At 37.6% G+C, this 72,089-nt stretch overlaps 2 protein-coding genes and 1 long non-coding RNA gene across 4 annotated transcripts; 2 read left to right on the forward strand and 1 right to left on the reverse strand.

Moving 5' to 3' along the window:
- The first annotated feature begins 4,828 nt into the window (after positions 1 to 4,828).
- LOC132097942 (cholecystokinin receptor type A-like) lies at positions 4,829 to 10,763 on the forward strand. The gene is made up of 5 exons (XM_059503960.1): positions 4,829 to 5,214; positions 5,673 to 5,924; positions 7,165 to 7,423; positions 8,808 to 8,935; positions 9,454 to 10,763. The coding sequence occupies exons 1-5, from the start codon at positions 5,088 to 5,090 to the stop codon at positions 10,032 to 10,034; spliced, it is 1,347 nt and encodes a 448-aa protein (XP_059359943.1). The 5' UTR covers positions 4,829 to 5,087; the 3' UTR covers positions 10,035 to 10,763.
- Positions 10,764 to 14,310: 3,547 nt separating this feature from the next.
- LOC132109280 (recombining binding protein suppressor of hairless) lies at positions 14,311 to 59,832 on the reverse strand. 2 transcript variants are annotated; one of them, XM_059515302.1, is made up of 11 exons: positions 59,678 to 59,832; positions 36,596 to 36,634; positions 26,450 to 26,545; positions 23,380 to 23,545; positions 23,070 to 23,244; positions 22,712 to 22,849; positions 21,345 to 21,457; positions 20,937 to 21,077; positions 20,397 to 20,552; positions 20,184 to 20,287; positions 14,311 to 16,850 (listed from the first exon to the last, which is right to left on the reverse strand). In XM_059515302.1, the coding sequence occupies exons 1-11, from the start codon at positions 59,695 to 59,697 to the stop codon at positions 16,514 to 16,516; spliced, it is 1,485 nt and encodes a 494-aa protein (XP_059371285.1). In that variant the 5' UTR covers positions 59,698 to 59,832; the 3' UTR covers positions 14,311 to 16,513. The 2 variants fall into 2 exon arrangements, with proteins under 2 accessions (XP_059371285.1, XP_059371288.1); XM_059515305.1 differs by lacking the exon at positions 59,678 to 59,832 and adding an exon at positions 36,714 to 36,976.
- A 3,038-nt stretch (positions 59,833 to 62,870) lies between these two features.
- Positions 62,871 to 65,170, forward strand: LOC132097950 (uncharacterized). Its single transcript, XR_009422803.1, has 2 exons — positions 62,871 to 63,137; positions 64,315 to 65,170. It is a non-coding gene; the product is annotated as an uncharacterized LOC132097950 (long non-coding RNA).
- Positions 65,171 to 72,089: the final 6,919 nt, after the last annotated feature.

A 72,089-nucleotide genomic window follows, 5' to 3' on the forward strand; every position in this document is an offset into this window, starting at 1 on the left:
AATGTCATTCATCAATGTTGAAAACAGTTTTGTTGCTTAATATTTTAATATTGTTATTATTTTCAGGATTTCTTAATAGAAAGTAAAAAATAAATGCATTCATTTGAAATATACATTTTTTGTACTATTACAAATGTCTTTACTGTCACTTTTGATTAAGTTTCTGCATCCTTCATTGATGATTTAAAGTATTAACTTTTTTCAGAAAAGAAATAGTGTTAGTGTAAGTGCATTTTCCTCATTATAAACATAATTATAATTTAATTAAATTGAAAAACCAAGTGACACCATTCTGTTCTTTTGAAAGTATAGCATCATGGGATATCACAGGCAGTGGAGGAAACATCTATGCCGCCTTCAAAATCTGACCAGACTGTATTTTATTTGAGAGGAAATGGAATGGCAAATATTAAACAAATATTCTCCACAATACCAGTGATAAAGCAGTATTAAACAATAATTTGTGTCATGATAACAACAAAAAGAGTTTATTTTTACCCTTTTTTCCAATGTGAATGTGCTCACCCTCAAACAAATCTGTGTTGAAACAGCAGAGAGATAGAAAAGAAGTGAGAGTGCAAACAGAGCATACGACCCCAATATTTAAAAATGAGCAGTGAACCTCTTTGGTAGCATTCAATACAATACATAAACACACTATATACATAGTTTGAGGGTCAAAACATAAACAGCAGCCGGCACACAGTAGGTGAAGCTTCTGTTATGTTATGTTGACATATGACGTGTCATTTGTTACTTATAAAAACGAGCAGAAATACCTTACAACTATTTGAACTAGTGTGGAAGGACTCTGGGATCTGGCAGTATTGGAGCTCAACCCATGTAATTCTATTACTCCATGGTCATGTTATGGACGAAATGTGTAAACATTTACCTTTACGGAACATGAGTTTAATCATCTACACCAAGCTGTCCATAAGTTAGACCTAGTTCTGGATACATTTCCCTCTGTAACAAATACAAATAATTGGTCACAAGAATCAAAATATCTATAATTTAATTTCATTTAATTTCACTTAAATTCTAATGGTTCTGCAATTCTGTGGTGTCAATTATTATTGTACTAACTACGTTTGTACTAATTTTGAATGTTTTTTAAGGGTGTTTTTCTTTTGCAAGGATGGAAACATTATTTCTGTAACATTCTATAATATTCTATTGCTTTCTGGAACATAAAAGACAAAAATCATCTAACATACACTTTTGCTAACTGTTTATGTTAAACAGTTGTTAGCTCAGTATTATGCATGCACCGTGCAATTTTTAATAACAGATTAGCTCGTAGCGGTCACCTTGTTAGCAAACAGTACCTGTAAGGAGGTGTCAATTATATGTTGTATATGATGCGTCTCTGCTGTTGGTTGAAATATTGGTGAAGTATATCCACAATTTGCTGAAGAAGCGTTGAGCAGCAACAACAGTACCATATACTCCGCCATTGTTGTGTATGTTTGTTCTCGCTTGCCTTTAAAATCGACATGTACTGCACGTCTACATACCTAACACATAATAAAAAATAAAAATAAAAAAATTTATGCATTTAGCAGATGCTTTTATCCAAAGCGACTTACAGTGCATTCAGGCTATCAATTTTAACCCCACATGCATGAAGTCACCGTTTTCAAAGATTCACATAATGGGTGTTTGTACAGAAACGATAACAGCGCCGGTTTAAAAAACTTGCACTTTGAAACCCATTTCTAAATTATCCATTTTCAATCCCCAAAATGCCATTGTCATGTAAATGAACAGTCAAAACGCATAAACCGTTTCCCTTTTTTGGGGGGTTAAGAAAGTTGTTGTGTAAACGGCCCCTCAGATTTTTATCTATCTCTTAACTCTTGGCTTCAGATGATTATCAGCAATGCATATTTGTTTTTCTTGAAACGAAAATAGAATGAAGTGAAATAAAAAGAGGGAGTGTCACCATTTGAGGAATGTCACGGACATTGAGGGAAACCTGGATACGCTCATTATTTGGGTTTCTCAAACCAACCAACACCAAATTTTATGTTTCATCTTACCTAAATAAGAATATACATACAGTATATGGTAAAAAGAAACAGAGATGGTAAATACTACAACCTTTGATTACATTTTCTACAAACCCCTCTTATCCCAGCTGAATATGTCAACTATATAGACAACTATTCATAAGTGTAACAACTATTCTAAATCATCACAGTGGCTCAATTCTCATTCAGAGTAATTTATCTGAATATCTTCTGAGGGAATCCAATCAGCTGCTTCATATCTGCTTCATAGGCATATCTTTCTCATTTGGACTTGCAATAAAAAAAACACACAGATCTGAGTGCTTCCAAACTTGTCTATATTATAATAGCCTACCAATTAGTGTAATTTAAAACAAGAGTGCAATAGAGCATGGTTGAGCCTTTGCATTAGCTCAGTGGAAGAAAGTGGAAAAGATGCAAACATGATGATGAAATTATCTCAATCTTAATCCTACATCCTCAGTATTTTTACTCCTCTCTCTGTTATCTGAGGTTTGATCTCATTTCACAGCCACAGTGATTCATGTTGATAACAAACAGCTGAAAAATGTTGTCAGTTTTTAACACTGTGTAAAAAGGTGTAACAAAAACCACCATGCCATGACCATGCTTCAGTGTAGGGATGGTATTGGCAAGGAGATGAGCGGTGCTTGGTTTCCTCCAGACTTGACACTTGTCATTTAGGTCAAAGAGTTCAATCTTTGTTTCATCAGACCAGAGAATTTTGTTTCTCATGGTCTGAGAGTCCTTCAGGTGCCTTTTGGCAAACTCCAGGTGGGCTGTCATGTGCCTTTCACTGAGGAGTGGCTTCCGTCTGGCCACTCTACTATACAGGCCAGACTGGAGTGCTGCAGAGATGGTAGTTCTTCTGGAAGGTTCTCCTCTCTCCACATAGAAACACTGAAGCTCTGTCAGAGCGACCATCGGTTCTTGGTCACCTCCCGGACTAAGGCCTTTCTCCCCCGATCGCTCAGTTTGGCCGGGCGGCCCACCCGTATGCATCATCAAACTGATGGTGTTTTTTCTATTTGCATGTTGTTGTTTTTTCTTTACTTTTTTAATTTGTGTTGAGCTCTCTCGGCCACTGTACCATACTATTTCATTGAATGGAAAAAAAGAGTATAAAGAGTATAAATATCTACTTTTGTGATCAAGAGGGGGGAAACATGTTAACTAACTAAATGTGAACAGGTTCTATAAATGATGACTAAATGATCATTTTGGGAGAAAGTACTCCTCTACCATTGAAAAAAGGTAAAAGGCAATTTTACTCGATTTTTTCAAAGTCATGCTGAAATTGTAAGAAATACAGAACAAGAACAAGTGAAACAAAGAAGTGCAAGCAGAAGGAAGAACGCAAGAAAGAAACTAAGCATTAGCTTTAGTAATTGGGATGTGGTCCAGGCATCTGGACATGCTCTAGTTTCACAAGAAGGGCGGTTTATTCCCATGTCATGCAGAAAGTGGTGAATGTTATCATATACACTGCAAACTGATAGCATTGTTATGGAGCTGTTATACTGCTCAGGGCTTCTGTGTGTGAGCCAAACCTCTGTGTGTAAACATTCTGCAATGTATAAACATTACACATTGAGATGAAACCTTGATCATGTCAGATTTTGAGTGTCTGCATTTCCTGGTTCATCAGTTCCCATCTCGTTCCATGTATTTGTCAGCTCTTTCTGCTCTGGGACTGGCCACTATATAAAAAAATAATTAATTAATTGCTCAAATGCACATGTAAATGACTCATTTTACATAAATTGAAATATACATGATGATACCTTCCATGCCAGTGGGATTTCCAACTCAGTGCACATACTGTTCAAACTCTTAAGGATCCTCTTCTCCCAGTTCACCTATAACAAACACACACACACACACACACACACACAAGACAAACAATCAGTCTTCTATGAACACTGCATGGCTCCAGAATGCATTTGGACACTTACACCACACTTAATGTATGGATATCTTTGCAAAATATATCAAAATATAAAACAAGTGAAATGTATTGTAAAGAAAATAGCACAAACATATCTTCAAGCAAAACATCTCACCAAAACAAGTTTGTTAGGTTATGTTCCAAATGATGACTGAATGATGACTGATGATGAATTTTTTTAGAAGATGCATTAGGCATTTATAATGTTACAAAAGATTTCAATTTAAACATCAATAACATTGTTTTACATTGTGCTGTATACAAATAAAGATGTTTAAAAGCATTTAAGTCTGTGTTCATTTCACAGGTCTTTTTCTCTCTATCATCTTCACTCTCCAAATCTATAAAGCATTTGCCACGCTGTTTAAACACATAAATACGTGTGAGTGCGCTGTTCGATGGAGAAGTCAGTAAATTAACCTAAAAAGGCCCTTAAAATATCTGTGAGGATAAACTGCTACAGTCAAGATAGTAAATCAGGAAGCAAGAGCACACAAACAACTTCATTTGTAAAGTCATACTGTAGTTGCTCAGTTATGTGTAAAAGAATAAACAGAGTTAGTGGCACTTCGTGGAATAAATAATAATCAGCATATTAGAATGATTTCTGAATAAGCATGTGTATTATTTTCTGAATAATCATCTGCACATTATTTTTATGGTAGACAACAGTTAGACACACACATACACACCCAAAAGCTGTAATGCTTTAGGAAATGTGATGTGGTTTCATACAGTATTCATGGAAGGTGTCTGGTGAGAAAGTGAAGGCGGGGTCTGTGTTCTGTAGACGACAACACAGATCACTGCATTACTTCACATCACAACTCATCAGCAGGGACGCTTGATGATATACGGGATTGGATCTAGCCTACTTTACGTACTTTGCCCGTTTTATTTTGTTAGGCTATTTTTTTTTTTCCTTTTAACATCTCAATAGAAACCCGTTTTATCTTGCATATATAACTATGAATTAGGATAAAACATGTGTCTTAATATAGAATGCAGCTCTCTGGCATTATGGCAGAGCAAATGTTGCCTGCAATTAATTTGGATAGATCTGTGTCTATATTGCGAAGGACAGTGAGAATATATCAGAAAATATGGAGACATTTACAATTCACGATATGCTCATCAATTCCACTGATATTTATAAAATTTTATGTGGACCAGGAATCGAGAATTTGTCGGAGTGTAAAAATGATAATAACAGCACGTCCGAGCCAAAAGGTAAACGAAATCTTACATTTTTATTGCATAGGCTATTACTTTGTTATCTTTCATGTGGTGTAGCGCATTTTAAACACAGACAAATAGGTAACATCTAAATTAACCTGTATAAGGGAGAAAAATATTTTGCATCACTGAATCAACCTAAATACTTTCACTTTTACCAGCAATTATTTTTTATGAGCTATAGAACGAGTTGAACGAGACTATACAGGTCTTGTACAACTTTCCATTTCTAAGCAAAAAAAAAGAAAAGAAAAAAAGAAAAGATCACCATAGTTTGCTTGTTAAATCTTGTCAAACAATGTCAATATAAATGTCAGTTTGTTTCTAGAGCACAGTTTAAAATCTTATAATTGACCTATACAATTAGAACAACATTCAAATAAACCAAGCAAGGCCATCAAAAGAGGTTAAATGAATCTCTACGCTTTCTTTCTTTGGTACTTGTCTGTCAGACATGAAGCAGTCGGTGCGGATCGCTCTGTATGTGCTCATCTTCCTCCTGAGCTTCATTGGGAACAGCCTCATCATCACCGTTCTGCTGCGGAACCGGCGCATGCGGACGGTAACGAACCTGTTCCTGCTGTCTCTGGCCGTCAGTGATCTGATGTTGAGTGTCTTCTGCATGCCCTTCACACTCATCCCAAACCTCATGAAGGACTTCATCTTCGGCCCCGGCATGTGTAAAGTGGCCACGTACTTCATGGGTGAGTCCGTTTGATATTTGGAGTTCACTTCACCAGCTCAGTGTTTGGAAATGACTTGTTGGTTCTCTGAAAAATTACCATAACCCGATTTTCTGCAAAGTTACCTGTTATTATAATAAGTCCCACTGTAAATTAATATGAGACCTTCTCTTTTCGGATTCTTTTTGTTTGTTATTGTGATTGGGGTCTTATACCAAGTGACTGAAGTTTTAAAGTAACAACTGTAGGTACGTGCTGTACAAACGCATGTAACTGTAAAATTACCATCTGTAATCTAGAAATGAGATATTATCATTGTTATTTTTTTTTTACCTTAAAACTAATTCTTTTACACAGAAACTTACAAACTTATACTTTTCAAGAAGGTTGAGGTAAAACTCTGTAGTAAATTGTTCTCCATTTATTTCTAACTTTTGACTCTTTTAAAAAAAAATTATATTATATATAAATAAATAGTAAATAATTAGTATAAATAAGTTTTATATATAATAGTTAGGCTAAATAATTTTTGCTACCAAGCAAATGGTACTGAGAAGTACCATGAGATTTTACTGCTATGGTACTGACTATTTTAGTTGTAACGATGTTATTTTGCCAGACAATTTGAGTATCTTGATACATTGTGGCAATGTTTACATAATATGCACTGATCTTAAGAGCTTCTTTATGCCCTAAAAAAGGGCCTCTGATAACATTGTATGCAAGAGGCAGACTGTAAAGGATCTCCTAACCAAAGGACATTACTTGATGTTCCAGCTGCTTTTTTCCTTGCATTTGGTCATAATTTATTTATTTATTTATTTATTAAAGTTGATTTAGAGATTCATTAAGGGGACAAAAGCCTCAATTGTAATTGCAAGACCACAGTTTTATGTTTGTTTTGTGCTATTCTGTAATACTTGCTCATGATAAAGATGACTTAATTTACATAATTTTGTTGTTATTATCATGTGGTATGTTAACATTCATAAGCAATCAAGCACTGTTGATTATTCAGAGGAGAATTGGAGCTACGGTCTTTCTTGTTGTAAAGGGTACAGTGTTACACCGTTAAAGTGCCAGCAGAAATTAACTTTATAATCAGTTCATGCCTTTGTTATCAGGGCTTAGAGTTAGTTTGTTATGAAGTTTCCATTTTTGTGTTTACTGTTGTTTATTGAATCATATACATCACACCTTCTTAGAATGACAATACTTATTTCTGTATGTGCAATTGAGTTCTGTGCATCCAAACACACAGGTATTTCGGTGAGCGTATCCACATTCAACCTCGTGGCCATCTCTCTGGAGCGCTACAGTGCCATTTGCAACCCCCTTAAGTCCCGCACATGGCAGACGAAATCCCACGCTACAAAAGTCATCACAGCCACTTGGGTCGTGTCTTTTCTGCTCATGCTGCCCTATCCGATAGGCAACACTCTGGTGCCTTTCATGCGCAGGAACAACAGCACAGGCCACATGTGCCGTTTGGTTTGGCCAAGTGATGTCATGCAGACCTGGTAAGATTTATTAGGACTGTGTTTTTTATTTTTATTTTCGAGGAAAAGTTGTTAAAAGAATAAGGACCAGAATAAAAATCCTGTAATTATTTATCCTCATGTTACCTGTAGCCTATACTGTTATGTTTTCGTCAGCAGTTATTTACACTAAGTGTAAAAAAAAAAAAAAAGAAACCAATACTGGTAGATACTGTTTACACCAAGTATAAGTGCAAATAGTGATAGATGCTATTCACACTAAGAAGTTTAAATAGAAGTAATATACTGTTTGCACTAAAGGTAGAACATCTGAGCAGTGGTGGGCAGAGCTAGTTAAAACTGCCTTTGCTAAGAGGATTATTTGCACTCAGTGTAAAGAGACATTGGCTTTTTCTTTCTGTGGAACACAACTCTTTTTAATGCAAAAAGTATGTTGACCATGTATGTTAATGGTGAAATACTTTTCAAAGCTGAGGAGTCATATGCTTTCCGACTTTGAAAAAAAAAACTGGGTAACGTAAACAACTAAGGATCCCACACAACACTGTAACAAAATTATTATAATTCAGGATTTGCAAATAAAGCACAGATTATTTGAGTATGTTTTACAAGAAAATACCATTTTAGTCTTTCTACTTTAAAAGTTCATGGTAAATTCTATGTGGTATTTGATAGCAATTTGAACACTAAAATTTGAAAAGTGAAAATTGTTTCAAAGAAAAGCATTTGTGTGTGTGTGTGTGTGTGTGTGTGTGAGTGTGCGCGCGTGTGTGTGTGTGTGTGTGTACTTTTCAGGTCATTCTGAACACAACAAAACTGTGCAAAAATATGCATGTTGTTGCAATGTATAACAAATTGAAAATACATGTTCTAATATCAGCCTAGTTTAAACCCTGAGCCATCCATTAACATTAAAATCTATGATTTTTGATGAGATCTGTAAACTCCGACTGCCCGAAATCTGCAGACTGGCCCTGACTTTCAGCAGCTCCTCCATACTGTAAATCAGGGGGAGAATCTTGGAATTTAGCCTTGTATAATAAATTATATCTGGAGACAAGTTTGGAACAGCATGAATAAATCATTTTAGCTTTGGGGTAAACGATTCTGTAAAATTAAACCTACCCAGCAGGATTTTTTTTTTCTTCTGTTATTTATTTATTTCTAGCTAAAAGTATGGTGAAAACAGACACAAATATAGACAATTTGCATAAATTTCCCCTCTATGTTAAAATGGTGTCTTATGAATTAATCTGTTAGTCAGTCTTATTTTCAGATTCAAATGAGACCAATCTACGTTTTGATTTAACTGACTTTGAATAGTTATGACCAGTCTTAAAGAAAAGAACCAGCCAGGTCTTACTGTCAACCCAGTTCTGACTTCTGACTTCTCTCTTATTTTTAGGTATGTTTTCCTGTTGCTGATACTCTTTCTCGTGCCTGGCATCATAATGGTGACGGCTTATGGCCTCACCTCACTCGAACTCTACAGGGGAATCAAATTTGAAACGGCTAAAAGGAAATCAAACAGAGGTATGGGGAAAATATCATTCAGATGTGGATTTGTTGCATAAAAGCCTTTTATAAATACAGCTGTTTAGTTGTGATGTCAATTTGTAGGACAACCCAATGTGCCCTTCAAGTAGAGTAATTACAAGTTTCCAAGCACACGAATGACCAAGCAGAGCCATATTTACTGGGAAACTCGAAATTCAACGATACGCAAGTTATGTTGATGTAACCATTGTGGAAACACTTATCTATAATATAGAAATGATATAGAGATCAGTGAGCAGAAAGCAATTCTGTTGCGAATGGTTTAAAGTGAATCACTCAACTTTATCATGGTTTTCTTTATATACCAAACACATTTAATTGTTAAACCATGTATAAGTACATATAAAAACCAATTTGATCATCATTTTGAATTCAGATGTAGAATAGGTTTAAAAATTACAGTATAATTCTTTTGTTTCATATGTGAATATCAGAGACAAAAGAGAAAAATGCTTTAGTATAACACACAATTACATTCTCACTTTGCTCACTAGAGAAAGAACACAGCGCTTCCAGTCTGAAAAATAGTGATGGCTGCTACTTCCAACCCTTGAGGAGAAAGCGTCCCGAACCCATGACGCCCGGCTTCAGCAATCCAAAATGCAAACTGCGAAGGGTTTGCAGCAACAGCCCTACAGCAAACCTCATGGCCAAGAAACGGGTCATTCGCATGCTGCTGGTGATCGTGGGGCTGTTCTTCCTCTGCTGGACGCCCATCTTCGTTGGTAATGCCTGGAGGGCGTTTGACAGACGTTCAGCCGATCGTGTCCTCTCAGGAGCGCCGATCTCTTTCATCCACTTGCTTTCCTACACCTCGGCCTGCGTCAACCCCATAGTCTACTGTTTTATGAACAACCGCTTCAGACAGGGTGTGCTGGCGACGTTCAGCTGTCGTAAGACTGATTTCGAGGAAGTAAGCAGGAGCAGCACCCGACGTAGCGCCAGAGGAGCTGGAGGGCAGAGAACGCTGTGTGGAGAAACCGATGTGACCAGACAGGCTGATGGTAACACACAAAGCTCAGGAACACGTTCCAGGCTAACTGACATCAGTATCCGTGGCTCAGCACAAGCATAACTGGCACTCGTTAAACCCTGAAATTTTCAGTATATTAGCCCAACAAGAAGTTTATCTTGAGTAAAATGTAAAGAAAAATATAAGATCAGTGTCAAAATCTGTCAAAGCTTTAGTAAAAAGGCTGCTAACGGAAGAGAGTCTTGTTGTACTGATGATAAAAGAAAGCACAAGCATGCAGACAGTAGCTGATAATATCACTGAAATGCTGATAGTATCCAGTGCTTAAATTTAGTATGTCACTGTTAAATAAACAGCAGCACCAAACAGAGCAAGACTGTGGCCTTCAGTCCTCATTACAGTACAGACTAAGACAAAGTCATAAAGGAGTTTTGTCTCTCTAATTTTCTGGCTCACCTACGTATACTGTAAAAAATTATATGACCATTAAGTTATTACAACTTGTGTTTTTACATTAACTCATCAAAGTTAAGCAATTTTCAACTTTATTTTATAACTCATTCTTTAAGCCAATTTAACTGAAGTTAAAATTATTTTAACGGCTGAGTTGCTTGCTCTTAAAAAGTTAATGCAATTCATTTGATTTCCTTGCCTTTGACTTGATTTGTGTGTGTGTGTGTGTGTGTGTTACTATCAAAGTAATCGTGCGGATGTTTTGAGATATTGCTTCTAACTACACTACCATTCAAAAGATTGGTTGAGGTTGAGATGTTTTTAAAATAACTCTCTTCTGCTCACTAAGGCTGCATTTATTGAATCAAAAATACAGTAAAAAATGAAATATTCTGAAATATTATTAACATTTAAAAATTTTATTTTAAAATAAATTCCAGTGATGGCAGTGCTTCATTATGCCAGTCTTTAGGGTCACATGATTCCGAAATCTGCAATACTATATGCTAAATTGTTGCCCAAGAAAAATGTATTATTATTTATCAATGTTGAAAACAGATCTGCTGCTTAATATAGTTGTAGTGTAAATATCTGACATCAGTTAGGAGTGTACACTGACCTACTGTATATTTTATATTTTGTTCTCATCTGCTTCTGTAATAACTACACAGATATAATTCTGTTTGATAAATGTATGACACATACACTTAAAACCTCTTTGGATTCTTTGCCAATACCTCAAAAACATGCAAAAATGTGTAAACGGTGTACAAAAAGTACCAGCTGGTCCCTGCGTGATGTTTATATGTTGATGTGTAGCTTTAACCGCTTTCTTCTAGAAAAGTACACGGTGATGTCTTTATCTCATGTTAATCCAGCCGTACTGTTTGTACATATTCTGTCCTTCTCATCGCATGAGACTTTTCACACCTGTTGTGCACTTCAAAGAACCTACTCAAGGCTGCTTCTGTCATCTGGGCTGTTTTCACCAGGACACATTCTCATTGACTATTATATTTGTTTGTAATATTTGTTTATGCCAAACTCGCGGTTTTATTTCCCTACTATTTCTCCTAAAATAATAGGGTGTTACAATGCTGTTGAGATGGCGCACACGTACGCCAGTCCACATATCATCTAATACATTAATATTTTAGGAGTGCTTTGTATGAAATGCAACCTGAGGGTCGAACCAAAATGTTCCTCCTATGTTTTTTTTTGTTTTGTTTTGTTTTTCAGTTGCGTCACTGTATTGTGGAGTGCATTTGTACTGTATTGTGCAAGTACATTAAAAGTGACCTTTTTTTACATGTTGGAAGTTATGCATGCTTTATTATTTTTACTAAAATTTTGAAAGCCATTCATAAAAAAGCTAACTGGATGCTCCTGTATGATACGGTTAACATCAGCAGCATATGGTAGAGGCACCAAGTCAACGTTTAATGTGATGAAAATTGTCATTTTCTTCATGCTTTTCCAAACCTAAATCAATCTGACTTGCTTTCTCCTGTGGAACATAGAATATACAATATTTTGAAATATGCAAAATTAAATTGACTTTCATCATATGGACCAAAACAGCTGAAACATTCTATAATTTATCTTCTTTTTGACTTGAGTAAATGATGACAGAAAAAATATCCCTTTAAGAAAGAAAAAAAAAAAAGCTACAAAATAACTGAAATCAGGCTTTATCTCATCTCTCTGCCATTACAAATAAAATAAGTCTGCAAGATAAAACGAAATAAGCGTAGAATGGCCCAATTTGGGTGGCTAAATGGAAATGTAGTTGGCTGAAAGTGTGGTGCTAAATATTTGGGAACAATGACAAATTGAGAAAGTCTTTCCGTTGCAGTACAGCAACCTGAAAACATTTTTTTTAATTATTTAAAAACAGCTTTACTAAGCATAATCCCTGTTCGTTGTCTTTTAAGAAGTTGCAGGAGTGCAAAATGAATACACAAGGGAAATAAATCTCACTTTTATTTCTAGATTTTTTTTGCCAATATTGCAGTTTTATTTAATGACAGGTGAAACTGAGCTGGTGCAATATGTACAAAATCAAACGGACAAATGAAACTAATGTTTTTGTTTTCTTTTCTGTCCCCTTGTTTCACATTAGGGCACATGATCCTAACATCACCGGCCCATTAAGGACTGTGATTGCTACCATACTGATACCTCTGAATATTATAACTAGAACAGACCGAGAAGGAAAAAAAAAAAGAGGGAGCAATAAAAGTAAGAGACACTGACAAAGGGGAAGTGAAAGGTTAAGAAGGGTGGAGGATGAACTGCACACATAAAGCCTAGCACAGAGCATCAAATTAGGCACTTTACATGAAAAGTGATCGTTACACTCTTTAAGCAACTAATCTAGACAAATGGTTTTCTCTAAGTGCAAAACCAGCAGAGATCATAATATCTTGATACAGAGTATATCACATGCACACAAAACTCTCCAGATGGTAAAACAGAAAAATCCTTTGGTTGCACGTTCATGTCCAAAAGGCAAAACAACTCAACATTATGACCAATTTAAGTTCTTTGTATGGAAGTATGGAACTAGAAAACCACTAAAGATTACCACTGTGTCCGTCTACGGTACATTTCCCAATCCTCTTTCCTTCTATAATGTAACAACTGAGATATTTTTGAGAAGTTGTGCCATGTTTGATAAGAAGTGCATGAAAACGTAAGTATAAGACATTTGGCATTTAACCTATACATTGCTGAGAGCTCATCAAGCGCAAAAAAAGGTAGTTTTTGGAAGAGCAGTGTTAATGGAGAAATATACAAATTAACAAGTGACACCAGCTGATTTTTAAACATAAAACTGACAATTTGTTCACTCAGTTTGCCATTAAATGTGGTTTTAAGGCGTGATACATGACCTCTACAAACAAGTTTGGAGCTCTTCAACTGATTTATAACTGACAGCAAAATGATACAATGCAAATTTATGGAGTTTGTTAGAATTTGTCCTCCAATTTTCTGTGCAATACACAGCTCAAACATGTCAGCTACAGATATGGGACAGAACAAATCCTTAATTGGAAACCTCAACTAAAAACTTTTTTTTTTAATGTAAACAGTAAAAACAGCAAGATTGTCAATCGGTTTGTTCAGAGTGCATCATATAATGCACTTTACCACCATAACACTACAGTAAGTGAGGGGCAAAACTGAGCAAATTCACAATGTAAACAAATGTGGAACAAACGCAGCTATAAGACTGACGGAGTGGTTCACAATGTTATTAATATAAATGTCTAAATGATGATATGTTGTGCTACGCTAATGAAAACATGATAAAGTCACACTACAATTTACAGTCGGAATTAATCGCTTTCTTTAGTTTGTGTAGAAATTGTTTCAATAATGCTGTATCATTTCAAGGCGGACTGGCTTAAAGCACTTGTTTTTCTTTCTTTTTGGGATCGTGATAGCATATAAATCAAGGGAAGCATTCGAATTATAATGAAAACTGAAAAACACAATTGCACGCATTGCATGATAAGCTCTCACAAAGACAATCACTTACATTCAAATTCCATCAGATAGTAGAAATAAATGGACTGCTTAATGTGGGCACAGTAAAATTTGTACATATAAATAAAAAAAATGCATCCATGCTTTTGCCCAGTGTCATCTTCCTCCAAATGGAAGTGTGCGCTTACATGATAGGCCTACTGAATCGCAAGAATATGGAAGAAGACGGTTACGCAAGAATTCTGGGAAACTGAGTGCAAGAGCTTCAGGTTAAACTGACTCATGGAAGATTTTTGCATCAAAGACAAAGTAAAGACATTATAAGCAAGAAAAAGAGCTGAAGAGGTGAAAAGGAAAAGGCTAGTGGAGGCAACAAGTGAATTTTTTTTTTTTTTTTTTTCAGAAACATTCAAGTTACAGTTTTTTTTTCCCCCCAAAATGTACTACATTATAGGCCTACAATGCTGGAGTATTGCCTTATTTGACAGGTCGCCTACTTGTACAACACTACAGATTTTCCAATTAAGGAAGACAGTGGAGGATCCACGCACATTTACAAATCTACCAAAAAGGTGTTTGATTAAATTGAAGTATGACGAAGAAGAAGAAGAAGAAGAAGAAGAAGGAGGAGGAGGAAAGAAAGTGAATATGACTCTAGTTGAGCCAGCTGTTCTTCATGGCCACATTTGCTGTGGATCAGGCTGGTGAAAAATCAGTGGCTATTTCCACACGAAAAGTAATCTATACAGTATTGCTGTATGCTTACATCTTTGAGACACACACACATTTAAAGGCCATTAACTTCCATGATTCTAGTCCCATGATGTCCTTTTACTATCCAGACAATAACATATAAGGTAAGGACAAACTGGGACACTAAACACCCAACCGTTTCGACAAGAAACACCAAGGACATAACTAGGTTAAGAGCCACAGACACACAAGAAAAAAATAAAATAAAATAGCTGAATGGTTTCACTTTTTCTTTTCTTTTTTTTTCACAAATGGACGCATAAAATTCAAACGTTAAATTACTGTACATAAAAAAAAGAAAGTCACAAAACACTATTAGTGCTGGTTGATGAGTTCATTACAGCTAGGTTTTTTTTTTTCATTAATACTAGTCTACTAGTTGCTGAGACACCAAGGCCACGATAAACACATCATTGACCAATGGAGTAAAGCTTCCTACTTTTGGTATGTGAGAGGCCACAAATCCCGACATACTCTTCAAATATTCAAAAAACAGAGACAACAACGCAATATAATATCTTTGGGTATGTTTGTATCTAGTACACATTAACATTTTCTCAATCCAAACAAAAAATGAAAGTTTGGGGAACTTTAGTATCAAAAATCGAATGTCAATATGTTCAAAAAGCAAGGCTTGGTTCCTCGGGTCGTGTTTGTAAATCTCCTTTTGAAGGGGTGAACTAAACGGGGAACCTTTGTTCCATTAAGGCCACATATAATAGTAGAGCACGTCTCCAAATCAACTGTTTTTGAGACCATTTCAAATTTTAGAAAATGCGAGTTTAGGAAGACAACAAAAAACTGAATTTTAAGAAAGGAGACATTATAAAACGGCACTAAAACTGCCAGAAATGGAACGTAACAAATATCCAGCTACAGCGAACTTTCTGATATGTGAGCTCCTACATCTGCTCTAGAACAAAACAACTACACTATGGCTTCCGTATCAAAGAGACACGTTGCATCCAAATCCTCTATATTGTGTTTTCTGGTTTATATTCCCAAATAAGACAGAAAGATGGCTTTGTTCCTTTTGTGAGATCTAGACACAGCGATGAAATGCTTAAAGGAAGCTAAGCGCATATCGTAATGCAGGCAAGGCAGAGGCATTGCTTAAAGCTCTTTTACTTTTAAAACCTTTATAAAAATGAACGATAAAAAAACAGACCCTGTGAGTTTCTCCCAAATGAAAAATTAAAACAACTAAACCGAATGGAAAACAAAAAAAGGGGTGGGGGGGGGGGCTATTGCAAAATAGAAAGCATCAAAACTGAAGTAGTCCAAGTGAACCAATGTATATGAAAGTAGCTATATACAGAAAAAAAAGCTCAGAGGAGGAATAGAACCTATTTGGTAACAAAAGCGCACTATAATGTTTGATATATAAAAAAAAATTGTACCTTTACTAAAGCTTATACAATATCCTTGGTCCATAATAACTGTCATGTAACAATTTCAACGTGACCCTAAGAGTTTCGACCTCCCAGGCTTTGATACATCTCACCATATCACGCTCACACAGACCACAAGGAAGCAACGTAAGAGACTAAACATTTTCAGTCGACGCATTTTGTAGACGGTTGATGTATCATTGCTGTGGTCTTGTCTCCATGTCTTCTTCACCTGTTGACCAGCTCCTCTCAGGCACTGTCTATTGCTAGCACCAGACCGGCTCCGTAGAGAAAACCACAAGAGGGCACAGAAGAACCATTCTCAAATATTTCGTCCTCGCCACAGGTTTTGCCTTTTTTTTTCACCTATCTATCCCTTGTTTTCCCTGTCAGGGATTTTATTTTGAAATTCAATATGCAGCACTTTTACAAATAGTTTTTAGTCTGTTGAAACTGTTTCACATTGCAAGTTCGTGAGCACTGCTGTGTGTGTTATAACACAACAGCCGCGGCTGCATTAGAGGACGGCGCTGTGATGGCATTAGATGTGCTGTTGGCACCGTAGGGTGTCACTTCTCCGTTCCCTCCCGCGCTGTTACCGGTCGTGGACAGCAAGCTGGTGTTGCCCACTCGTAGAATGGCACCAGCTGCGCTGCAGTGCGGACGTGGACCGGGTTCAGGCGTGTATGTGAACGTGAGCGTTGTGGAATAGATGATACCGTCGTTACGGACCAGTGTTACAGGGACTTGCACCGGCTGCCGCACCCACCGCCAGCCCTCGCGGAATGCCGAGATGTCTGGGACGACGCACAGCATGCTCTCACCACACCTTTAGAGGAAATATCATGTCTATTAATAATTCAGTCTGTCACTGCCTGCAATATGTTTAACTGAGAGCAGTAATGAAACAAAATCCTTTTTTAACGACCACATCAGGCTTTAAACAATACGTGTGGGGTCTTGTTCACTTCGGTTTTACTAGGCAGAGGCACTTCAGTCAAAGCTTAACATGTCATTTAATGCTGCATTTAACACATTGGTAAGGACTCTGATTTAGGACTCCCTTGTGAAAACATATAGCGCTTAACTGTATTAAACGTGAACTTGTAGTGTACTTCAAATCTTCAAGTGCCCTTATTATGGATTTTTGAAAACGCCTTTCATGCAGTGTGTAACAGCTCTAAGTGAATAAAACATTCTGCAAAGTTTTAAATCTGAAAGTGCAGCATGTTTAAGGTTATTATTGTCTCTCAAAAGAAAGGGTCGATTCTGAATCACTGAAAGGAGTCTTTTTTTTAAATAAATCCCAAGCTTTTTCATGTTGACGTCAACTTGAAACATTAGCATATTGCCCGCCCACTCGTTGATCTTTTCGCATTGGTCTGAATGAAAATGCAAATTCATTCTTTGCCACTAGATGGCGCTTTGGGAGCAGAAAAAATAGCGGTTTCCCTGGTAACGCTGTACACAAAGCAGCACTGCGCTCACAAACGCTGCTTTATCACAGACATGATGAAACGAAAATGAGACCAATCAGACCAATCACCGCAGATTAGCGTCACGCAAAGGAGGGGATTTAGAAAAATGAATCGTTGAGCGAATCCTTTGGGAGTCGTTGAGCAAATAAGGTAAAAAATAAATGACTATTATAAGACAATAAGTGTTTTTTGCCCTTGCATGCATGTCAACCTATTGTTGGGGACTCCCAAAACCAAAATATGAACCTTTCATTACCCATAATAGGGGCACTTTAAGTTTTTTTCTAATGTACTTTAGTTTGCAGATTACATAATATCAATTACAAGGACTCTTTCTTAACACAGCACAGTCCACTTTAAAGATTATTTACTTTAAAGTAAAACCTTTTTAAAAGTAACTGGTTATATATTTATATTTTTGTATACTAATACAACCCGAATTCCGGAAAAGTTGGGACGTTTTTTAAATTTTAATAAAATGAAAACTAAAAGACTTTCAAATCACATGAGCCAATATTTTATTCACAATAGAACATAGATAACATAGCAAATGTTTAAACTGAGAAAGTTTACAATTTTATGCACAAAATGAGCTCATTTCAATTTTGATTTCTGCTACAGGTCTCAAAATAGTTGGGACAGGGCATGTTTACCATGGTGTAGCATCTCCTTTTCTTTTCAAAACAGTTTGAAGACGTCTGGGCATTGAGGCTATGAGTTGCTGGAGTTTTGCTGTTGGAATTTGGTCCCATTCTTGCCTTATATAGATTTCCAGCTGCTAAAGAGTTCGTGGTCGTCTTTGACGTATTTTTCATTTAATGATGCGCCAAATGTTCTCTATAGGTGAAAGATCTGGACTGCAGGCAGGCCAGGTTAGCACCCGGACTCTTCTACGACGAAGCCATGCTGTTGTTATAGCTGCAGTATGTGGTTTTGCATTGTCCTGCTGAAATAAACAAGGCCTTCCCTGAAATAGACGTTGTTTGGAGGGAAGCATATGTTGCTCTAAAACCTTTATATACCTTTCAGCATTCACAGAGCCTTCAAAAACATGCAAGCTGCCCATACCGTATGCACTTATGCACCCCCATACCATCAGAGATGCTGGCTTTTGAACTGAACACTGATAACATGCTGGAAGGTCTCCCTCCTCTTTAGCCCGGAGGACACGGCATCCGTGATTTCCAACAAGAATGTCAAATTTGGACTCGTCTGACCATAAAACACTATTCCACTTTGAAAGTAGTCCATTTTAAATGAGCCTTGGCCCACAGGACACGACGGCGCTTCTGGACCATGTTCACATATGACTTCCTTTTTGCATGATAGAGCTTTAGTTGGCATCTGCTGATGGCACGGCGGATTGTGTTTACCGACAGTAGTTTCTGGAAGTATTCCTGGGCCCATTTAGTAATGTCATTGACACAATCATGCCGATGAGTGATGCAGTGTCGTCTGAGAGCCCGAAGACCACGGGCATCCAATAAAGGTCTCCGGCCTTGTCCCTTACGCACAGAGATTTCTCCAGTTTCTCTGAATCTTTTGATGATGTTATGCACTGTAGATGATGAGATTTGCAAAGCCTTTGCAATTTGACGTTGAGGAACATTGTTTTTAAAGTTTTCCACAATTTTTTCACGCAGTCTTTCACAGATTGGAGAGCCTCTGCCCATCTTTACTTCTGAGAGACTCTGCTTCTCTAAGACAAAGCTTTTATAGCTAATCATGTTACAGACCTGATATCAATTAACTTAATTAATCACTAGATGTTCTCCCAGCTGAATCTTTTCAAAACTGCTTGCTTTTTTAGCCATTTGTTGCCCCCGTGCCAACTTTTTTGAGACCTGTAGCAGGCATTAAATTTTAAATGAGCTAATTAAGTGGATAAAAGTGTAAAATTTCTCAGTTTAAACATTTGCTACGTTATCTATGTTCTATTGTGAATAAAATATTGGCTCATGTGATTTGAAATTCCTTTAGTTTTCATTTTATTAAAATTTAAAAAACGTCCCAACTTTTCCGGAATTCGGGTTGTATATAAAACATACAATTTTCAATATAAATTATATTAAAGAATATAGTTTACTATAAACACTTGTCAGTACATTTGGCAGTACTCTTTAAGCATATTTCAATAAAGCTAATTACATAGAAAGATTTCTATAGAACTTTAGTCAGACAAAAGCACTTTACACATTTATCTAATTGCATTTAAAGTAAATATAATCCATAATACATTTTCATTTAATTGCAATTAACATTACATTCAGTTCACACTTAAGCATGTTCATTGTAGTATAGAAATGATTTTTATATGAATTTCATTTACTGTAAACTGAAGAAATGAAGTAAAAAAATATATATGCACCTTACACTTACTCATCTTTGCCTTCAAAATGTTTTTGCATAAGAATACAAGTATTCAGTCTAATAAAGTAATGCAGTACAAATTCCTTAAATATAATAATGTACAATTATTCAAGTATTTTACACATCTTTTACAGATCTAAAACATGCTTATAAACATATATATTAAAAGGTCTTTAGATGCTCATTTATAATTGTAGTTATGTAAAGGCCCACTATAAAATGATCTGTTCATAAACTAACGAACAGCATTTCAAAACCTCTTGGATTGGTATTCCTTTTTGCCATATGAATTTCTTTTCAAATATCATCCATACCTGTACATGGTCTCAGCCTCTACATCACCAAACCACACCCGCAGATTTGGAGTGAAGTTCTGTCCTGTCAGCTCCAGCATTGCTACGTCTCCTCCACCATTTAACTGCTCACACACACATGCAGTGTACACACACAATCAACCACAGGCAGAGACTTGTGAGTGGACAATGTGAGTAACTTCTGGAAAAAGCCTGTTTCTGTGCACGTGTTACCTGTAAGCTCTCAACCACAGGCACAGGTGTGACAGGGGTGTGTACAGGGCCCATGCCCTCATAGAAGGTGTATTCTGCTTTATCAGTGCTGATGATTGTCCAGGAGGCACCGTCATTTATCATCTCCTTATTTGGTTCCTTTGGGCATGGAGTAGCCTACACACACACACACACACAAGCAAAACACACTTAAATACTCTGAACACAAAAAATAGAAGTTTACAAAGAAAAATATCAGGTCAATCAACTAGTCATTATCGCAAAATAAACTCACAAATCAGAAGTCTTTTATCACCCTGACGGAGTTTACTTTGTGAGAATGACTAGTTTATTGACCTAATATTTTTGTGACAAGATAAGCAAAAATAATGTTTCCACTAAGATAACACATAACAATCTGCCATTTAGCTATATGTTTTGGGTCTATTTCTTAATTCTACATGTGAGCTTCTAGCCATCAATAAAAGGTTTTAGGTCCACACACACAATGAACCAATGATAAGAAATGCATTTCCTCCAAGTTTTCAGAAAGCGACTCACTTGAAATTGGATGATCCTCTCTTGAGAAAGGCACAGGTACATCCTCTCCGTATCCTTCAGGTAAAAGGCACACTTATGCAGCTGGGAGACGGGGTCATCTGCATCCAGCAGGGCGGTCTGCTTATCCACCTTACGGATGATCTGCGTGTGTGTGTGTGTGTGTGTGTGTGTGTGTGCGTGCATGTTCGGGAAAAAGACAGGCAAGGGAAGAAGGAAAGGAAGTGAAGTTGATAAGAATATCAGTAGAAGTCTCATAAATATCAGGACGACAACATTGTGCTGCTTTCTTCACAGCAGTGACAGTTTCTGACCCCTAAGTCTGTTCTAAAAAATATATACTGTCATCTGATCTGATCATAGAGAAAAATGATCAAATGGAGAAAATCATCAGATGACACATGGGCTTACCAGTCGAGGAAGAGCCATGCCCGTCACGGAGCAGACCAGTTTGACGGTTTGGCCGTAGTGAATGTAGCCGTCTCGCACAGTGAACTCCTCTCCCTCGGACTCTTCATCATCCACTGAAATATCATTAACAAGACTAAGCTTATCCTGTGTGATCAGATCTTTCATTATGGTTGTCAAAATGCAAACATTTCGGTGTCTTTATAAGACAATGGCATTTTTCCATTAAATCCAAATTGTTCATTTCAGTAATAAAAAGAGAGAGAAGTTAATGTATCATTCTTTCTTGTCAGTATTTTTGTTTGATTGACATTAAAGACATGATAGACAGGAACAGGTCTACTGAGATGCATTTACAACTAATACACAACAATGGCAATAGTGTTTTCCAAATGACAAGCTCTGATCTGACTGGCTGTCTTTAGGAGTCAGGTTGCACAGGTGTGGCTGCTGATTCTAAGGAAGAACAAGTCTTCCGCAGAAGCAAATGTTTGCGATTCACTGTATTGACTCAGAAAGATATTACAAGTTCTGTTTAAGAGACATAGTAATGGTAAACATGCACACGTGTATAGTCAGTTTTGCTCTTAGGGTTATATAAGATTTCAGATCAACATTACATAAACTAAGTGAACTGTGTTTAGTCCGAAATAATTGTTTTTGAAAGAAATGGACACTTCCATTCAGCAAGAATGCATTAAATTGATCACAGGTAACTGTAAAGACAAATAATATACAAAAATAAATATACATAAATACATAAATAAATACACATAAATATATATATATATATAAAAAAAAAAAAAATATATATATATATATATATATATATATATACACACACACACACACACACACACACACACACACACACACACACACATATGTATATATATATATTTTTTTTGTTTTTTGTTTTTTTTAATTCTGATATTTTAAACTTTCTATTTAGCAACGAATCATGAAAAACATGCACCGTGGAAAAATATTGAGCAGCACAACGGTTTAAAACATTGGTAATGATAAGAAATATTTCTTGTACACGAATTCAGTATATCAAAATGATTTCTGAAGGATCATGTGACACTGAAGACTGGAGTCATGGCCGCTGAAAATTCAGCTTTGTTATCCCAGGAACAAATTACATTTTAAAATATATTAAAATCAAAACAGTTATCTTATTGTAATACCCTTTTACTTTACTTAATATTTGTTTTTACTGTTATGCAGACTTGGTGAGCAGAAAAGGCCTTTTAAAAATCTTATCATCAACCTCACACTTTTGAACAGTAGTTTATATCTCAGTTTTGACCATTCTTTAATGATTTGGCAATCAACATTACATCCCAGATTTGTGCACAAAGACTTACAGAGGTGGATGTAGAAGGCTCCCCACTGCTGTGAGCTGGCGTGGAAGTTTCCTCCCTCGACGTGCAGGTAACGTGTACTGACCGTCTGCGAGCGAAGTCGGTTAAATAACGCCACTTTCGTTCCTGATGCTATACAGACTGCACACAGGAGAAAAACAGAACTCTGTTACAGAGACTTCAGACTATGTTATCTGAATTGAAAGCCCTGTCCAACATTCTTTTTCCCTATAATATGTCTTATATTATTTCTTATATATCTTTAATATAACGGTGTCATCATTCTTTCTAAAACTGTCAAACAGTCTCAAAAGCATTGTAAGAGTTTCCAATGTGCATAATATGGGTAGTGAATACTCACGGTCTGCGTTTTTGAGGGACTGTTTTTTTTTGGAAGGTTTGGAGATGACCTTGATCCTCTTGCTGAGGAAGACGCCGATGTCTGTGCTGTTTCCGTAGAACATCTTCACCGACAGCATGAAGTGCTTGCGTTTGTCTGAGTCTGAGATGTACAATGTTTTGGCTGTGCAATAGTTCTGCAGGGAGAAGGCAAGATTTGGGTATTCATGAGAAAAATAATGCTATGCTAATGGTGTTGCTTTGGCTCTGTGCGCTCGGCTGAGGAAATCTTGTCGTTTTATTCTGACAACACATCTGTGTGCGCGCATTACCTTCCCCTCTAAGTTTAGCTGCTGCATCTCCTGGTCGCTGTTGCCGATGCCGATGAAGGCGCAGGGCTGAGAATCCTGCTCCGAACAGCCGTCTCGCTCCATCTGCTCCCTCTTCTTCTTCCATCCACAGCCCATCAGATACACACAAGGGGGAGGACAGAAAAACCTGGATGAACACAAAATGTGAGTGTAGCTTGACCATGGAAAACTCACTGGCATAATGCATATATATTTAGACAAAGTAATTTAGATATCAGATAGATCGAAACAAACAAATAAAATGAAAAGAAAGAAAGGAAATGCTGCTTTTGGTCATGAATGAATGAATGGAAAAACAAGCAAATAAACAAACAAAATGCTGCATTTTGGTCATGAATGAATGAATGAACAAAATGTTGCTTTGTATGAATAAATGAACAAGCAAACAAACAAATAAAATGCTGCTTTTGGGAATGAATGAATGAAAAATAAACAAGCAAACAAACATAATGCTGCTTTTGGTCACGAACGAATGAATGAATGAAATGTTGCTTTTGGGCAAGAATGAATAAATTAATATTTAAAACAAACAAATAAAATGCTGATTTTGGGCAGGAACAAATTAAATGAATAAATGAACAAGCAAACAAACAAAATGCTGCTTTTGGGGAGGAATGAATGAGCGAATTAATGAATGAGTGAATGAACGAATGAATGAAATGCTGCTTTTGATAATGCAAACAAACAAAGAAAATTATGGTTTTGGGAATGAATGAATGAAGAATAAACAAGCAAACAAACAAATAAAATGATGATATTGGGAAGAATGAATGAATGAATAAGTGAGTGAAAAATAAACAAGCAAACAAACATAATGCTGCTTTTGAGCAAGAATGAATGAATGAATATATAAAACAAATAAATTAAAAAAAATGAACCAACAAACAAATAAAATGCTGACTTTGGGCAGGAATGAATGAATGAATGAAACATAAAATATCTAAAACGGATGACTAAAATTATTAACTAAAATTACTCAAATGAATAAATGATTTAAAAAAAATACAAATAAATACATATCATTAAATATTAAGCTTTAATTAATTATTATCAGAACTGTTCAATGAATATGTATGTACAACAACTGTACATTATACATCAATTGTACATAACCTATCAGAATGACTTCAGATCAGCACTAGGTGGCAGCACATGTGTAGTGTTGATACACAAACCCCAAACCTAGGCAGACCTGAGCAAAAGGTACATTTGAGAACTCCCATCAGAGGTTGAGGCCTGTGAAATCTTTACTCATTTCCTCTTTATTGTGGCCTACATCATTAAAGGGATGTTGGAGCAAACTGATATCAATCAGCATGACCTTGACATTAAAGCAGTGATCTCTGTGGGTGACGATATCAGCTCACTGCACTTCATCTTGGAGAGACACTCGTCTAGACATGAGGCGGGGGAATATTCATGACACGCAATTGCAGCTAATATCTGAAAAATGGTGCAATAAAAGGGGAATAACAGCAGTTCCACATCCAGTCAGACTGAAACACACTATTGGCATGCGTTAGGGGGCAGACCCAACCCCAATCGTGTTTCACCCTTATACATGACAGCCTCATTTGTACTGTTCAGTATATTCTGTATTGGTGTGTTTGAAATGAAAAAGGAAAAGACGAGTCTGAAGCCTACTTTCACATACTAATAATGAAAGATTCATGTCTTAGTCTGGACCACTAGCCGTGGGAGTTTGATCTGTATCAAACTGTGCTGGTTTAACCTAGCTAACATTTATGATGTATTTCTAGGACCATGTACATCCACAGCATTAGTACATATAGCTACAAAGACCATCTTAATGCATCGGGCACAGGGCATTGCTATGGGGTTAACCGGGTGGTTTTAAGTGTGCTGCTATAGTGTCAGGATGGGAATGCTAGGGTGTCCTGGATGGTTGTCAGGGCACTGCTGTGGAGTTGCTAGCTACGGTGTCTTTGATGATTGACAGTGTGGTTGCTAGGATGTCATGGGTAATGGTTAAAGTATTGTTATGTAGTTGCTAGGGTGTCATGAGGGGTTGTTAGAACACTGTTATGCAGTTGCCAGGGTGGATTCTGGGACACTGCATGGTTTTACTGTCTGCTAAGCAAAAACTGTAAACCAAAATGTTAGTTCTAAAAGCAAGAGCACACCTCTTCTTAACAAACCACACGATTTGATAAATCACTTATGCTTGTAGAACTGGGACGAAGTTAGCAACATAAAAAAAAGCAAAAAAAAAAGCCATTAGCTGTTTTAAAAGTCAATGGGGGTCACAAGGACATGCCAAGAAGCAGAACTGGTGCAACAAGTCAAGTGCTTCACATTCATTTTCAATTGAAGCTAAATGATACTCTTCTTAGTCATAAACCATCTCTGATTACAGAACACATGTATATGATTTCTTGAAGCGCGCACTTTTGTTCTCTCTGGCTCTCATCTGGTATTCTGTCGCTCTTGACATGTGTCCAGGTTCTGGCTGTGCTGTTCACAAATAACTGCCAAATGAGGCCGAGCGACATCAGTTCCTCAGACACTGTTTGTCTCTACAGTTATCATCTTGTCTCGCTTTCTGCTGACCTTCTCTCCTTCACTTCGCTGTCTCCTTAATCCTTTATTTTCTCTTTCCCGTCATTATTTGGTTTCTATTCTTATCAGCCTCTCTCTCACATGTTCTTTCCTTCTCTTGTCCCTTCACCTCTTCTTCTTACTGCACTCTTCCCTAATAATCAAATGTTCCTACCTTAGGGAATCGACGGATGGTATAAGGGGCTTCACATGGCCATGGGATCAGTTTTTGTGCTCAAAAACAGATAGATGGAGAGCTTGGAATTGGAACTGGGGTTAAAAGTGAAACTCTTTAATGTGTCTAAAAATTGCAACGCTGATGGTGCAGGATGCAAAAAAAAAATAGTGAGACGCAATGCAGACAACAGAGATTAAATAATAAATATTGCAAATGTTCAGTATTTACACTGGCTATCAAGTCAAAAAAACATTTCACCTCATGAATTCATCATGAATCATAGTTGTCATTTACCTTTTTTCATTGCCGTATGATTTCTGTGCAACTTTAGCGTGTAGGATGAGCACAGTTTGATCTCCTCGTTCCTTCAGGTAATTCCGCATGGCTTCTCTGAAATCACAGAAGAAAAATATTTGTTGAATGGAGCTGTACTTTTATGGCTGCCAAGTGACCTGATTTGGCTTAAAGGGACTTTGGTATAACGTTATCATAGATAAAACAAAAATGCATTAGTGAAACAGGCAAGATTACATTTTTGATGAGCATTTTCATATAAACTGCAGTTCTCTATGACTTCTACTTTGCTTTTCACCCGTGTGCTTTAACTTCAATGCCACAGTTTTGAGTTTTTAAAACCCATCCTTGTTTCAGACCTGTAAAACCACGTTAGAAGTGCTATTGTAGAGGGTTCTGGTGAAAGCATGTGGTGTATGTATGTGTGTTTCTTTAAAGAGAAAGCCTTCTGAAGGCCTGTATGTGCTTCAAAAACCAAATCTCCAGAGCTGGACTAGAAACACAGACCCAAGTTTGATTAGCCAATTCTCTGGTGAGTGCAACTATGTGTTGCTTGCAGAAAGCACACAAACACTGTGGCCAAAAACCTCAGCTTTCCAGCTGGGGGTCTTTAAAATAAAAAGAAGGGGAAGAGGGGGGTAAGAAAAAGGGCAAAAGGACAGCAGTGCGTGTGTGTGTACACGAATCAAACTGCACAAAATCTCTTAGCTCATAATCAAAGGATTTTGATTTCGTGTCAGTCTTCTAATTACCTCAGTAAACTAACAGAAAACATCCCAGCATGTGCAAAACTTAAATTAGCTTGCTAAATGTAGACACTCTGAAACATTAAAAAAGCATTGCTTCAAGGTTGTTGTTTAATATGGTAACATAACAAGCTTTGAACGGAATCCAAAACAGAAATATTCTGCAGGAAGATCAAAAACACTGATCTGTAACAGACTGTATGTGTTGGATAAAAACGCTCACGTAGACACTCACACACACAAAAACAGCTCATCTGCACAGATGTCTGTGACATCTGACATGTCAAAATGCTCAGAGGGACACAGAGACGGGGGGCCGCTTATACACACACACACAAGCAGCTTCCCTTTGCAATGCAAACGTCTCACACACGCTCAAGTTAGACAGGCTTTTGTTATGGAAAGCAAGGGGGCCCTGTGACATGAGGGTGGGAGGGGGAAGTTGTGATTCGACAATAATCCTTCTCCTACAAGACACGAGAGAGGCTTAACACACTAAGACTGACAGGAGGACTAATGACTCACACTTATATTCATTTAACGTCACACACTGGCCTACTCAAGTTTCCATCAGAAAATCTGTGCTGTGCAGAACACTCCCCTCAGTGTATTTTGGCATGATCTTTTCTGTCATGGGTTGTCACTTCTGAAGATATGCTTAGTAGCATAGTGCTGTTTGAAGATTTAGAGCAAAAGTCATCTTCTACCATTGGAGACAATGCACTGCACTGACACTGTACGATGAGAACAAAACTTGAACCGACTTTGAGCAGAACAATGACACTACTGTCCTCTGAAAAGCTAGTTTATATCTGAACATTTTCTTCAAAATTGATGAACACCGAGTATTACTGAATCGAATTGCATCAACGTTGAACTATTTTGAACTGAATAATGATACTATTGTTGAGCTTATTTAAAACTGAAAGTCTCAATTGATGAATTCATCATAATTGATGAATTTTGCATCAACACTTATTTTCCTGTTCATTAATGTGAAACGGTTTGAAACAATCAGTATTGTATAACGTGTTACATAAATACAGGTGTCTAGACTTGGCTCATACTAAAAATATGAGCAGAAAAAATCAGTACAGCCTACAGAAAGTGGAAGGACTTGATGACAAAGTTGCTGTTTCTTTGGTGGAAAGGTAATTTATCGCTATTTCTTGTCAGCATTTTCTAAAAGCAATATGATTTTCAACCAATGAAATTTCTCAGTGGTTGCAGTCATGGCTAGTTATGACAATCAATCAAAAAATAAACAAATAAATGACAGCTTATTACATTTTATCACTTATTTTATGACGAAATGTCTAGTTAAGACACAGTACTAGTCTAAACCTACAATAGTTTGTTTTATGTCACGCACTGTCAAATTTGTCGTCATGTTAAATGATTTTAGAGTCATTTAGAATGCTTAAGACAAATCCTATCTGACAGCTTGCATACCGTTTTATCTAAGATCTTGTATGCCAGTGAGCATCGTGAAGCGAGTGAATATTGAACTTCCCAGCCTCACAGGACACACACACAAATGGTGAATTCCTGCAGATCTGGTGATGTCATCTTCCTCAGACCCATGTCATCTGATTCCTTTGATACTTCTAATAACATGCTGTGTGTGTGTGTTCAGAAAAAGAAGACTCAGTGGCCATCTCCGACATGGATTTGGCTTGTGTACTTCAGAAAGCACAGATCTTTACTGAGAATCTCTACTGAGCAGAGTCCTCTCCTATCCACGGATAAAAATACCTGTACCACCAAATGCTAGTGAATTCCTTCAACAGTGCAAAGACAAGCATGTGCAGAGCACATGAAATCAGTGATTACAGGCAGCAACATTCCAAGACTTTCAACATTTCCCTTCAATGCTCAAGTGTTTTCTCATCAGAGGGTTCAGCTTTGATATCCGACAATCTGACAATTCACAAAAACACCAGCAGTGTTTACAAAGCAGCTCAGAAGAAAGTTATTGATGGCCATCACCATTTGCAGGGTTGCTGGGGAAAACCATACCACATCTTCTGTTAGCAGGATAATCAAAGATCTGACAGTATAGCCCACTGCTAAATTACGTTATACCATTTGTTTCTTGAAAGTTGGGTCAACAGTGCGTTAAAAGAGGCTGAATTTTGAGATGTGGCTTATCAGAGAGGGTTTTAATGTATCAGCAGTAGGGCTGGGTGGTATGATGGTATATATCGTTACGGCAGTAAAAAATATTTTTTTATTCCATGTATACAGTGACGTAAATAAGTGCACTGTAAAAAAATGACTGAATTTAACGGTAAAAGACTGTAAAAATGCTACAGTAAAAACCCTTTAAATGGTTAACGGCAAATTCCCCTATGGTGAATAACCATAAATAGACATTCCCAGAGTTCCCTGCGTTACATTTACATTTTGATGTTTTTTTTTAATTGAAATAACTATGTTTCTTCTTAGTTTTTTTCTTATCAGTTTTGTATATTAGGGTTGTGTGTGAATGTTTCATGCGTGTTACCATGATGGTGTTTAGTGTCTGTGTAAATGACACGATGCGCCTTCTCTGTATGTTAATATTTAAAAGCTGCTTGGGGGAGGGAAGGGAAGTCGTGGACTAATGGTTAGAGAGTTGGACTCCCGTATAGCCCACTTTTCGTATAGCCCGTATAGCCCAATCGAAGGGTTGTGAGTTCGAGTCCCGGGCCGGCAGGAATTGTGGGTGGGGGGAGTGCATGTACAGTTTTCTCTCCACCCTTGAGCAAGGCATCGAACCCCCAACTGCTCCCCGGGCGCCGCAGCATAAATGGCTGCCCACTGCTCCGGGTGTGTGCTCACAGTGTGTGTGTGTGTTCACTGCTCTGTGTGTGTGCATTTCGGATGGGTTAAATGCAGAGCACAAATTCTGAGTATGGGTCACCATACTTGGCTGAATGTCACTTCACTTTTCACACTTCACTTGTGATGGGCTTTGGTTCATCATGTGACTTTCTCATCACTCATCAAGGGTTATGAGTTAAGCTTACTTGACTACAACAGTTCATATGTCAATGTCGTAAATGAATAGAAATAGCCTTAAATAATGAATAGATGTACATCTTTCCACCCCTTATGAGTACAGTTAATCGCATTCAATGTGGATGTGGTTATAAGGCGTGTATAATTTAAACTACTTAGTCAGCACTACTAGCTGAAGTTCAGTTTGCATACTTTTCTCCTAGTCACTGTTGATCTCTTTCCTCTCTTCATTAAAGCTTGAAGGGTTGCCAGTTATCACAAAAAGAGCCCCTTAAAAACACAGTATAATAAGTAGATACCAGGGAACAAATGTAAACAATATAACAAGTATTAATAGTGTCCTACAAAATTAAAAGTTAATGTAATTTATTATGAATACATTTTTTATATTATAAACTGACCGAAGTAAAACAGTAACATGAGATTTCAAAATAATTCAGAAACACCTTATTTAAAGTTTAATTGCACCTACAAGTTCCATTCAATATCAGTCAAATCTAAAAGTTGAGTGTGTCAAATATCAAATAAAAGAAAAATTAAAAAAAAATAAAATCAAACAAGGTGAAGTACTATTAATTTCTAAAGTTTTTGAGTTAATTTATTGTCTTAAGCCCTTTCTGTTAGTTTTCAGAAGAACTACGTATATAAATAACTATATTGTGAAATATATTGTTAATGTGAAATAAAATGAGTCATACCGTGAAACAGAATTTTGGTTGCACCGCCCACCCCTAGCCAGCAGTGTAACTTATAGATGGCAAAACTCTTTAAATTCATCACTGTAACGAATAAAACCTTCATATTCATCCGGAAGAAGGAGGCGGGAACCGGCGGACAATCAAAAACATTTTAATAACAAAATAAACACAAAACAGCGCACCAGCCCCTCACGGACGACTGGTGCGCATAAAATAAAACCCAAAACACAACTAAAAGCCCAGGCCTGGTCCTCTCTCGTCCTTCACTGTCGTCGCTCCAGTTTTATATCCTTCCATCTCCTCCATGGGCCTCGAGACCGGTGGGACGAACAGGTGTAGTTCATCTCCAATCACTCCCCCGGCCTCGCTCCCATGTCCCCCGGCCCCGCCCCACTCGTCACATACCCCCATCGCCCCTCGCAGGCCGGGGGGTACTCCCGAGACCTGCGGGAACCTGGGGGTAGGACAGGCGAGGCGAGAGAAAAGGAGATGGAAGGAGGAGCGACAGAGACGAGAGAGGGGAGAGAGGAAAAAAAAAAAAAAATTCCGGTTCCCAGACGCACCGCTGCTCGGCCCTCCACCAGCTGGGTGATCTCCTCCGCGGTGCCTGGCGGTGGCACTGGACGGCCCTCGGCGGACGGCACGACACTCCTCCGCCGCCCAGTGGACGGCGACGGCTCCTCCGGTTTTGGGCAGCCGGCAGGAGTCCCCCGTTCCCTGCTCCTCCCCGTTCCGGCGGAGGCAGCAGGCTCCGGCCACCTGGCGAACGGCGCCGACTCCTCCGCTCCCTCACGGACGGCAGCCGTCTCTCCACATCGTGGGCGGCCGGTAGCGAGCTCGCCCGTCCCCGGCAACTCGCTCCAGCCCACCGCCTCGAGCGTCCATGGCGGCACACTACTCGCCACCTCGATGGCACCGCGGATTCACCACAGCGGCGAGGGATCTTCAGCAGCGCGTCCCTCCTTCTCCCGGGCTTCGGCACCACTGTAACGAATAAAACCTTCATATTCATCCGGAAGAAGGAGGCGGGAACCGGCGGACAATCAAAAACATTTTAATAACAAAATAAACACAAAACAGCGCACCAGCCCCTCACGGACGACTGGTGCGCATAAAATAAAACCCAAAACACAACTAAAAGCCCAGGCCTGGTCCTCTCTCGTCCTTCACTGTCGTCGCTCCAGTTTTATATCCTTCCATCTCCTCCATGGGCCTCGAGACCGGTGGGACGAACAGGTGTAGTTCATCTCCAATCACTCCCCCGGCCTCGCTCCCATGTCCCCCGGCCCCGCCCCACTCGTCACAATCACCTTTTAAGTAACACCTCGCACGCAAAGTCAAGCAACTGGGCCATGTGACGTTACATGCTTAAGAGAAAAATCACAGAGCTTCCTCACGGAAAACGCATATAAAGTTAAAAAACCAGTGACTGATAAAGAATTTTTGAATTCAAGAATTGAATGATTCAGATAGCTTTTTTCCACCCAATTGAAGAGAAGAAAAACTTAATTAAAAAGTACAAAATATAAGATTTAGAGAAGGAAGGACATATGTAATGACAAACAACCACAGCATTACACAGACACACAGACAGACACAAAGCCAGACGCACATTGAGGAAAGAAGTGGACAAGCCTTTGTGAGTCATCAGTTTTCTTTCAGCAGCAGCATGACAAATATGGGCACATCAACAGGAAGAGCTTCTGACACGCACACAAACACTGAACACGGAAAAGCGAACCCACGACAAGTGCCATAATCTACATACATATTTTAATAAGTTTCAAAACCACAGGACTTGAAAGTCAATATGCCACATTAGATAAAAAAAGCCCCTGAAAGGTGTAAATTTTTTAGAAAGAGAAGTTTTATAATGGGAAAACCACAATGTGACGAGGGCTACTTAAGTCAAGAACCATATTTACAGTGGTCTTTCTCTTTTCGTGTCATAAGTGGAATTTAATCATCCTAAGCTCACGTCTCAAAGGATCGCTCACAAAAAAAAAAAAAAGAAATATGAAAGGTGGGCAAGCCTGATAGGTCTGAGATAACAAGCCAAAAAATGTTGTCTACTGTCCTCATTTGTGAGTTGCTTTGGACAAAATGATATTTTAAATATTTTACAATTATAATTTTAAACAGCTGTTTTCTATTTGAAAATATATTCAAAATGTAATTTATTTCAGTGAACACAAAGGTGAATTTTAAGCAGTCATTACTCCAGTCTTCATTGTCACATGATCCTTCAGAAATCATTCTAATGCTGATTTGGTGCCATTTAGAATATGAATAAATAAGAATATATCTAAATAGACGAAGAAATCACTTTGGACAATAAAAAAGCAGACAGTTATAGGAGAAAAGTAAGAAAATAGTTAAAAGAGAGAAAGAACAGAAGTATGAACAACAAACTGCTCAAGTTAGTTCATGCCCAAATTTTGCAGAATTAGTAATACTAGTAAAAACAGTAACTTGTGCCAAAGCTGCATGTTTAAATGTGCACAAGACGAGAATGACATAGGAGACTGTTTGTATAATACTCTGCCAGTTAATTGAGACTGTTGATGTCTAAAGAGGTTTATCATCCTAAAGGCACGTCACATTGTCTTTAACAATGGGCTCCCCGACACATACACACTAACACACACTTCATCACTTTATCCCCTAGCCATCACCCCATGGTGCACAACATCCCATTAAAAATACTGTCTAGTACAGAAAGCATTATCCAAACAGATTTGACCCAAATGAATCCGACCTAATCAACCTGTGACTGAACAACACCTTAGTGAATTGTCCTGCCAGGGCGTATGCTCTCTGCCAGAATGCAGTCATGCTGTAAGTTAACCGCAGGGCGCGCGACACGGGTTGGGCGGCCAGCGCTTAACTCCCCCTCTCTATCATTTTCCATGTCCCTCACTTCTCCACTCAAAACACGAACCGCTGACTGGAGCTGCTTCACAACATGCATCGTCTGAAAACATTTCGTTCCATATTTCTTGGCCTCTAATTTTGACTCTTCAAAAAAGGATGGATGGAGGAAAAGAACATTGATCAGAGAGACAAGAGGGGAAACGAGTTAAAGAGAGTTGGGAGAAAGTAGAGCGATGGGATGGTGACAAATAGGGACAGTAACTACGGAAAAGCTCCACAGCAGTGTCGAGAGACACTCAAACTTAACCTCAGTGGGGACTGCAGCTCAGAATGTCCTAGGCCAGCGGTGCTTTTATTTTCAGACTGGCCATTAAATAAAGTGTAATACAGCCAATTTTTTGAGAAAAAGAAATGTGCTTCTCAACAGAGCAATTAATAATAATAAAAACTGTTACTATGTTAGAAATAACATTCACATTTGGGACAGCAAATTAGATCATATTTGATTTATATGCAGCTTGTTTTTGTTTCTTTGTTTTTGTTTTCACAAAGAAAGTCATTCAGGGGTGTAGGAATGATCCAAAAAACTAAATTATAAATCTTATAAGTCAATTTTCACAAAGTTGCACAGCTTTAAATGTCTATTTACTTCTTGAGATAACGTATAGCTAAAAATAAGATTTCCAATTAAAGTGCATAACTTTAAAATATTGATTTTAACAACTATACACTCACTGGCCACTTCATAAGGTAGACCTTGCTAGTACAGGATTGGAAACTTTTGCTTTTAGAACTGCCTTAATTCCTCATGATATAGATTCAACATGGTGTTAGAAAAATTCCTCAGATATTTTGGTCCATATTGACATGTTAGCATCACACAAATGCTGCAGATTTGTCGGCTGCACATCCATGATGCAAATCTCCCGTTCCACCACATCCCAAAGCTGCTCTATTGGATTGAGATCTGGTGGCTGTGGAGGCCATTTGAGGAAAGTAAACTCAATGTCATGTTCAAGAAACCAGTCTGAGATGAAACCAGTCTGTAGATCATCTGCTTCAGGGTTCAACATGATGTGTTTCCAGAGATGGTATTCTGCGTACCTTGGTTGTAACGAGTGGTTATCTGGTTAATGTTGCCTTTCTATCATCTCTAACCATTCTCCTCTGACCTCTGACATCAACAAGGAATTTCCATCCACACAACTGCTGCTCACTGGATTTTTTCTCTTTTAGAGATGGTCGTGCGTGAAAATCCCAGTAGATCAGCCGTTTTTGAAATACTCAGACCAGCCTGCCTGGCACCAACAACCACTCCACTTTCAAGGTCACATAAATCCCCTTTCTTCCCCATTCTGATGTTCTGTTTTAACTTCAGCAAGTCATCTAGATGCCTAAATGCACTGAGTTGCTGCCATGTAATTGGCTGATTAACAATTACTGTTACCAAGCAATTGAACAGGTGTCCCTAATAAAGTGGCCGGTGAGTGAGTGAGTATATACATATACATACATTATAATATATATATATATATATATATATATATATATAGGGAAATATACATTATACAATATACATTATCTCACTTACTACATAGCTATTTGCCACATAAACAATTAGACACAAAATATTGATTTGAGCTAAAATATTTGAACGCAAAGCTTCCAGTGACCCAGTGGTTCAAACTAGATGGACGTTTAAGAAATATGGTACAGTCATACCACTATTTCACCACATAAATAAGGTGATCAAATATATTGATTTAAGACGAAAATGTTTTAAATTCTTACCAGTTTGTTAGTTATCTTATAGTCCATTACAGCGTACAAAACAATCGTCATAAAATGGCAGCAGCTGAGTTTGTATGAAAAGAGGGCAGTATTTCACAATAAAATGACAATCTCCTGAACTCCAAACTGAATGTCAGAATGGGAAAGAAAGGTGATTCAAGCAATTTTGAGCGTTGGACAGTTGAAGACTGGAAAAATGTTGGTCTGATGAGTCTCGATTTCTGTTGAGACATTCAGATGGTAGAGTCAGAATTTGGCGTAAACAGAATGAGAACATGAATCCATCATGCCTTGTTACCACTGTGCAGGCTGGTGGTGTTTTCTTGGCACACTTTAGGCCCCTTAGTGCCAATTGGGCATCGTTTAAAAGCCACGGCCTACCTGAGCATTGTTTCTGACCATGTCCATCCCTTTATGACCCCCATGTACCCATCCACTGATGGCTACTTCCAGCAGGATAATGCACCATGTCACAAAGCTCGAATCATTTCAAATTGGTTTCTTGAAAATGACAATGAGTTCACTGTACTAAAATGGCCCCCACAGTCACCAGATCTCAACCCAATAGAGCATCTTTGGGATGTGGTGGAACGCGAGCTTCGTGCCCTGGATATGCATCCCACAAATCTCCATCAACTGCAAGATGTTATCCTATCAATATGGGCCAACATTTATAAAGAATGCTTTCAGCACCTTGTTGAATCAATGCCACGTATAATTAAGACAGTTCTGAAGGCGAAAGGGGGTCAAACACAGTATTAGTATGGTGTTCCTAATAATCCTTTAGGTGAGTGTATAATTGGCAATGTACAGTTAAGCAATAACTGCAGCATTTTTCTTTAAAAATGACAAACTTTTAAAGTTAGGTGAGTTTTAAACTTATGTGTAGATTGGGATAGTTCAGAATGCTCCATTGTTGTCACTGTAAAGTCATGTAATTCACAGATTTTGCATGCTGAAATGTAAGCTGTACCACAGAGAGGCCTTTCTCAGCTTCTTTGCTTGTTATTAGCATGTGAAGGTGATAAACATACCTCGTCAGGCGCTGTGGTTGAGGGTGCTCCCCAAACTTCCTGTAAAGAGAGAAAAACACTTTAGCATAAATTCAACCACAATACAACAAAAACACCTGTGTACCACTGTAACACTTACACACAAGCCCGTTTCCCATCACTCAACAAGGGGCAAACACATTCATGCACTCAAATGTGCTGCGACGGGCAAACACACACACCTGCCCGCTATTTGAGATTAGCAGGCTTGCAGCTGTTGAAGTGACCTTGTGAGAGCACGCTCACATGACCGTGTGTACAAACACACACAGGTGGCCAAACTAAACCACGTTCCCATTCTGATTACATCCACCAGGCTAATTATCACAGGAAAGCTGTCTAACGGCACGATTTAGCGATACCTGCTGCCAAACACGCATCTCTTTCCTATTGATAGGGATTAAAAAGAATGTTCCATGTTAAACACAAGTTAAGCTCTCGCCACAGATGCTGTTGATTACCGCAGCCCTTGGAAAAACAAGCATAAATCACATTTACAGTAATAATTGTATATCGGTAGCCTACAGGGCAAGGCGTTTTCCCGGGCATAAATGTTAAAATATACAGTTTTGAAAACAGTCTTGAGTTAACACATACCATATAATGAATATAGTGACATAAAATTGCTTGCTAATGCAATATTTCAACTTTCACAAAACCACCAAACTCACTATTTTGTTTAGGATGTACTTTGAAACAATTTCACTCAGAAACTGACGACAAATAATCACAAAGAATTTGCAAGAAACACAATACATTGAATTAAATGTGATTTATTTATTTTTTACTTACATTTCAACAGTGTAGGTCAATACTGTAGGCCAATTTTTTTTCCTCAGCCCTCAGCTAAAAGGACAACTTAAAAAATTCTGAGTTAAAAAAAAAGGTTTTCAGACTTATTGTATGTGCATTACTGTAACTATTTTTTTTTTCAAACTGATTTTTCAAGTCACAAATATTGTCAATAAAGCCTAATGAGATTTGAACCCATAACATTTCTTTAAATTATCCCGATCAGAAAAGCAATGCAGCAGTTTAAGAAAAGTCCAATGACGGCCCAGTAACTGCCACACACTCCCTCAGATGTGATATTTCACGTCAGGGAGACAAAGACTTATTTCTCCTAAATTTCACAGTGAATTGTAGATTAACAGATCACCAGAGTACAGTAATGTGGAACATAGATTGGATGGTTTCACTTATGCTTGTGACCTCAGACAGCAGATAATGAAAACCTTCGCCTCATTTCAGAATAACCTGAAGGCCTGTTGTGACCCTTTCTGTTTGAAACTGTTACTATAGAGACCTCACAACTGTTATTACTTGAAACCTAACCGAATGACTACAGTGCCCATGACAACACTGGCCCCGGTCCAATTAGTTAAGGCAATCCCAGAATGCATTGTGAAGAGCTTGGTGGAAAAAAAATGATCCTACCCAAATCAGAAAAATATAATTTGACATATCAAATAAATATATTTGCAATATTAAGAGAAAATGAATTACAGTGTATGACTGTATCACCATTGCCCTACACTTTAATGTAAAAAAATGGAGTATTTCGCCATAAGCTTGTTTGAGTGTGTTTTAGTAAAGCAAAGACGGGCCACAGGAGCTCTGCTGTGGGGTTGTGCCCGTGGCATAGTCTTTACTGTAAACTTACAGTAGCCTTGAGGCCAAAGCTGAGAGGAAACAGAGACTGTGAAGGGTTTAAAATAGAAGAAGAGAGACAAATCGATGGCTGGAGCTTCCTGATCCAACCCCACTGAACCTGAGCGAGTTACAGGAAGATCTCAAATCTCTCAGACTGAGAGAGGACACTGAAATAACAGCAGCAGAAGAAAAGATATACTTCTGATACTTCAAAAAGCTGCATGTAACAAAAACAAAGCATTCCAAAATAGGCTATGAATGACTGATTATGACTGACACATTTATATTGTGATTAATTTCAATACAATAAAAGCTATATGAAAATAGCACATTGTGTTCTTTCAATACATGTAAAGTTCTGCAAATACATGTAAAGTGTTACAAAAGACTTGTATATGACGAATAAGCACTGTTTTTCGAAATTTGTATCAAACTGTTCTTTTAAATTGTAATAATAGGTCCATTTCACATTATTTTATTTTATATCAAATAAATGCAGCTTTGCTTTCAAAAACATTAAAAGAATCTTTCAGACACCAAACATTTAGACAACCATTAATATAAGTTTAATACAGAATCAGTGACCGGTGGACACATATGACATCAATTTACAGAAACTCCTATGGACTATGCCAAGTGAATTGGAAGTCAATACCCAGTAATGGCAGTTTAAATTAAACGTGAAACAGTATCCATCAAGTTTTCAAAAGTTCTCTTCCTAAAGCTGTCTACTTATTCAAAACATTTGTATTCATCCCCCAAAAATAGATCGAACAGAGTGAAAAAGTGGAAATCGCTTAGGTTGCCTGCAGGCTTAAATGTGTTAACCATGGCAGTCATAATCTCATTTAACAGAGAATTAATCAATCAGCCCTACTTTCTGAAGATTCTAAGAAGGAAAAAAAAAAGATTTGTTGGAAACTCATCTAGGTAACATTCTGAAATGAAGCACAAGTGCAAACCTGTTACAACTTGACTGAATACCCATATCCTGACTGAATACCCATATTAGCTGTCTTATTTACTTTTAGGCAAACAGCAAAGCTTGGTCTAAGTCTGGTAGAACACAAAAGGTCATTGCACTTTAATGAGAGAGGGAACATTAGAAAGAAAGGGAGAGCAAGAGCTAAAAAGACGACAGACAGGGCTGAAATTAGGGGATGGGATGAGGCTCATGTGGGGGAGAAGAGGAAGATAAAAAGACAAAAAAAGCAATTAAAAGAAAAGAGCAAAAAAAGAGATTCAGGGCTCCACAGAGAGAGCGGGAGAGACAGAGAGAGAGAGAGAGGACGCTAGTAGAATAATTACAGAGCTGTAGATCAATAAGGTTCCCACAGTGAAGTGCTGATGTTTGAGAGGATAATGGATACCAGCTCGCTTCAAGCACATGCTGCTACTACACAAACCCCACAATCAGGGGCCCATCTGGGGCCAGAGCCCTGCTGGCCCTGGATCTCCAGCACAGAGCCCAGTCAATAGGGATTTTTCTTTTGGCTCTCTCTTCTTCCATTTCTGCTTGCCTTACCACCAGAAAGAATACATTTATAGATTTTTAATTAAACATTGTTTTTACCAATCCAAAATCTAATTTTTGATTTTAAATTTACAATGACAGCTGGGCATATTTGCTGAAAAAAAAATAGAAAGAAAGAAAGAAGGGAATAAAGAAAGAAAGAAAGAAAATTCACTCAGTGATTGCTAGTAAATTCCAGAAACAAAGAAATAGCAAGCAAGACACTGAATCAAATGTGAAATGAAGTAGAAAAACATTCTCCAATAATCTTTGTTTTATTTACAACTTTTTTTACATTGTATAAACTCACAGCAAAAATAGTGTGCAAAGGCATATTCACAATTTCAACAAAAGCTCCTCCATGTCCGCCAGCTAAATAATGTTATCTTGGAGGTATTATCTTGTTTTACATCAGCAGAATTCACTAAACAACCTTCAAAACCAAATGTTCAGCTTCACAAAGCACAAAAATAGTGGCACATGATCAACAGGATGAATGTAAGATCACTGGAACACAGTAACAGAAGGAGTAGAGCTCTGAAGCTCTTTCACACCAGCCCAGCCTTCCTCTGAAATATCAGTCTCACGACACTTTCCAGTCCCATCAAATTATTTAAATTCCATGCTGTTCATTTAGTCAAATAAACCTGCACAAATTGAAAATGACGGGAAGCAACCTTTATTCTGGTTCAACAGATTCTTCTAGACCACTGTGCTCCATTTGCATTTTCCCTTTAGCAATCCAGACATGCAGCATTACAATCAACATGAAACACTATTCACAACCCATTTTACTTTTGCAATATAAGCTAAATATAAGGCATGACTCGATTATCCACTGTGAAGTGGCTAAATGGTGAAAAGTGGGCGTTCTGTATCAGAACGGAGCCGGATCTGACTGAAGGACATAGATCCTTAAGGTTCAAGTTCACCGGTGAGAGCATCGTGATGTATCCCAGTGGTAATGTGTCTGAATAAATCTATCCTTATTTGCTAATATTGCTGTAAACTTTATGATTTCAGCGTAAACTATAGGAAAAGGAATAACAAAGAATATCAGAGGCAGAGCAAGTTAGTACGTTCTGATGAAAGATATGTTAAGAATGAAATATTTTACTGTTCAAATTGTTTTGTTTTTTGATCAGATAGTATATTAAATTCAGTTCACTCTTACTGCAGACGTTTATGCATGAAATTTCAGAGGACTGCTTGTTCAGTCAGAAAATTCTGGTTTCGAAATACTACAAGGAGAAGACAAAAAATGATTAAGTTGAAGGAGAAAAACACACCAACTTTCATAACTTTTCCACTCCGAATGCATAACTCATTTTGCATATCAGCAAAGGCCTGTTTCATGTGCCCATCAGTGGAAGAAACAGGCACTGAAAGAGTTTTATATGTGAATCACTGTGGTTAACGTGCACCTGTTATAAAAACAGTGTCGCAATTTGAACAAAAATTATACATGTCTGCATCTGGTGAACACCAGAGATGAAGAAAAGACGACTTAATAAGCCAAACAGGCTTTAATTGGCTAAAAGACCGAACATGAAGGCTGTGGATGTCAATGAAATCGAGATCCCACCATATGTCAAGATGAAGGAAAAAGAGCCGTCACAAGAGAGTGCAGAGAGATAGAGAGAGCGAGAGAGAGATGAGAAGTGTGAAGAAAGTGTAAAAGCGATAAAAGAGGAAAAAAAAAGATACAATTTCGTCGAAAAACCACCAGCATTTCCTTGAAGTCTTCCTACAGAAAGAGGAGCTCAAATATGAGCAGAGGTGAGCGAGCACCATCCACTAAACAAGACAAAATAATACAAACCAAAAATGAAAAAACAATACGCTTCGTTGTTTGTGAACCACCACTTATTCAACTTACTGAAACTTTCCTCGACACGCCTCGTGAGATAATCAGGACACAAAACACAATTGACAGGACGCCAAGACTTTATTGTTTTGGAGCATATTTACATTCCTTAGATCCTGAGGCCGAATGTGACTCAAGTGATGGCTGTTCCATTTAACTGGTGTTATGAAGAAATGTTTTTTTCAGCTAATAAAAAAAGAGAGTGATTAGAACATGAAAAGTGCCCAGATTTCAGCTGGAGTCTTGTCCTATTTACTCAGTTTCTGCAGCTCTGCTGCTATCTGTCCGACTCGACCCGTGGCTGTTTCTGTGTAGTCATCCTCATGGGACTGACTGACAGTTAAACTTAAGAGCTTCACACAGTTCAGGACCAAGAGAGTTACGGAGACACAGGGTGCGCTTGGTACCAATTCAAATCATTTTCAGCTTTAAAAGCATTCCCCTGAGAGAAGAGGAACGTATGCTGCTGTCAAGACAAGATCACAAGAAAATACTGTTAAATTCTAATGGATCTTCTAAAAAAAAAAAAAGTTATGCCTTATGCAAACAGGCTACTATCATTTAAATTCAAAACGTCCTCTTTCCCAATAATAACTTGTATTAACAATGTTTATGATTCTGTCATAGTGTTTAGTCCTTTTTGAAGCCTGAAAGCCCCATTCACGTGTTCCATGCAAAAGAAAGTTATACAAGTTTGGAAGAAAATAAAAGAATGAAAAATATGCTAAAAAAAATTTTTTTTTTAAATTGTTAATGAGTTTCTTCATCAGAAGAGAATTGGAAGAACATAGCATTGTGTGACTGGCTCACCAGTGGATCCTCTGCAGTGAATGGGTGGCACCAGAATGAGAGTCCAGCTGATAAAACACTGCAATAACTCACGACCAACTCACATGATTCCAGTCCATCAATTAACATCTTGTGAAGAGAAGAGTTGTGTGTTTATAACAGACACAGATTTTGATAGGAGAGGACGACAGGGATGGATGGACCTTTTTACTGAAGATAGTGCTACTATGGATTATGGACTGGTATTTTTGGCCAGTCGCGTTTTGGGGGTTACTTGCAATGTTTTTATCAGCTGTTTGAATTCTCATTCTGATGGTACCGATTCACTACAGAGGATCCATTGGCGAGCAAGTGATGTGCTGCTAAATTTCTCCAAATCTGTTCTGATCAATAAACATCTGGGACAGTCTAAGGGTGAGTACATTTTTTGAAGAACTATTTCTTAAAGTGTAATGGTTTGTTAAAAAAGACTAAATCCAGGGCAGGTATTTGGTTCGATCCATTGGTTGGTGACTGGTTTTTGAGATGTGGGCGTCACGCACTCCAAACCCCACTGCTCCACAAACCTGCATTCATTTTAAATAAAATAAATGATAGGGGAGGTCCTATATACAGTACATCACCAGAAAGAAGTCTGTCATTTGCAGTGCAAGACTGTGTTATATTTTGATTAAAAATTACAAATTAAAATTGATTTAAAATGATTGTATTTACATGCATTTGAAATATGCATTTACAAAATAGAGTTAATTTCCATTTAATGCCAACATTAATAAATGATGTGTGTGATTGGGTGGGGGGTGGGGTACAATCAAAGCAAAAAACCCATGAAGGCTAAAAAAAGAATGATGCCGGTAACATTTCCCCTTTCAAATCCCCTTTCAGGGCTCAATAGAGGAAAAGGAAGTGCTGTCAGAATTGTTTTTAAATCTGTTTTTCTGCATGTTATCCACTTTTTGCTTCCTTCCCTCTATCCTTCCGCTCCTTTCACTCCTGTCTTTTTCATGACAGCACTGAAGGAGAAGATCCTCTATTACTCATGGTTGACTGAATCAATGAAGTTGCTCTCGCTTCTGTTAGGTTAGTCGACTTACAACACATACGACTTTTCTTCTGTCTGTGGTTTATTCTGCTTACGTTACTTAAGTAAAGGTGAGTCAAGACCAGATTCTTGTGTAACCTACATAGATCAGTGCAAAGCTGACCTATATTTCAGAGCAGTGAAGAGGTGTGGTGTATGTTTACAGAGTAAGCACATACATTACTTTGATCTGGAATGTCAAAAGAACCAGTACTACAGTACCAAGTCAATTTGTTTCTATTTTCTAAAATATTAAAATAATAATAGAATTAGTCTTTATAAATATAGCTGCACGAATGATCCAATTATTAGATTATTGGATCACCCTCCACTGCAAATGCCACTAATATATTATTAATACTGAAGAGAAACTATTTAGACAATAAAAAATATTAAAGTGCTCACATTAATAAGCCAACTACTATCAAACACACATTTTTATTCAGCAAAAATGAGTTGAAGGGATCAAAAGGGATGGTAAAGACATTTATGATGTCTAATGTTGCCCATTTTCCAGACTGATAACAAGAAGACATGTTTCCTGAACACCACATCAGCATATTAGAATGATTTCTGAAGAATCATGTGACACTGAAGACTGGATTAACGGCTTATAAAAACTCAGCTTTAATATCACAACAATAAATTACATTATAAAATCTATTCAAAGAGAAAAGTGATTTTACATTGCAATAATATTTTAATAGATGCAGCCTTGGTGAGCATAAAAAAGGTTTTTTTATTTTATTTTATTTTTTTAAGAAACACAAACACACACCAAATCTCATACTTTTGAATGGTACTGTAAAAAATAAATCAAAAATCGTGTGAAGAATATCAAAGAAAGACTTGGATGGCTACATGCCATTGTTCTTCTAACTTAATTTATAGATTTTTGTATTGATATACAAATAATGGTTTATGCCATGTTTATGCAGTTTTACTACTATAACAGTCCTGCTTTGATGTTATTTGACAGAGTCACTGACTCCAGCGCTGACTTAATGTATCCCAAAGTCATTAACCTCTTACAAAACCCTACTTGGAGGCATGGTAGATGTAGACGGGCTTTATTAAGAAGTGCAAAAGTATTGACTCCCTGTTTTCCAAAAGGAAGTGAGGATGATGTAATGGTTTCATCATCCAGAGCAGCAGGGAGGGTATTTCTTACATCAATAGAGAGTAAATCAGTCCTCGGTGGGGATTTTAATTTAGACTCTGGATGTGCCTGAAGCTAAATTTCCAGAGAAGGAAATGATAATTGACCACAAGACACTACTAAAAAAAGAAAACACATTGTTCATCCAATCACAACAGAACATTATTTCAAAACATCGGACAAGATTTTAAAACAATTAAGTAATTCCCATTTTCAAAAAGCATAAACCATTAAATCTGAAAAATCCTCTGTAAACCTGTGGATTTTGCGGCCTAGTGACACATCAAGAGAGAGCAAACTCAAGATCAAGCTATGCTTGGAAACATCTCATTTAGTAGATTGCTTCTGGACTTCCCCAGACAGCATGAATGACATCTGAGCATTTTTCCCCATGTTTCTAAAAAACCACACGCCGCAGTGACAGAAATGGGAACTGAGATTCCTTAACCAACCGAAATCTACAGACGAGCGAGTGTGTAAAACCTGAAGCAACAAATGCATGCAAACCAACAGGTTTTTTTTTCTTTTTTTAATAAAACATGATGTGGTTAAAAACGGAAAATAAATTACTTCCAATCAGATTCTGCCACAATCAACAGGGGATTTTTACACTTGCTCACAACATTTTTAGTGATCAGATTAGCATCGTGAAAAGCCCAAGTGTGAATGACCTCCAATACTCGTTTCAAAATCTAATGAGGAACAGTAGATCAGCTGAGACATGTTTATGTGACTGTATGTGGAAACCCAATCAGATAGGAATCCAATCGATCAAGACACATGATGTAAACTCTTCTCATGCGCACATTCCCAACCATTAATAGGTCTATTAACAGAATTAACTGTGACACTCTTTGCAAGAACCAGTGCTGAGAAATGCTAATGTCATTCCATGTCAAATCAACCAATTTTTTCTGAAGATAGATAAACATGCATAGTGATGAAAGCCAAAATATTAAATGTCAAAGATGTACATCAACAGAGTAATTCACTATCTTGTAGACGGTGGTTAAAATGGAAATTTATTTCACCTTTCGAGTCATTTTTACGCCCCTGTAATTTGGCTCCAAATTTCAGGTGAAAAAAGCTGTTTTAATTACAGTTTTACAGTTAATGTACATCCATGACATTTAATATTCAGAAAAAATATTAAAAAATCTGAGCCGGGTACCTCTAGTTGAGTTGACACGGAATGACCCTATAAAAAGCAGAACTGCTAAATGTTATCATATATCTAGCAGCATTTCTCAGTTTTGCCTGCTCTATTTTATGTGTTATAATGCTTCCACTGACTCAAAAAACCACAGAGGTGTGCGAGGAGCGACTAACACGCTCAGACAAGCACACTGTAAATTACAGAACATGATGTTGAAACCACGCTCCTCAAGAGCATCAACCTTCTACAACCTTCTACTCTCTCTCTCCCTCTTGCATCCTATTTGTATTGCATTTACTGATTTTCTTTCTAAATGATTTGTGGTTTAACATCCATTTACTTTTCATCTGCTGGTCCCTCTTGGAAACTGGTCTAACAGTACTTCACATCTGACTGTTCCTCCTATTTTGTCAAAGTTGTGTATAAAAAATTTAAAAAAGGTTCTTAATTTAGCATCTAACTAACTTTGAGTGGATTTTGCCTAAATGTTGTGTATCTAATTCAACAGTTCTGAGTACAGCTCATTTGCATTATTTGATATTAACACAGAATTATATCGCCCATCAAATTTTCCAGATGTTAGCAAAGATTTGCAGATCAGTTTTGTATCTGAACAGTGCACTTGTTGTTGACAAAAAGAGAGAAAGAGAGAGAGAGAGAGAAATAGAAGTAAACATCCCAAAAAGAGAAAGAGTACAGCATATGACTGTGCTGACATTATAAAAGTGTTTCTGGCACACATCTCCCCAACAAAACAACCAGCAACAACTGAACATTGGTATGGATAGCTGCAGGGCCACAGGTTGTGACATAATCAAAAACAGACAGGAGAGGATTAAAGAGCAGATACCATTTCAACGCCTGCGGCATCCTCACTGCTCTATTCACAGTGCAGACGTGCATAGTTCAGACTGGAAAAAAGGCCTCCTGAAGTTATTCCCAAAGGAATAAGTCACAAGATGTGCATTATTTTCTTTGTGCACCTGAACTTTGTGAAGTTTCCCAAAAAGGAAAGTAATCTGGGACATATAGCCAGATTTTCTCACCGCACATACTCTGTATGCTAAGTATGCACCTACGCCTTGATTTGTTTTTGTACTAATAAAGTTTAGAGATAACTCTAGTTTAAACAAGTATGAAAACGTCTCCTTTTTTTATGGATAACTGCTTCTGTGAAGAAATAGAGCAGACACGGGACCTGAGTTCACGCACACGACCAAATGGAGTATACTTTGAAAGGCTATGCGTTTGACTGTAGACAAAGTTATTCCAGTGACATTGTTCCCCTGTGTTGTTATCATTATGCATCTTATTTTAACATGAATGTGCAGAGATTTTGGTCTCAGCGGCTTCCTGTGATTTTAGCTGTACAAAATCAAATATTAATTTGAATTTATTGTTATCACTTTTTTTATTCTTCTATCTTACCTTAAGTGGCTAATGAATCAGAAGCCTCATACATTCACAGAAAATAGCTAAGAAAAAATGTGGACTCATGCTATTTTCTTAGAATTGAAGCAATCTTTTAAAACTTTATGGATAAAGTTATCATTCTTGGCGCGAACAGCTTTTCCAGAAGACTATAGCTTGGAAACTATTATAACTTTGAGACATTAATTGCACACTTCACCTTTAAGAAAATGAACTCCTTTCTTAAAAATCTAATGAGCACCAACCACAATGATGATTCATCTTTCACATTTAATTTATCTGATGTGTGTATGTGTGTCTGTGTGTGTGTCCTAAATGTCATGAGGTCCCTGCAAGGCAGAAAGTTAGATTTCTGAGCTCTAAACCGCACGGCTACATTTACAGCGTCTTCTTATTGAGAAATACCATCTTCCTTAAGGCACAGCAACAATAGTCACAGCACACCAGGGCTACTGGACAACCTCCTGTGCCGGCAGGACCAGAGGCGAACAACCCCGTCTATAGAGCTCTGACACCCAATCCTTTCCCCAAAGAACCTGGCAATACATTAAAAGATGCACACAATCCCATGTCATTAGAATTCATTTCATCTCTTCATTTTCAATTGAAAACGCACGCCGCTTTTATTTGACGCTGAGTGCTGAAATAAATATGACAGAGGTGAAGCATAATACCAGTGGTGTACCACAGCCCCACGGCGAAGCATTAGCAGAATCAGCAGCATGTTGTGAATCATCTCTTTTCAGTGTCTACTTGGGTCTTTCCTCAATATGGACCAGCTTCAAGCCAGTTTGCCCATATGGATAAACTTTTATAACTTTTATAGTGGCACCAATCAATAGTTCATTCAGAATCAATGTACTGTTAACAGAGTTAGCTATTAGCAAGAAGCTAGTTAACGCTCAATTGAGGCTTTGATTTGTTTTCATCATTACATGATACAGAGAGCTGAGCGATATTAACTTGAGGAAGTCATCTGAGTCGAGTTAGTGGTTACCTCAAATTACCGAATTATGCTGAACCTTCTGACAGCATCTAACAGCGAGCCGAGGGCTCTCCTAAATCATTCAGTATGTGCTTCATTCATATACTAGACTACGACATTTGGCAAAACTTGTCGTAGGGAGAGGCCCGAGCTGTGCCAACACGTATCGGCCCAGGAGCCAACCATCACATTATGATGAGGATACGAGACTCTGAACAAACACTCTCACAATCCTCCGCTTGCCAAGCCTCCGGGGAAATCTGGATTGCACATAAAGGAATGGCAGAAGAAATCCAAGACTAAATGAGAATGAGAGAGGAAATGACGGGAAAGATCTAAAAAGGGGTTAACAGTGGTAAAACTGACCATCAGTGAGCCAAACCCAACCATATGCTTTCCTTTAGACACTCCATACATACATGAATAAAGTTCTCTTCGGTGGGACCAGTTCATCTGATTAATGTTATTTTGTCTGGGCAGGGCTGGCTCATACTGGGCAGTGTAGCAAGTGCCATGACTGGAGAAGATCAATTTGACATGTGGCTGATCCGTTTGGAAGAATGATGTGGTCAGCTCTGAAAGCGGCTCATTAATTGGTGGGTCAATAAGTGGCCACGATGAAGAAATGGAAAATTAAAAAAAAATCTTATTTAAAACATGTCTCAAGTTCTTAGAAATGTACTCTTTGTATTCATGTTTCATATGGTTTTGAAAAACATAAATACTATTTTCAAGAAGCGTTTCAACATAATGACTCTAAATGGAACGACTTAAACGGAACATTTTCCATACTGTCTGAAAGTATGTGAGTGTAAACACCATATTTTTAAATATACAACTTTTTTAACAAATATCATGCACCATTATTAATGCACCTAAGAGCTAGAGACCTACAATTTTTGTGGGGGGGTCGCAAATGACATTTAACTGTCTTGTCATAAAAATGTAAATTATCTGATATTATAGCTAACATACTGACCTTGATATATAGTTTTTTTTTTTTTTATTATTTATTTTTTTGGAGGGGGTGGGGGGGTTCGTTCACACTGGTTGTACTATTTTTTTTTTTTTTTGCATTGGTTGCATCAAATGATTTGGTGGACATAAGTTTTTCAGACATTAATAAGCAGATTTGCTCAAATATATTCTATAAAATCATAAGTTTATGCCAAACTACTATAAATGAATTTCTTCTTCATTATGACATCAGGATAATAACTAAATATAAAGGGACAGCCCAACCAATGACTATCTTTTATAATTTAGTCACTCCAAATCCAAAAGACTTTGGTTAATATTTGAAACACAAATACAGTTTTTCTAATGAAACCTTGAGATGTTTCTGTCCCTCCATTAAGTCTGGGTAACCAAAATTCATAAAGGTGTAAACTGAATATGAATTGAGCAGTTTAATCCAAATCTTGTGAAGAGATACAGGTACTTTATATAATGAACCGTTTGAATTTTGTCTTTTATTAACTTTATATAAACACTGAGTAATACACGTACATAGGCATAAAATGTGTGATGCCCAAGAATAGATGAGGTTTGTTTTAGAGTGTGATGCACACACAAGCATCCATGCTTACCATATGTGCTCTGTGTATGTGTGCTTAATCTAGTTTTGGTTACTTAGACCTCCAATGGAGGGACAGAAACCTCTAAGGTTTCATTAAATATCCCAATTATCTGCTCAGTCCTTATATATTGTCATTTTACATTTTCTTAAATTCAACACACAGTCATAAAACTATTATTATACTAAAGTAGTACTGTTATTTAAAGATATATAGGCTACATCTCTCTCTCTCTCTCTCTCTCTCTGTGTGTGTGTGTGTGTGTGTGTGTATGTATATATATATATATATATATATATATATATACATGTGCTTTCTGCATTATGATATTGGGACAGTTGTTTAACCCTGACATTTTTAATATGCTAAAAGAGGTGCAATCCAAGAAAAAAAAATAGCATCAGGTCACTTGTCCACTAATAAGGACATGTGGCTGATCCATTCATTGTGAATGATCCTGAGGTCTATCTGAAAACATCACATTTATTGAGAAGTCTCTGGCGTCACTCTTGTCAAAACTTAAGAGGTCACATAATCAAAAAGCAAGTAGAGGGGATCAAGTCATATGCAGGACCCTATTTTAAGAGAAGGGTGCTACTGAGCCCTGGCCCTAATGCCTGTCCTTAAATGCCCCTGCCAATAGCACAAAGGAGGGGTATTCTGGAAGAGGGACAGGGAGGGCAACTCTGGTTTGGTTGTTAGGTTGGGCCGAGTCGGGTCGCCTCGGGCAAGGCACATATGGCTGAGCTCAGAACGCCAGCTTTTTCTTTGACATGGGGATATTTTAATGACAGGGAAAGAGTCAAAGAAAACTTTCTCCCTCTCTCTCATTCAGACCACTTCCAACATTAAGCAGAGCCCATAGAATCTCCATATGGGACTTTCTGGAGAGCCTTTTCGCAGCTGGTCATTCGCCTAAAACAAACATTCAAGCTCATGCATGCACACACACTCAATGTGTACACTTTTAGTTCAACTTAAGAGAAAAAAAGAAAAAAAAACCTACATCCCCTTAAATGTCTGACAGAGATGGCCTCGTTTGCCTCATGCTTCAACCAGTGCTAAACCACACAAAGGGGAAGAAAAGAAAAAGACACTGACGCCCTGTCAGTATTGGGTCACAATGTATTCCCACCTTCTTCGAGGTTCTCTCACTGGCGATTGTATGATGGCGTTCACGCACAGGATGTGAGCTTGTGCAATGAGTCCCAGAACTAACTGAAAAAAGATCACAGACCTTACTCATCACTTAGTGAAAGCTTTTCAGCCAACGTAACTTCAAGTACACTAACTGCAGGGGCCTAAAACTCCAGAACAACCTGAGGTTAAGTGTCTATGCCCAAGGAATATTTACAGTGCAGGAAAACAAAGAGCTTTCCAGTTTAGTCTAACCCTAACCTGGGACTGAACAGGTGACCTTTGTGTTTTCACTTGTGTTTCTTAATCACTAGAAGTACAGTTTCCCCTTTAAAAACATGGAAGTATCTAAAATGACAGTTCTTTTTCATATAATATAACTAGTTTTGATTCTGTTAAACAGCAAGTGAACAGGATAGTGCAGTAAGGGGAAATATAAGATTTGGGACCTAACACATAAAAATAGAAATAGATCTGCTTCTTGCACTGAGATACTAACCTAAATCTATTTTCTTATGATGTGATTTTATGAAACTGTGTGTCATGTAAGCAACCAAATAAACTGATGGTTCATCCAAAAATAAAACTTTTGTCGTCATTTACTCACCTACATTGCTCTTCCAAACCTGGATGAGTTTCTTCTCTTCTATGAACACAAAAGAAGATATTTTTAAGAATGCTGTAAACCAAACAACTGCTGGTAGCCATTGACTTCCACTGTATTTTTTGGAAATATGGTATATATGGTATAAATATGGAAGTCAATGGCTACCAGCAACTATTTGTTAACCCACATTCTTCAAAATATCTTCTTTTGTGTCCAACAGAAGAAAGAAACTCATCCAGGTTTGCAACAACATAATGGTGAGTAAATGATGACAATTTTCGTTTTTGGATGAACCATCTCTTTAATGTCATCATTGTAATAATCAATAAAACTAAGTATGTGTCAAAATAAAACTTCTACCCTACCATTAAAAGTTTTTTTTAAATGAAATATAATATCTTTATGTAAACCATACTACGTTTTTTGTTCGACTGATTGTTTTGTTTTCAGGATTCAGGATACAATTTCAAAGAACAGCATTTATTACGAATATAAATTAGGATTAACATGATTATAAATGTCTTTTTGTGACTTTAGATCAATTAAATACATCCTTGCTGAATAAAAGCATCAATCAATCCAAACCTTATGTACATAGTAATGTACAAAATAATTTACATAGACTTTGAAAAGCCATACAGTCACACAGTCCACATTAAAACCTCTTAGTGACAGCGATCTTGTGACCTCCAGTTATAAAGTCATTGTGATAATCAACACATTACACATTCGTTTTGTTTGCTTTTAAAAACTACCCCTCGTGGATCCAGTAAAGCACCAATGATGTGACTGCTGATCTGTAGGGTGATCAACACAATCGTTGTTTCCACAGACAGATGCCAGGGGGGGGGGGGAAACTCTAAAAACCTTACACGACCTTAAGCTCACTTGCGATCTGTAGCTGGGCAAGAGGTTACAAGGTCTAATACACAGGAAGGTGGTGATGTGCTGCCTACACATGTCAGCTATAACTCACAGTCTGGTTTCTCTATGCGTGGTTGTATCAACAGAGGAAACGTACACATTCAGGGCTACTCTTTGTTCCTCTTTCAGCTTTCTAGCTCTCTCTTTCCTTCATTCAAGTCCAGATTTAACTTAAGGAACTCTTGAAGGGGACAATCCCACCAAAGTCAAGTACATCCATCCTTCCTCTCTGTCCTCAAACAAATAAAACCGTAAAGTTCATATAAAAAAAGATAAAGATTTTATATAGAAAGAGACATTTTTCTGACATCTTTTTCTTTATACGTCACTAAATTATTTTGCAGGGAAGGATGCACCGACATTATGTTGTCATGCTGATAATGACATCCAATAATCTTCCTTTTGTCTTTTTTAACTGAAGTGGCTACAAATTCATTAATTTGACAAAATAGCTCAGAGGCTCAAGTTTACAATGCATAGCAATCGGACCACTTACTGATTTTCCTTTTAATTAGAAATTATTAGTAATAAATAGTGATATATAAGCAAAAAAAATTAGTAATAGAGGACAACAAAACAGTGCAATGGTCACACATAACACAGGACCTCAACTACGCAGTACTAACAGACCAAGGTGGAAAAAAAACAATGAGACACTTTGAAATGGCCCAGCAGCTGAATCATATGTAGAGCCAACAAATAAAACATTTTAAGTAGCACAGACAAAATCAGAAAAAAAAGCATCCTCTGTGAACTGCCTTTGCTTCATTTTTGCTTGTTTAATGACAATTAAACAGGAAACGGTATGTCTTCGCTTTACAGCAGATGGCCTCAATTAAGTCAAACCACAGCACAACACGGTGTGTAGATCTTAAAATAATCCTCATAAATTACATGATTTAGGCTTAGGTTTATGTGCACATAAATACAAACATAAAAATCACTACCTGTGTCAATGACACACACACACACACACAAAAAGTTTTTTTTTCCCAATTATGTGCAAATACCTTTGGCCACTGATAGATCATCCATTATTTATTACAGTGCTTAAATGACTCATGTATTGAGAAATCAACTTTTACTTGAGCTTTTGATATATAACAGCTCATCGTACTAAACGGTTAAATTTCCAGTATGTTTAGGCTCTTTAGTCACACTAGTATTTATAATGCTATAATCGAATTATTGTTGTTATGCATGAATTTTCGAACGTACTGATTTACAGGAAATGCAGAAATAAATAGTAAAGCACTTTATAAGAAGTTATAATTTATATAGCCACCGGTCATAATAAAGCAAAAACATTTTTTTTTAGAAACTCTTCTGTGACTAAAGAGCTTATATTCCGGTGGATTAACCATTACAGAAACATAAAAAATGATTTTGGTAATGACAAATACTGTTAGTTTAAAGCAGCTGTGGCACAAACCATACATTGGGGGGACGTGGTCTAATAAATTTAAGCACTGCATATTCATGTATTTGTTCATCAATATCTGGACGTACTGAAGCATAACAAAAATGATGAGACCAGGTTGTTGATAGAATATTTCTAACAAACAAGAAATTGTCTCAAAGCACCAAATTAGAATGATTATGACCTATTGACCATTGCGTGATTTCGCTGTCAAGCACAGGTTGTGTTTCTAAAGAAAGGACTACTCATGCAAGGTCATCCAGACCTTGCTGGGCCATTCCTGCATTCGACTTCCCAAGTGCCAGTCACGTCAAATGTCTCTTGTCATTCACCTCAGATCCCTGAGGAACAGCGCTTAGCGGTCTAATAGATGTCCTTGTCCTGGAGAGATGCTGGCCAGGCTGTGCTCCACAGACTCTCTAAGCAGGAGTAGTGTCCTTCTGACCAAAAGAAATCCACACAGAAATTGGATGACATTAAGGCTTTTTTTTTTAATGGAGGATCAAGATATGCACACACTCTGGTAATAAGTAGCTAAATATTAGGAGTTCACGCATGTTTTGGCAGATAACAATTATTGGTGTAAGTTTTTTTTGTTCGTTTTTTAAAGAAATTAATACTTTACACATTAAACTGAACAGAAGTTTTGCATTGTTACAAAAACAATTCTATTTGAAATAAATGTTGGTTCTTTAAACTTTCTATTCATCACAGAGTCCTTAAAAAATGTAACATGGTTTCCACAAAAATACCAAGCACCAGAAGTGTTTTTAACTGATAACAACAACAAATGTTTTTGTGCAACAAATCATATTAGAATGATTTCTGAAGACTGGAGAAACGGCTGCTAAAAATTCAGCTTTGTAATCACTTTGTAATCACAGCAAAAATATATATTTCTTTTAAATATGAAAGTCGTGACATTTGCCAAGTATGGTTACCCACAGCTGCCCCAATATATAAAACATATATAAAAATATATAAAACACAGTTCAGTAAAGTGTAATATTTCACAATATTACTGCAGCCTCGGTAAGAATAAAATGACTTCTTTAAAAAAACAACATTTTCTGAATGTAATATAGGCTGATATCAAATCACTGTTTTTGAATTGTTTGTGTGTTATATGTATGTTTTAAGATGCTGGGGTATATTTTTAGCAATAGACAAAAAAAACATTATATGGGTCAAAATGTTCGATTTTTCTTTTATGCCAAAAATCATTAGATATCAAGTAAAGATCAAGTTCCTACCATAAACATATCCCAACCTAATTTTTGATTAGCAATATGCATTGTTAAGAATTAGTTTGGATGACTTCAAAGGTGATTTTCTCTGTATTTTGATTTATTTGCACCCTCAGAATCCAGATTTTCAAATGGTTGTATATCGGCCAAACATTGTCTGATCCAAATAAACCATACATCAATGGAAAGCTTATTTATGTATAAATCTCAATAAAAAACTGACACTTAAAGACTGGATTTGTGGTCCAGGGTCACATATTTAAATAACAAAAATTCATTCAAATAAAACAATTTCTCACACCAGATACATTTCAAACCCCCGGTTTAATTCATTTATTCCTGTTACGGGGGGGGCTACATGTTCCAACTTCCAACACATTCAAGAAGTCTGAAATGTATCAAAAAAAGTCACTGTCACTGTGCTCAATTACAGGGCACACTCTTAAAAACAGCTGGACCACGGGAGAATAAACACTGTCAATCAGTCACTCCACAGCGCTGAGGTCCTTCCCCAAGCCAAAACAAACTGTTCATCCACAAGGGGCCATTTTCCTGTCTCTGACAATCAAAGCTTTTTTTTCTGTCTAGTTTTGTTTCTTTTTCATACAGAGGTTCACGAGGCCCCCGACACATTCAAGCATACCATACTGAAGATAAATACGAAGGTTTTCTGGACAAATACATAATCATCACAACTTTCAGGAAATATGGGTAAATTTAGTCCGAAATCAAATACGAAACAGACAAAGCGATCACTTCCATGTTTTCTGAATGAAACATCCTGGATGTTTTTCACACAAAAAAAAAGAGAGAGAGAGAGAGAGAGAGAGAGAGAGAGAGAGAGAGCGAGAGAGAGGGAAAACTGCTGACAGTGAAGAAAGCAAAGTTCCCTTGGCTATGCTGTAATCACAACCAACCGGCCAGTGCAAGAATGAGGAAATTCAAGAATAAAAGGGCACCACAAACACCATTGCACACTCTGACTCTCTTTACCTCATACATAATCTATGCCAAGTCAAACACAATGGGGGACTGGGTTTTTTATTTTTACCCAGTTTTTCATAAAACCACAGCAGCAATTACTTGGCTTTGTATGATAATGCCATTTTGATCCCTAAAGACAAAACTAAGACCATTTAAAACATTCCAAGCTCACACAAGTAAATAACATTTCTTGTTCTCCTCCTCTTCATTGCCAGTGAAATCAAAACCCATTCTGGCAAGGAGATAAGCTCCTTACGAACAATATATCCACAAGGCAACTGACCAGTCAATCAAGAAAGAATGTTTCCAATGGTTGAAACAATTCTGAAGTTTGATTTAGACTGACGGCGAATGTTTTTCCACAATCATCAGACGGCATATTACGGTTACTGAATGCAACACATGGCAAAGGACCAGAACTGATGCTGGAGCCATGCAGACTCTGAGCCAAGCTAAATGCCTTCAAAATGTGCCATTTCATCCTCTAAGCTCCTGGTGTGACCGCTGAGGAAAGCCCCAACAGTCTTAGCCACCTCAAATGACCGCATTTCAAATCAACATCGTGCTTTGATGACATGTTTTAGCAAACAGATATGAGAACACGTGAAATATAAATTAGCTGTTGTCACAGATAAAACTCAAACACGAAAATGATGCAACAGGCAAGTTTATTACACTACCCAGAGAACTTCCTTTTTTCTTCCTTTATACATCCGGCCTCAACCAACCAACAATTTAAGGTTAGATTTAGACCCCAATAATGATGGCAACTCTGCATGAAGGTGAGAAAAACAGGCACCATCCAGCCTAGGTAGAAACTACAACTACAAGCCTCTCTTTATTGGCTTACCTTTGCTCAAGTACAAGGCAGGATGCAAGATCAGCAGGATGAGACCGTATTCATGCTCTCTTTTATGCTAACACACCATCTCGTTTCTCCTCAGACAGCTCACCGAATGTCCCTCAACTCGAGCTTCTGACTCCTATGCTGAGCATTGCAAAGCGTCTTGTCTGCATAATGGTTTTAATGCAGGAGAGACGCCCCGGGGAACAGTTCTTTCACACACACAGGCCTACCTGTTTATCAAGGCACACACCTTTCATTGTCCCGAGCGGACAGACTTTATTGTGTCATTATACACAACTGAAAAGGGCTTCAATCCAAGTCTACATCGCATATGCTTTAAAGAGAGAAAAAATTTTTTACAAAAAAGAACAGATGGAGAAATTGGTCTGTGTAATGTTAAATAAAATCTCCTTCCCCTGGAGCAGGATACGGGCTGCGTTGTGCTGGAGGTGATTCATGCTTTCACCATTCAAGGTGATGCTGGGATTGTTTTTCCTCCACACGCTAGAGATCTTTCTTAAACCAAAGAATGGAGTTGTTTTGTATGAGCACCACAGTACACCACGGTGACCTTTCCAAAAGCTATATATATAGCAAGTTTAAGAATGGCATTCCTCCTTAGTAAAAAAACAATCAAAGTCCAATTCTATGAAAACTGTTTGAAGAAGATAGACTAAGGCCATGTTAGTACCAGGTGTTAACAGGGATTTAGAAGGATCACTCATGCTTCACACTGAACGAGCACCAGTCTCACATGAGAAGCCCAAGCTTTATCAGGTCAAACAAGGAGCACCTCACAAAAGGCTGTGCAGTGAACTGTAAAAGGCCAGCCACACTTTAATTTCAGCAGCCACTGGCATGATGTCTCCCTCACACATGCTAACAATCATGCCATCTGTAATATCATTGGTGGACATCAGCTGGACAGGTGGTCAGTCAACCAGTCGTTGGCTTCCTTGTCAAAACGGCTATGGTCCAGGTCCGCTGGAAAGCCCCGAAATAAACAGTCTGCCACGACCAACACCCTTCGCCATAAAAAAAAAAGGAAGAGAAAAAAAAATCCCAGCCAGGGGATGTCTGTCACCTAGTTGGCTGTGTACAAAGATTACAAAAGGTACCAGAGACACTGTCTACATAAGTATAAATTTCATCATGAAAATAAATATTAATGTACACTAAATGCAACAGTTTTCAAAAAAGTTTCCCAAAAGACGAAAACGTTTTAATAATCATTCTAGTTCTATGAAAACAGGGAAATCCAAGTGGAACAATATAAGTGAAGTCACTTTTAGAAACCTCTTTCCATCTGAAGAACCATAAAAACTTTGACAGCTAATCTGAACCCACAAAGCTTTAAAGAGCTGGAGAATTTAGTGGCAGGTGATAAAACTGCAGCATACACTTACAATAAACAGAACCTTATTTCCATCGCCTTGGATGCTAAAATAGTTATTGTTACAGTTATCAATACTGGTGAGACCGGGATAGAAGAAAACAGTCTGCACCTGCGGTATTACCAAAATAAATAAATAATTAAATTATTAATTAATAATAATACATCAATTATTTCTAGAGTTGACTCTTAAGACAGTTCTTTTAATGAATCGTTCAAAGACTCAGCAGTTACCAAAGTGAATCAGTCTAACGAATCATTTACTCAATCAGTCAAGCACTGACTGAACTACGTTGAGTGACGTACATCTCGAAATGAAATAACTTGAGGTTTGTGAAAATTATAGGCTTTATTCCTTGTTCATAAGTCGACGCACAGTTAAATATTTGCAAAAACATGTAAGTGAATTATATAAATAAACGTTTTGGATGAATATATTATTATTCTATTTAATCATTTAAGAGTGGACGCTACAGCCACGCTGTTCAGTAAGAAACACTGCCATATTCACACATTATTCAGTGTTGCCCAAGAGTGACACAAGCAAAACACTGCCATGCGAGGAATTCATTCGCAAAAGACTACGATTCCTAAACGTTTCCATGTTTCTGTTTCCAGTCGGCGAGCTATAATGTCCTTAGTTGCACTTGCCATTAAATAATCATTCGTCTGCACCGAGTGAACGAAAGCAGAGACAGCGGCTCTGTTTGGTAAACAACACTTCACAATCGAGCACATTTCCCTGCAGACAATCAATAAAACCCATCAGACCACCGACACAGCAACAAAAGCACACATTCAGGTAGGAGGTGTTTCCCACCCCAATCCCAAACGAAACCAAACCTGAAACAAAGCCACTGTACCTTTACTCAACCCATACAATGTGCCTCTACACCATGACTACTGGGGACAATCCGTTCATAGGGGGTTTCCCTATACAGCGATGTTGTTTATTTATTTTTTATTTTTTTGTTAAAAATCCCAATTATATTTCTGATATTGTGTGGTTAAAAAGTCAATACAAAACGGTTTGGCTGGCCCTCAACTCCTCATGCACGCGAGCCGCGATGGGCTCAGTGGCTCAATGCAACAACACGCGCACTACACTCAAAATATAAAAACACACACTCCGCGTGCTCTTATGAAGAGGCTGAGCACAGAAATGCACAGTATACAGTCAGCACACGTGCGTAACGGAAAAGAAACCCGCCATCTTTTCATTTAACCCGTTAATTTGCGAGAAAGTGTTTAAGAGCCGCTGAACTCCTGCAGCAGTCCTGAATCTCAGACTTACCCTGTCACAACAGGCGCCATCTTCCACAAACTCTCACCAAAACTCCAAGACTCGCGAGATCCTCTCTCCCAGACCCTACCAGCCGCCGAGACAACAGAAGCAGACTGGAGACCGAAGGAGTGAGGGAGAGAGAGAAAGGGGGCGGGTGACGAGGACCGAGGAAGGGGGGGCAGGGTGAGTGAAAGAAAAGGGCAGACGCCACAACAACAGGCGTGGGAAACTCTTCTGATCTCGCGAGAGGAGGAAAACTCTCACCATACAACTGAGTGAGCGAGGCTCGTGTCATCGCGAGATTGGTAGCGGAGCACAGAGCTCAAACTGTAGTGTTTACCCGCTCGTAAATAACCTTTACTGGCGGAATCGGCAAGACATTTTGACGCTGAAGCTTGAGATTTCCCTGGCTCCTGTCTGATAAGCTTTGCTCACAAGATAGTGGGTGGTTATGGAGCTTAGTTATGTACAGTGTTGGGGAGTAACTAGTTACATGTAACGGCGTTACGTAATTTAATTACAAAATTATAGTAACTGTAATTAGTTACAGTTACTAAGAAAAAATTAGTAATTAAATTACAGTTACTTATGAAATTTTTTACGATTACAAAGGGGATTACATTTGAATATTTACACACATCCAAATACAGATTTAACTGATTTCTTTCCCAAATTGCACTGACTATTCTGAGACATACCGCCCTAATAATTTCCGGGATGCGGAAATACAGTCTGGTTCGTAGAGTCATAAAAACGAAATGCCTAACGCGGACGGAATATGCCACATTTTGGATGACTAAATCAAAAGTAGGTCAGTACACTTGAATCAAAACATGACATGGACTAGTGTCTGTGAATATAAAGCCCCAGAAATGCAATATATGACTTGCACATTCTGCGTGTCTGTGGAAACCAGGCGCGGACTGGACACCGGGAGAACCGGGACAATTTCGGGGGCCTGGCAGCCGATTTTGCCCTCTATTTAATATCATTATTGTATAATTGCCTGCCGAATGTACTAAAGCGATCATTTGCGAATCCGCCATTTGATAATTAAATCTCTAATAAGTCATGAAGTGTTAGTCATGACTCGCGCGCTCTCCGCGCCTCCGCCAAACGGTTTGGATCAGACTCCGAGTAATCAATGCGAGAGAGAGAGAGAGAGAGAGAGAGAGAGAGAGAGAGAGAGAGAGAGAGAGAGAGAGAGAGAGAGAGAATACAGTGGACTGCTGGAGCAGAGAAGCAGAACTACTGTTCAGGGTTTCAGGTCAGTTTCATCTGTAAAGATGCTTTTTTGTCTTTGTTTTTTTATTTATTTAATCAAGCAGCAGCACGTTGCTCATCAGTCATCACTCAAAATACTATATAAAGGACATCATTATTATCTGTTGTAATGTTACAGTAGGAATTTATCTGAAAAAAAAATCAGATTTTTTTTATAGGTTTAGGGGGAGCTACGACAGACAACAACACAACCCTTACGAAAATTAACATTTTAATATTTAACTATAAATCCAGAGAAAATGGTTACTATTGTTTAACTGTGATAACCAAAAATGTAAAATTATTTTACAAATGTATTTATTTAAAAATAAATACAAATCCATTTGCAAAAAAACAAAAAACAAAACATGGTTATTTTACTTTTATATAGGCTAATAAAAGCATGGTAATTTTTTGTAAGGGAAAAACATGACTCGTGTACAGTATTAGGATTTTTCTATAAAGATATTGTATTGTAGAGTATTGTATTGTAAAGTATAGTTTTGTTCAATCTTGAGTATTAAAGTCATGAGAGAGATGGATAACAGGGCAAAATAAAGAGACTGAAGAGGAAAATGGAAGTGAAGGTGCAGTTCAGGAGACAACTTTTAATTATTTTGCATGTCCCCAAATCAAAGATTTAAACCTTTTTTATGTCAGGTCCATACAAAAAATAGTTTTGTCCATGAATTTGTTTGTATGAGTTTGAATTTTCCAGTCTGATTTTTTTTCCCAGTCCGCCCCTCCTGTAAATTAATGGCAAAGACATGGTTTCATTTACTACACATAGGCCTACTGAAGCTCGCAGTGTTTTCAACCTCTGCCGCCTCAATATAGGAGTACACGAGCACATAAACATAATTTCTAGAACTGCTCTGTGTCACTTCATGTGCATTTTACTTATTTTAGGAAAACTATCATCATATACAGAGACAGCAGTTTCAAAAAAACACCAATGTTTCAGGAGTTTATTACACAGAATACGTCACATGCTTATTAGATAACTGTATTTAAGTTGATGTATATGCTTTTATTTATTATTCTTTAATTTTCACAAATTTAGAAAAGTAATCAAAAAGTACTCAAAAGTAATTAGTTACATTACTTTAATAAAGTAATTGAAAAAGTTACACTACTATTACATTTTAAACAGGGTAACTTGTAATCTGTAACCTATTACATTTCCAAAGTAACCTTCCCAACACTGCTCAATTTGGAAGAACATTGCGCTATCAAACGCAAGTTTGGGGGTTCGATCCCCCGGGTACACATAAGTAAAAATTGATAACCTGCTTGTCTGCTAAATGCATGCATTTATTTATTTAAAATGACTATAATGTGCAGAAATACAGTCACGTTATAGATAATATGTATTAGAACCAAATATAGCACTACACACCGAAACCTTGACGAACGCACTGTTGATGCTTGTACAGTGTTTGCTGTCTTCATCACAGAAAAAGTGGATTATAGATGTAAAATGTTAGATTTACAAACCAGAAACACCATTTTTCATTAATATAGTGCCCTTACGTGCTTGCATTATTTACATTCCAGTATTGTAGGATGTATGTTTTTATCAGTTTTAATTTCTCTGCTGAAAAATAAATAAAATAGATAAATAAAAATAAAACAGCATAAGTTAGTTGGCTGGTCTTAACTGGTTTAAGGTGGAAGTAGATGATTTTAGCTGGTCTCCCAGCCAAAACCCCTCTAAAACCAGCCTGCTGACCAGCTGTGACCAGGCTGGATGACCAGGTAACACCAACCAGTTCAGACTGGCTTTAGCTTTTATTTGTATTTTTTTCAGCAGGGTTGATAGTCGTAATACATTATTACATGAAAAGAGTTTTTACTTTCATCATTGAGTCTGACTTATTGTAAAACAGCTTGTGCATTGTACAGAAATGTATGCTTTTTAGAAGAAAAAAACGCAAGCATGAAGGTCCACCCTTAATCGCACCCTTGAACCTACCTAACTGTCAGTAGGGCAGGGGTGTCAAACTCAATTCCTGGAGGGCCGGAGCCCTGCAGAGTTTAGATTGAACAATGAGACCAGCCAAAGGAGTCCAGGTTGTCTGTGTCTTTATAGTGAGTGCTGATGAGGAGGTGAATCCGAATTTCAGGGAGAGTGAACGAGTGGGCAGAGTGTGCTGATCTGGTAACGATGGGTTGATTGTGGTCTCTGTGACAGAATGACTTGAGGGTAAGTAATGATCTGGTTGTACTGTTCTTTTAAAATACTGCTTTTTCCCAAGCATCCCTCGGCTTTTTTAGCAACCCTGCTGTTCTGAAGCTAGATTTTGAATTCCACTTTATCACCTGATTATTTCATGGTCTCAAAACACACTTGACAGCTCAACTGATGCCTTTTGTGCTGCTTGACTCTGAGCTGAGTGAACTGTTCAGGAATATTAAATAGCAGTCAGACTCCTCAGACTCAAAAATCTCACACCTGACCTCAAAGTGACTTTAATCCACAGTTTCCCAATTCTTCTGATATATTATTGATTTGTATTTGTGCTTCATGATCTTTCTGACAAGAGAGTGAGTGAGAATGAACAAGAGAGTGAGTGAGGACTGAAAGGAAAAGGAGCATGAAAAAAAGAAAGAAAATATGAGAGGCAAGATAGTGGAAAAGAGTGACAAGTACTAGGACAGATAGGTCACAGCAGAGAGAAAGAGATTGGGGATTTAAAAAAAAAAACTTTCACACAATCTGGCACTGAGCCTTCAACCAAGCCATTTTTCCATTCCTTTCCCCCCGTCTTTTTTTTTACGATCTGAGAAAGTAACCTCCAGTTACTCTTAGAGTTTTATAAAAACTGTAAAGTTTCCGAAATCTTTTACAGATGAAACCAGTAAATGACTGCAGAAGTGCAAGTGTTTGAGGGCCTCACAAACATTGTAACAAAAGCCTCAAGATATGTGAAATTACCACAGGGAGTGAGTGTTTCCAAGCTTAACGATTGGTTTTAAACTTTGACCCCAAACTGTTATAAAACTAATAACACGTTTTATGGATACACACAAATATGATTTAACATTTCCTTTAGGAATCCCCATAACGCTTTCCTCTTGCTGTACACACTATAGGTTGGTTGTCCAGCCTGCCTGAGAGTTTGCTGGAAAAGTGTTTGAGACTTTGCCAAAGTTTGCCCAAGTTACAACTTCTATTTTATTTTTGTTATTAAAACATCATTCGTTTTAATGTGTTTGCGTAGCACAAGAATATAACCATCTCTTTTCTATTCTCTCTCACCCCATATGGTTTTGGTTCAGAATTTCACTCCTTTTAATGAGTACCGTTACTTACTTTTCTACCTTCACTTGGCCTCTCTTTTTCCTTTCTCTCCAATATTGTTCTCTCATCTGTCTTGCAGGTCCCAAGTGACTATTTTCAATGAAAGAGACCCATCTCAGGAACTGCATGTGCAGCCAATTCAAGCAATCACGAATTAACCACAAGTGTGCCGCCCGTAAATCCAGTGTTGATGACTGCCTGTGTATTTAGGCCAAGAGAAAGACTGGTCTCCAAAGGCAAGTCCCACTCCAGCCCCCAACCAGATGATACCCTTTAACCACAGACTTGTATAGTATGTGGATTAGGGCCTGGGCCTTACGGATTCTCAATATTCATACCCATGATAGTGGAAACAGCCCTTTGAGCAGTCACTGAGGATGGAGAAACTTGATAGGAGCTATAAATTCCGCCTTTCCAATGTGTGTAATGTGGAGAGTCACAATCTCAATGCAGCGAGGGATATCGTTTGCACACCAAAGTTATATTTTGCTCTCTTTTTGGGGATGATTTGAATTATGATGCTATCTGATAGACTCACTTTTCTAAACACCATGTTGAAAATCGTCATTATTTCAAAAGTAAGTGTGCTTTGGCATCAGATAATGTTTCTGTATCTGATAATAAATGCCAGCGGGCATCACAAGACACCACTGACATTTGCTGGACTGACCTGTAGCTCTAGCAGTCAGCTGTGTGAGTGTGTTCGCCTTGAGGGGACCAGACCAAAAAACACTAGGGGAAAACCCACGAGAAACAGACAGTTTGACTAATGGAGAGTCATCTTCAAAAGGATCAGGCGTCATCGGCTTCACAGACCAAATCAGTGCCTCACTCTAATGTGAGAGCGGGATGGAAAAAGTCATTGTAGTAGGTCTGAGAACAGCTTAAAAACCATTTAGAGAGTCTTAATTGAAATTAAAAGATGAGTTTAAGGCTCTTGGCTTTCAGTGTCATCCCCGAGTGCACTTCCATGAATGTAAATTTGGAATATTACCTCTTTCAGTGGGAGTACTTGAGCTAATATGATGGCATCTGTGGGGGATTTCACACACACACACACACACACACACACACACACACATCATTATTCTATTTCATGGGTGCTCGAACCTTCGAAGTCTCATCAAACCAAAAAATTAATAAAGTGATTAGCATTAGTGCCCATAATTACTATATAGTGCCTGGTTTTCTGGTTTTAGTTACAGAGGGTAAAAGGTGGTTGGTGTAGTGAATATATTTTACAGTGTGAGGAAAATAGCTGATTAAAGTTAATGACTGAATGCGGTATCTCAGTGAGTTCAGCTTTAGCCTTGAGCTGCTAGCACTGATGTACAAACCAGTGACTGTACTGAGAAATCGAGCATATCCAGGTACTGAAAAAAAGATAGACACAAGGCCAGTGTGCTACTTCATAGGAATGATATTTTGATAAAAAGGAAATTAAGATGTGGTAGGCGTAGGCTTTTTATGAATGCTGTCAAAAATATACTGTTAAAATTACAGTTAGAAAAATAAATGAATACATAAACAGAAGAAAGCCAGAAATGCACTATAAAATACAGCCACCACGGTGTCTCAGGTATTACAGAATGGCATATTGGTGCCTGTGTATTTTAAAACATATACCATGATATAATGTTAATATGCTTACTACTTATACCTGAAGTGACAAAATGTACGGATAACCAAAACAGGTGGTAAAATAGAAAGCCACATGATGAGTTCATTATAAGTGACTTTTTCTAAACACATAGCCATTACTTGCATATGCAAAACACCGTCAATGTAACTCACATGGCATTAAAATAATGCAATAAATATGCACTAAATAATATAAAAATGTAACACAAAATGTACTAATGCACATTACTGATAGCGATTTTTTTTTTTTTTTCATAGTTTTTATTTGCAAAACCACACATTTGGCAGTATTTTACAGTAAAATTATATATGAAGCAGTGTTAAACCATGTAGTTTTTTGACTGTATATCAGGTCACTTACAGTTAACCATTTAACTGTATTTATTTACAGTTTTTTTCTGCAGTTTGTTTAGCCAGTGTTGGGTATTATAAGAACTGCAAACATTTAGTCTCCATCTGCAATGTGCTTGGATTGGTTCTTTTTAGTGGATTTGTATGTTCTTCTCTTGTCCTTAACTGCAAATAGTTTGCAATAGTTTCCCTTTTGGATGCCAGTAGCTTTTATAAAAGTCGTATTACTGTGGCCATGGGGCTTCATTCATAACAGCTTTGTGAAACTTGATGGGAGGCATCCAATGTTGCCACTGAGTTACTTTGGTAGTGATTTTCTGAAGAGGAAACTTTTGCTGACCATTTCTATTCATGATATCCATTAGTCCAAGAATCATGAAGAAACTGAATCCGAACATGTGGTGACTTGAAAGTCGATGTTCACTCTGGATAACGTCATGCTCTTAAAAAAAAAATACAAGCATGTGCACGAATAATACAGTGTAACATTTAGATGTTTCAGTCTCATTTATTTATTTCTGAAAACCACTGTGAATGGAATTGTGTTTGTCATCAGAATGCGGTTGGAACGTCAGAGGCTAAACATGCAGCATTGTGGTCAGTGCAGCTCAAATACAATGCAGTATTTGCATTGGTACTGCATCAGTTGAATGAGAAATGCACAGTAAGCCATTGAGTTAAACGATGTATCAGTACTGGCCAGTGTCTCAGCATGTCTTGTTGAGGCCCGCATGCACAGACATCTTGAATCTCTCTCTCTCTGCTTCACACAGAAGTAACACTGTGGTGTGAAAATATAACTGTGCACTGCAAGCTGGATTCTGTCCTGTTCCAGTAATTAAAACAGGCTCACACAGGCCTCTTGTCATCTGTTTAACTGTGTGTCATATCAAGCTGTGAAGCACACTAATGCTTTTAACAGCACTCTGACAGCATAATCACAGAGTCTACATTGAGATGAAACCCTGCATTTATGATGCTTCATTAAGAATATGCACTCAGCTATTATCCCATTCATAAAGGCCCATCTATCTTGCCTTAAATGGAAAACATATGTTAAAAACTGTGTGAGTTTAAAGTGTAAAGGTCTGTGAGTGCTCTGTGATTTAACCCCCCCCCCCCAAATAAAAGTTATTTAAAACAGTGCAATCTAAAAGCCTCACATAATACGCAACTGAAGTTTTGCATATTTTTTTTTTTATTAAAGTAAAAGATGCTGTAATTTAAGGACACGTGAAATTACAAAAGACAGTACAGTGTTATATTGTTACAGAAGATTTCTATTTCAAACTATTGTTATTTAATTGTTATAAATGTGATCGTTGTTTGAACTGAGATTGACATATTTAACATATATATGTTCTAATTTTAAAAATGTAAGATGTGATAATATTTCACAATGTATTAATTTGTTGCGTTTTTGCACTGACCTCTTTTAAAAAATCTTATGAATGCCAAACTTCTGAACAGTAGAATATTAGCTTCAAAGCTAAAGCTATGCTAGAAACTATGACCACAAAAATAAATTGTAGATCATAAAATGCATCATGTTTTGCTACAGTTCGAAATTCGCGGCAGCATTTCTCTTCAGTTTTCATTGTTCCGGGGAATGACAGAGTTTGCAATGGCAGCGTGAAATCATTGACATTCCCAAAATTTCCTGATGTGGGAGTTTGGGGTGGGGAGTGAGACAGCCAAGAGAACTTGTCAAAACCTTGACCCAGATCTCCAACTCTGAAACGCATATGAAACCGACATCTCAGTAACAGCAAGACCCACATTCAATTTAATTTGCTTGTCTTTCACACTTAACACGTGCCACATAATGCTCAGTTTTTCCCCCAGAAGTCAATGCACACACAGCACATACTGTGAAGACCTTGACCCTGCTGTTGGACAGGAAGAGCTGTGGTGATTATGATCACTGACCCTGTCTATAAGCTTTCTGGCTGGAGCTCCGTTGATCCTAAAAGAGGCCACGGAAATTTCTACAGTGGGTACAACACATACCCTTTGCACTGAGAGATGGAGAGGAAGAAGGGAAGAAAGACAAGAGGAACAGCCAACACAAATGAGAGTAACAGGAATGGTATATTTCGTGTCGATTGCTGTGCACATTATAATGCTCTGCTGAGCTGTTTATTTCCTGTCTAGTTTTGTGAAAAAATGTAGATAGCTCAAATGGTCAGTCTAAGATGGAAGATGAAAGATGAAGATGAAAAAAAAAAAGTCGAAGGATGTGGATAAACAAATTGTCTTTTCAGAGAGCAATCGTCTCCAAACAAAACTACTATTTGTTTTTTTGCGTGTTCTGCTGTGTTGTTTTGTTTTGTTTTGCGTGTTCTGCTGTGTTGTGTTGTTTTGCGTGTTCTGCTGTGTTTTGTTGTTTTGCGTGTTCTGCTGTGTTGTTTTGTTTTGCGTGTTCTGCTGTGTTTTGTTGTTTTGCGTGTTCTGCTGTGTTGTTTTGTTTTGTTTTGCGTGTTCTGCTGTGTTTTGTTGTTTTGCGTGTTCTGCTGTGTTGTTTTGTTTTGTTTTGCGTGTTCTGCTGTGTTGTTTTGTTTTGCGTGTTCTGGGGGGTATTCCAGAAAGCAGGGTTAACTTACCGTGAACTAAAACCTGAACTCTCGGTTGATTAACCCCAAACCTTGCTTACTCGAGGTATGTGGTTCCAAAAACTCGTCCGGGAGTAAGTTAATTCAACACAGAGTATGTTCCTGGTTAAGACTCAAGACATTCTCAACAGAGTGACGAATCGACGAGTCACTATAGAAACGGACGCTAAGAAAAAGCACGCCATGCTGTTTCTTTCTTCTTCTTTTGTTAATTAGCTGTTTATATGCTTAGAGCATATCGCCACCTAATTGATGGCTGTGCAATCATTTTTATTTTTTTCCATTTTAATCTTTAATACTTGAGAATGTGAATTATATTGTTTGTTTTATGCTAATTATACATTAAGTCATATCAGATATGTATTTCGATTTAGAATTTAGACATTATAGAAAAATGCCACTCCATGCAGTGAGATATAACATATAATAAATAAAAAATATAAATGTATATAAGTTAAACATTACCTTGTCATAGTGTTTTATAATTTATACATACCTCTTAATACATAAATTACAGATAACTATTATGCCAATAAAAGAAATAATCATATTAGAATAATATATTACCTTATTTATTACTTATATTAGCGCTTCCTCATTAACATATATATATATATATATATAATAGGCTATATTACATATTCTAATATTATATAATGTTGTGCGGTATCTGTCACGCCCACTGAAGGCTCGCTGAAGTGAACTAATCCTGGAACATAACCTGCTCTGGAGCAGGTTATGTTCAGAGAGTGAGTTGCTATGACAACTAACATAGCCTGAAAGTTACCTCCGTTTTTTGGAACCGAAAGTTGAGGATATCCATTTACTTACTCTTAAACATACCCGGGTATGTCACATAACCTGCTTTCTGGAATACCCCCCTGCTGTGTTGTTTTGTTTTGTTTTGCATGTTCTGCTGTGTTGTTTTGTTTTGCGTGTTCTCCTGTGTTGTTTTGTTTTGCGTGTTCTGCTGTGTTGTTTTGTTTTGCGTGTTCTGCTGTGTTGTTTTGTTTTGCGTGTTCTGCTGTGTTGTTTTGTTTTGTGTGTTATGCTGTGTTGTTTTGTTTTGTTTTGCGTGTTCTGCTTTGTTGTGTTGTTTTGCGTGTTCTGCTGTGTTTTGTTGTTTTGCGTGTTCTGCTGTGTTGTTTTGTTTTGCGTGTTCTGCTGTGTTGTTTTGTTTTGTTTTGCGTGTTCTGCTGTGTTGTTTTGTTTTGCATGTTCTGCTGTGTTGTTTTGTTTTGCGTGTTCTGCTGTGTTGTTTTGTTTTGTTTTGCATGTTCTGCTGTGTTGTTTTGATTTGCGTGTTCTGCTGTGTTGTTTTGTTTTGCGTGTTCTGCTGTGTTGTTTTGTTTTGTTTTGCATGTTCTGCTGTGTTGTTTTGTTTTGTGTTTGCGTGTTCTGCTGTGTTGTTTTGTTTTGCGTGTTCTGCTGTGTTGTTTTGTTTTGTTTTGCATGTTCTGCTGTGTTGTTTTTGTGTGTGTGTGTGTTCTGCTGTGTTGTTTTTTTGTGCGTGTGTTCTGCTGTGTTGTTTTGTTTTGCGTGTTCTGCTGTGTTGTTTTGTTTTGTTTTGTTTTGCATGTTCTGCTGTGTTGTTTTTGTGTGTGTGTATGTTCTGCTGTGTTGTTTTGTTTTGCGTGTTCTGCTGTGTTGTTTTGTTTTGCGTGTTCTGCTGTGTTGTTTTGTTTTGCATGTTCTGCTGTGTTGTTTTGTTTTGCGTGTTCTGCTGTGTTGTTTTGTTTTGTTTTGCATGTTCTGCTGTGTTGTTTTGTTTTGCGTGTTCTGCTGTGTTGTTTTGTTTTGCGTGTTCTGCTGTGTTGTTTTGTTTTGCTTGTTCTGCTGTGTTGTTTTGTTTTGTTTTGCGTGTTCTGCTGTGTTGTTTTGTTTTGCGTGTTCTGCTGTGTTGTTTTGTTTTGCGTGTTCTGCTGTGTTGTTTTGTTTTGCGTGTTCTGCTGTGTTGTTTTGTTTTGTTTTGCATGTTCTGCTGTGTTGTTTTGTTTTGCGTGTTCTGCTGTGTTGTTTTGTTTTGCGTGTTCTGCTGTGTTGTTTTGTTTTGCGTGTTCTGCTGTGTTGTTTTGTTTTGTTTTGCGTGTTCTGCTGTGTTGTTTTGTTTTGCGTGTTCTGCTGTGTTGTTTTGTTTTGTTTTGTTTTGCGTGTTCTGCTGTGTTGTTTTGTTTTGCGTGTTCTGCTGTGTTGTTTTGTTTTGCGTGTTCTGCTGTGTTGTTTTGTTTTGTTTTGCATGTTCTGCTGTGTTGTTTTTGTGTGTGTGTGTGTGTTCTGCTGTGTTGTTTTTTTGTGCGTGTGGTCTGCTGTGTTGTTTTGTTTTGTTTTGCGTGTTCTGCTGTGTTGTTTTGTTTTGCGTGTTCTGCTGTGTTGTTTTGTTTTGTTTTGCATGTTCTGCTGTGTTGTTTTGTTTTGCGTGTTCTGCTGTGTTGTTTTGTTTTGTTTTGCATGTTCTGCTGTGTTGTTTTGTTTTGCGTGTTCTGCTGTGTTGTTTTGTTTTGCGTGTTCTGCTGTATTTTGTTGTTTTGCGTGTTCTGCTGTGTTGTTTTGTTTTGCGTGTTCTGCTGTGTTGTTTTGTTTTGTTTTGCATGTTCTGCTGTGTTGTTTTGTTTTGCGTGTTCTGCTGTGTTGTTTTGTTTTGTTTTGTTTTGCATGTTCTTCTGTGTTGTTTTGTTTTGCATGTTCTGCTGTGTTGTTTTGTTTTGCGTGTTCTGCTTTGTTGTTTTGTTTTGCGTGTTCTGCTGTGTTGTTTTGTTTTGTTTTGCGTGTTCTGCTGTGTTGTGTTGTTTTGCGTGTTCTGCTGTGTTTTGTTGTTTTGCGTGTTCTGCTGTGTTGTTTTGTTTTGCCTGTTCTGCTGTGTTTTGTTGTTTTGCGTGTTCTGCTGTGTTGTTTTGTTTTGCGTGTTCTGCTGTGTTGTTTTGTTTTGTTTTGTTTTGCGTGTTCTGCTGTGTTGTTTTGTTTTGTTTTGCGTGTTCTGCTGTGTTGTTTTGTTTTGTGTGTTATGCTGTGTTGTTTTGTTTTGTTTTGCGTGTTCTGCTGTGTTGTGTTGTTTTGCGTGTTCTGCTGTGTTTTGTTGTTTTGCGTGTTCTGCTGTGTTGTTTTGTTTTGCGTGTTCTGCTGTGTTGTTTTGTTTTGTTTTGCGTGTTCTGCTGTGTTGTTTTGTTTTGCGTGTTCTGCTGTGTTGTTTTTTTGCGTGTTCTGCTGTGTTGTTTTGTTTTGTTTTGCGTGTTCTGCTGTGTTGTTTTGTTTT

This window comes from Carassius carassius, chromosome 2 (assembly GCF_963082965.1).
Source record: "Carassius carassius chromosome 2, fCarCar2.1, whole genome shotgun sequence".
Taxonomy (NCBI): domain Eukaryota; kingdom Metazoa; phylum Chordata; class Actinopteri; order Cypriniformes; family Cyprinidae; genus Carassius; species Carassius carassius.

What these genes read in the sequence shown, in the direction of transcription:
- LOC132097942 (XM_059503960.1), top strand. Translation starts at nt 5,088, where the DNA reads ATGGAGACATTTACAATTCACGATATGCTCATCAATTCCACTGATATT. An exon ending in CAGCACGTCCGAGCCAAAAG is followed by an intron (nt 5,215 to 5,672) that starts GTAAACGAAATC and finishes CTTGTCTGTCAG; the next exon opens with ACATGAAGCAGTCGGTGCGG. An exon ending in AGTGGCCACGTACTTCATGG is followed by an intron (nt 5,925 to 7,164) that starts GTGAGTCCGTTT and finishes CCAAACACACAG; the next exon opens with GTATTTCGGTGAGCGTATCC.
- LOC132109280 (XM_059515302.1), bottom strand. Translation starts at nt 59,697, where the DNA reads ATGGCGCCTGTTGTGACAGG. An exon ending in ATGGCGCCTGTTGTGACAGG is followed by an intron (nt 36,635 to 59,677) that starts GTAAGTCTGAGA and finishes CTCTCTTTACAG; the next exon opens with GAAGTTTGGGGAGCACCCTC. An exon ending in AGCCTTCTACATCCACCTCT is followed by an intron (nt 21,458 to 22,711) that starts GTAAGTCTTTGT and finishes ATGATATTTCAG; the next exon opens with TGGATGATGAAGAGTCCGAG.